General features: G+C 38.7%; 4 protein-coding genes across 4 annotated transcripts; all 4 read left to right on the top strand.

Annotated features, from left to right (window-relative positions):
- Positions 1-33684: 33684 nt before the first annotated feature.
- Positions 33685-45929, top strand: LOC124186582. The gene is made up of 16 exons (XM_046578414.1): positions 33685-34234; positions 34302-34672; positions 34764-34986; positions 35094-35313; positions 35384-35680; positions 35836-35930; positions 37838-38272; positions 38592-38965; positions 39055-39277; positions 39346-39565; positions 39654-39822; positions 42608-43118; positions 43199-43572; positions 43662-43884; positions 43953-44172; positions 44261-45929. Exons 1-16 carry the CDS (start codon positions 33757-33759, stop codon positions 44556-44558), a joined length of 4731 nt encoding a protein of 1576 aa, XP_046434370.1. The 5' UTR covers positions 33685-33756; the 3' UTR covers positions 44559-45929.
- On the top strand, positions 37620-40470 carry LOC124187009 (UDP-glycosyltransferase UGT5-like). The gene is made up of 5 exons (XM_046579245.1): positions 37620-38272; positions 38592-38965; positions 39055-39277; positions 39346-39565; positions 39654-40470. Exons 1-5 carry the CDS (start codon positions 37798-37800, stop codon positions 39949-39951), a joined length of 1590 nt encoding a protein of 529 aa, XP_046435201.1. The 5' UTR covers positions 37620-37797; the 3' UTR covers positions 39952-40470.
- Positions 45930-46320: 391 nt separating the features above from the next.
- On the top strand, positions 46321-49331 carry LOC124187007 (UDP-glucosyltransferase 2-like). The gene is made up of 5 exons (XM_046579243.1): positions 46321-46997; positions 47088-47458; positions 47522-47744; positions 48454-48673; positions 48773-49331. Exons 1-5 carry the CDS (start codon positions 46496-46498, stop codon positions 49068-49070), a joined length of 1614 nt encoding a protein of 537 aa, XP_046435199.1. The 5' UTR covers positions 46321-46495; the 3' UTR covers positions 49071-49331.
- A 1181-nt stretch (positions 49332-50512) lies between these two features.
- On the top strand, positions 50513-52797 carry LOC124187008 (UDP-glycosyltransferase UGT5-like). Its single transcript, XM_046579244.1, has 5 exons — positions 50513-51127; positions 51242-51612; positions 51695-51917; positions 52025-52244; positions 52335-52797. Exons 1-5 carry the CDS (start codon positions 50650-50652, stop codon positions 52633-52635), a joined length of 1593 nt encoding a protein of 530 aa, XP_046435200.1. The 5' UTR covers positions 50513-50649; the 3' UTR covers positions 52636-52797.
- The last annotated feature ends 19292 nt before the right edge of the window (positions 52798-72089 follow it).

Here is a 72089-nt window from a genome sequence, read left to right as displayed (position 1 = left end):
TTTTTCTCCCAACTGAATTGCGATAATTTAATTTCCCCGGCAAAAATAAATCTACACTAAGGTCTTACGTAACTATAAAAATAATAATAATTACAGTAATATTCTAATATCGTGAAAACCATAATGTGTACAAGTACGGACAACTATAATCACGCAGTGAATAGTAAATTGTATTACATTTTATTGTAATTTAAAAAATATTAAAACCGTTAGTATTACAACGACTAACAATCATTCGACCGGAATCTCAAAGTACAACTTATACAGCAATTGAAATCTTTCCTAGTTATGAAAAGCTAAAAAAGGAAAATTCTCTGCTAACCTTGTCATAATATACATGTAATACACTAAATTAAAACAGTGTGCAGATAATTGAAATACAATTATATACAAGTATGAATACGAATTTGAGCGTATTAGCGGCAACGTTTTTTTAAGGAGCGGTGGGGGTCAGAATTTCGATTCTCGGTACGAGGGGCGAAATTTTCTTCCGAGTCAAATAGGGGGCGCGATGAAATTCGACCTGGTGGAAAATAGGGAACGTCACGAGCCGTGTACATTCTTATACATATACACATATATTTGTTATATATATACATAGATGTACATAAGGGAAGCAGAGCGGCGTTGTAATTCGGTGACTTAACCCGAGGAGAGAGCAAAAGAGGGCAAGCGAAAGACGAAAAGAGAGAGTGAAAGAGAGAGGGAGAAAGGGGGGAAGAGATAACTGAATTGGCCCGCGATGGTTAATCCGGTTAGGGTAAGTTTTCGAACACGATTTCGCTCGCGCTTTTCGCTCGTTCTTCCCCTCTTCTCTGCACGGCGACTGCATGACGACAAGTTTGTTTGCCACCCCCTTGGGAACAGACCCAGAGACACCTGGGCCACCCTTGACTCGGTCACGTGGATCAGATCATCCCTTCTTACGGAGGGTGAAAACCAGCGGACTAATTAGAAACCTCTCTCTAGTTATACCGTTACGTTTTTGTACATGACTATTTTTCGCGTTGTCGTTTCATTTTTTTCCTCTTTCTTCTCGCTCCACATGGTACCGAAAATACAAAATTCAGGGACAACTCGAATCGCAAGTTTTTGTACTTGAAAAAGTACGAAATTAGGGTTAAAAAGGGATTTTTGTAGCTGTGCATGAGGATTTTTGGCATCATCGTTTAATTGTTTTTTTCTTTTTTTTTTATTCTGCAGAGAGTACCGAAAAGACAAAATTTAAGGGTAACTCGAATCGCACGTTTTTATATTTGAAAACTAGGAACCAGGGGTGAAACGATTTCTCGTATCGGCTACCGGCGTGAGGTGGAATATGTATTTATAGACGTGTAGAGGGTTGAAATTTTCGTTCCGCACGTCTATTTCCGGTCTCCCTTACATATCCCACTTACACGATAACACCGATTCCGTATAAGCGCGAGCCGCATTCGTATTGCCGCATAGATATAATAGAACGTCAACCTTCGCAAAAGGGGTAGAGGTATAAAACTAAAATTCTCTTCTATACGGATTATAATTCCGGGCACACGTGCGGCCCAAATCGCAATTCGCGAACACCGAATTTCGCGACGATGGGTCGCGTCGTTGAGAAATTGAGAAAAAATCAAGGTGTTGTTTTTTGTTGTTTCTTCTTCTTCTTCTTTTTTCTTTGTAATAATATTTTACAGGATCGCTGCTGCGCGGATCGAATTCCATTAATTTTTTTTTTTCGAATCTGATTATATATAAAATGTCTGAATATTTTGATTTATTTCTTCATTTTTGTGTTTCTTTTTTCTCTTCCAAATGAAAATCCTGCGAATGCCTCGAACGAATTTCTTTCTCTCAGTACGGTGGATAACGTCACAATTTCGAAGGGATTCATGCTTAACATTTAAGCTTTTCCGGCTCTACTTTTTTACCTTGGTGAGCTCGATTTCACGCTGTTTGAATACGTGTAATGTATGTATGACGTATATTTACCACTTCATAAAAAATTTTCAAACAACCCTCCGCTCGCTTCCGGTATCTCTATTTTTCGCTCCATATTTCTCACTCCCATTATCCACCTGGATATATATATACACGTTGGTGATATACTCTCTTATTTTGCACCACCTCTTCCTAAATCACTAAGTCTCAAAGTTTTTATTTTATTTTTTATTTTGTTTTTTATTTTACGAAACGTGGTGCTAATAGTATACATTTTTATCCCACACGGTGTTGGAAACTTTCATCATTTTTAACTCTACGATAAATTTTTCAAAAGGAAATATTGAATCGATAACAAAGACGAGAGTCTCAAAAAGGAGCTTGCCCTCTTTTTCGTTTTTATCCTAAAAACAGTTTCAAAATTTGGCGAGTATTTTTTTCTCATTTTCGATGTAAAAATGCGAGCCTGAAGGGCTGGATTTTTTTTCGCTCCAATTTATCACCTCGTTCATTTTCGAAGTGAATTTATGCAGGTATTGTGGTGAATGCACGTTTAATAAGAAGCGGAGATTCGAGGTGAAAAATAGAGGCCAAGACATCAGAAGAAGAAAAAGAAGAAGAAGAAGAAGAAGAAGAAGAAGAAGAAGAAGAATACGAAAAAAAAAACTAGAGAACCGGGGGCAAAATTCGATGGACGGTATAAGATAAGACGATAAAACGATGGGGCGCGGCGATCGGGTGACTTACGATTATGATTTATGCCCCCTCCAATATAACCGGGGCTTATGTATATCATACATACGTAGGTATATGCATAGCCGTAAATAATATACATAATACAGGCACGAAACAAAAGGAAGTGAAAATTAATATATCCTCTTACCTTGGTGCGTCGCATCGAAGAAGAATGTAAAAGAGACACGAGAAGCAGGGATGAATTATGATGGTAAAGGGAGGCTGAGGGCGTGATCCGTCCCTTCTGTCTTCCGCATGCATCAGATTTTCCTGAAAGATGAAGAAGACGAAGAATAATAACGTGGCGAATAAGTCCATTTAGCATTGTCATACATCTGCCTGCGTATTAGAAGGTAATTTTTGATTTTCAACCGGCTCAACTCACCGAATCGGTTCCAAATTACTCAACAATAACTCCCTAATTTTTCAATAAGAATTAGTTTAAAATTTAGGATTCCTGTATTAACAGATTCTGCGTAAAAAAAGTTGTTGATATTCGAAAAATCGTAACAAATAAAGTATAATTTTCGAAACGATTGATTTTCTTCGACACCTCAAGCTCAAAATATGAATCACAGATGAGTAATCGTGAGTAAAAAATATGTTGAAGAGACTGCAAATGTATTTTGCGAACGAGAAGAGGGTTGGAAAAATCGGTAATCAAAACATCGGATAGGTTTCAGGATGCGTCGATTCGACTGGCGATAAAACGCCCGATAAAAATAAGTGGTAGGTATGTGAAAACTCCGAGCTTGAGGAGGGTAGGTGAGAAGTTTCACCACCCCTTTGTGCTCTCTGCAGCAGCGATGCGGCGAAACTCCGAAGTGAGAAGAGCTGCGAGGCTAATCGAGCGGATGATTTTTAAAAACGATTCCTGCCAAAGATCTGTGAAAACAGGAACGGCGTGACGATCCCGGAGAAGAAAAGAAGAAGAAGAGAGAAAAAAAAAAAGTAGAAGATAAAATAATAATGAGGAGAAGAAGTAGAGGAGGAGGATCGGGGGGGAAAAATACGGCCAACTAGCTGAAGGGAAAAAGGAAAAAGAAGACGGGGACGGAAAAAAAAAGTGGCAAAAGGGAAAAAGATAAATTCTGGGGGAGAACGGAAGCGAGGGACGATCTGCCCGGATGCCGGGGCACTGAGATCGAAGACTTCATCACCGCAGCTGATTGCCCGATTTGTCACCCCGCTAACTGAGTTCGGGATCCCAAACTGCGTCGGCCCCCTTCGCCAATTTTGCCCCGTCTAATGGCTGAGCCGATCTGACGAGGTCGCTTAACGCCGCTTTTCCAAATTCTCGATATAAATTATGCGCCTCGGGGTATAAGCTGAAACCCCCGAGTTTCCAACGCTCGGTAACTTCCCGCAGCTTGTTAACTTGTCGTTCTATTTTTGAAAGTCCTCCGGAATCGATACTTTTTATAAATTTTTACTACGAGATAGTCGTAGATTTTATGGAAACTATGGAGATTTGTATGAAAATACATAAATTGAAAATAATGATATTACGTACGAGAAAGTTATTTCGTGTCGATGCTTCGTTTCAAATCGCTTCGAAATTGTTTAAATAAAATAAATTAAAAAAAAAATGATTCATTTATTCAGTATACCATTTTCTATACATTCACTCAAACGCTTTTTCTTATTCGAATATTTATTTCAATAAAATTGAGTATCGATTTTTGATTAACCAGCCTCTATGGGACGTATTTTCTCAATTCAACATTATTATTTGGGTTCGAGTTAGAAAAACCGAAGTTTAATTCCGTACGAATAGTAAATAAATAAATAAATAAAAAAAACCTGCAACAACTGCTTTCTTGTTTCTATTTTTGTTTTTTTTATTTTTTACAATAAACAGATAAAAAATAAATATTCTGATAATGACTCTAGATTCGTATGAATAAATTCGCTATCAAAATATCGATGCAGTACTTCTTTTCATACAACACTAACATTACACTCGTATCGTAGATCTCAAAACTGACCCTTATTCGCATATTTCACCGTCTAGTGACTCGCCATAAGAACTGACGACAGAAGAGATGGACTCGTTGAGTGGGGGAAAAAAATCTGCAAAGGCAGTGACGGTAGAAAAATAAAAAAAAACTGAAGAGGCAAAAATTCCGAGATAAATTCCCGGTGACGGAGTTGAGGATGTCGAAGGTGGGAGGGGGAAGAAAGCGTGCAGGTGAAGCGTTTGACAAGCCGATCCGAATACACACTAAACAGGGCCTGACGTCGGTGAAGCCGCACAGACGACTAGGCAGATTCTCTCATCGACGTATCTCACCTCGTCCCTGGGGGTGCCTATTCGGCTTGGATCTATACAGGGTGTTCGGTCTCCATTAATCTGCTCTGACATTCTCGAAAGCGGATCGAGGACACGGAAATAGTTTCACAAGGGAGATTCAAGGATCGTTTTGAATCGAAAAAGAAACGTTTTCCTTCCATTTCAATTTAGAATCAAACCGCATGACGATATCTAACATCTTAATTTTTCACTCTCGAACCTTGGGTCTCAATAATCCGTTTTGTTTATCATAATTCGAAATTTAATCGGTCATGCTGGATACACCGTTGAAAATTTCTATATTTAGATGTCAGATTCGTGATCACCGATCCCTAAAACCCCAAGACAAACTATTTTCGGTGAAATTTGACTAGCCTCTGGGTAAGTGCCTGCTGTGTAACTTCTCACTCGAGCCCCCATTCACTCCTCATACTATATCCGAAGTGGTGATGATGCGAAACAGTCTTCTGTGCCATTATTCCTACCGTAAAATTTCGCACAAGAAAAACTGTGTTTAAATAAGAAAACAAAAACAACAACACATCAAATAATGAGCGAACGAAGAAACAAATCCTTAATTGAACAAAAGTAAACGATTCATTCCCCTACCTAATAAAAGAATTTCAGATAAAATTCATCCGACCATCGGGGTTCCTCTCAATTTTCCTCGAGTATCCGAGTTATCCCTAATAATACGTGACTGAGCTGACCTGCTACTATGTGAGTCGATATCAAGAGGGGTGAGAAGAAAAAAAAAAAAAAAAGTGTGTGTACAAGAACATAAAGAAGTAGAAGAAGAAGAGGAAGAAGAGCGAGAATCACCATCGGCTTCGTTTTATTCCGAAATTCATTTCGCACACAAGATAATCGCAACTCTCTTCCTTCTATATATATATATATATATATATATATATATATATATATATATATATATATAAATAATATTACTAACGTTTATCCTTTCACTGCTTTCGCGAAGCGCTGCCCTCTTCAAAGGGTCGAAATTTTTTCCCTCCCCCTCTCTCGCGCCCAATTCACCCCTCGACCTTACGCACACCAACGGTTATATTACTTATCGCAATTATTTATCCCGCGAGTCGCTGGCGGGGCCTGTTTATTTGGTCCGGGAATCCTTTCCCGCGGCGCGTGTAAGTCCCGTTTATTGGACCACCTCCCTTAGACTCGGCGCCGAGTTCAGGTCGAAACCGCAATGTACGCACCCTCAGGACACCGGACTCACCCCTTCGCCGCACGGTTCACCGACTCCGAGTTAACCCCAGCTTTTATATACACATCCGCACGCGTTCATATCTTTCTTTATTTACGAACGCGCGTGTGTGATGTGTATGTATGTGTGCATCACGTGTTGTCCTGCACCCCTAATTTTACAAGCTTCGACGAACACCTTCGATACTCTTTTATGTATATTTTATCGTATACGTATAAGCGAGGAAAAATCATGCCGCGTAACGTTATATCGTATTAGAACGACTGACCAAGGGTGAGATTATTGGTTATTTGTTAAAAAGGGAGAAAATAAAATTAAAAAATTCCTTCCAATTACCGATACATCGACGTGAGATTATTATATACAATATAGTTTTTTTTTTTTTTTTACAGATCAATCTTCGTCGAGAAAAACTTGTTTAAAATCTTCGAAGAAAAAAATGAAACAAAGCTTTGTTACTCTAGAACGGATACGTATTTTCCAAATTTCGTACCAAAAAAAAGTCCGTCTACTCAAAGGAAATTGAAAGAAGAAAACAATAACAATAATAATTACACTTGTGGAAGAGCATCGATTATTTCACGCCAACTTGTTCGTGGACATTCTATTTCCCATGCACCATCTCTGACCGTTTTTTTTTTTTTTTTTTCTCATCCTTATCTAGAATATAATTGTCTATGGTGTCGTAAATATGGTATAAAATATATGCAAAATCGTTATATATATATCTATACTCACACAATGTTTACCTGGTATAAGGATCTTGTCGAAATGATTTGACATTTCGACATTCGGTAAAGCAATTGACGCGTAACGCGGCCGGAGACGGTTTCCGGGTTTGGGTTCTGGGCTTTGGGCTTTAGAAATGGCGAAGAGCAGCTCGGTGGCATCCCGGCCAAAGCCGATACTGCGTATGATGTACGTATGTACATACATGCGTATTATATGTATGTATATATTATATACTATATATAGATGCGAGGAGAAGAGAGGAGAGGCCAGCTGATATACACAAACGAACGGAAACGGCTCACCGTATTTGCAGATCCAAACCAGCACGCTGCTAGGGATGAAGATACTCGTCCCCCCCTATCCCCTCCTCTCTGTCTCTCTCATTTTTATTTATTTTATGTTTCACTTGACTCCAACTTCTTGTATTTTAATTCTAGTATTTTTATATTGCCAAAGGCATGGCATAAGGAATAAATCAACAAATCAATCTCTCTCTCTCTCTCTCTCTCTCTCTCCCTCTCTCTCTTTAGTTACTCAATTCTTCATATGACGCATATCCCCACTGTTCTATAATTTCCATTTCCTACTTGTATAATTTCTACTGCATTTCACTTTATATCGACTTTGATCATTAGTAAACTCGTATTTGCTAACGGCTTGCCAAGGCATTAATAATAAAGATCAATTGATCGATCTCTCTCTCTCTCTCTCTCTCTTAAATGTAAAACAGTGTACTCAATAAATGTACAACAAAGTCTACATAATGTATAATAACGACTTTCATGCTGCTAGCTATTCTCCTGTAGGATTACCTGTTTTCTATAATAGTCTATACCTACGCTGAAACAAGCGGCTTAAGACTGGCCAGTCCTCGAACTTCGCATTCTCACACTGCAGGTTCCAAGTTAGTAGAGAAAAAAAATAAGAATAATATTCAATTCAAATTTCTGTCTACAAATCCAGATTTGGAATTAACGATTTTAAAGCCCTCGGATACCAATATTCTATTTCAAACATGTGCCAGCGGCAATTGTTCCTAATTTTCAAACGATCGTCAATTCGTAACACACACACGCACGCACCATTTGGTGCCCTCCTTTGAATTCGTTGCAACTAACGTACGTTGAAGAGACAATCCTCAATTTGGCACGGAATGCCCTATACATGTGTGTATATCTACATGTACTAAATAACAAATCCAGGATCGAGCTGGTTTACGTAGCTCGGAAAAGACCCGCGCAGCCTTCACCGGATAAACCGAAAAAAGTCTTTCAACCCTGCGACCCCTTCGTATGATTCGATTTTCTATTTATGGCTCCTCTGCGTGTGTATTTTATAGCTGTACGTACCAGTCATATATATACACATAATGCCAAAATCGACGTATGCATATAGAAGCATAGTATATATATTATATATAACGTGTACGGATACGTAAAGAGCATTTTGTATTTCATCCCCTCTTTCAAAGTTGTTCTCAACGGAAATAATTTCCAACAATTTTCGTACCGTCGATTCGTTTGATGTGTGTTATTTTACATTTACTTATGCGGTATGAAATTCTGTTTAATTTTTTTACATCTTCTTTCCGCCATTAATTTTTGTACAAATTTACACGTATAAATACAGTTGAAAACAAACCCGCGACTAATTTTTCAACAATGCAAAGTGTAAATTAAAACGCTGAAATATTTTATTACCATTATCATGTCAATATGCATAATAATAATAGATTGCAAAGAATTGGAGAGTTTGTCGAAACAATTGTAGTAAAAGGTGAAAAACTTTGTTGGAAAATAATTTATGCGAGAGGAAGAATAATAAAAAAAAAAACAGAAAACTTCACTACCAACTTTCTTCTTTCGTTGTACATTTGTTCGCTTTATAATTTGAGTGATAATCTTTCCCAGGATTACTTTTCTTGAATTATACCGTTTCTTACATTCAAGAGTGAAGAAAATTATTCACAACTTTGTCGATATCCTTATCACACTTTTACGATTGCGATTTATTATTTACGATTGAATCGATAATGTACAAGCGACGTGTAAACTTACAAGTCGCGTTTTACCCCGTCGTTTTATGGGTTACAAAGTTTTCAAATTATCCTCACGCACTGCCACTAGCTTCTGTAAAACTCTATTTTTCGGTGTAGTGCAAAAAAAAAAAAAAAGAATCAACGCAAGAAACGGCAAAAAACGGATGTTCTCAAACAAAGAGATGAAGAAAAAAGGTTAAAAAGAAATATGTAATCCTAACGAGGAAAAATATACACCCCAATAAACGTGACGAGAAGTAAGATGAAAAAAAAAATAAATAAAAAAATTTGATCCACGAATCGATTTCATATCACAGAGGGTTGTGTGCAAGCTATTTGTGATGCGTTTTTTCTTCTCCTATCCATCCGCGTCGTCGTACGAAAAATCGAACGACTACGTTGCATCTGGACCACCGTGAAGTTAATCGACCGACGTTGCAGCGGGCGGTGTTTTTCATTCATCTCTCGCAACGAAAGCGTACTCCAATAAAAGTATCGAGAAGAGAAGTAAGGAAAATAAGAAAGAAAAAAAAAAAAAAAACGAGAGAGGAAAACACGAGCGATTGAAAAAAACCTTGAATAACGTTGAATTTATTTACATTTCACCGATAGGTGAGCCTGTCTATTTTTTAATTCCTTCCTTCTTGTTATCACTCTTTTTACTTGATTCGAAATTCTACCCTATGTGTGTGTGCGTGTGTGTGTTTTTAATTCCGATGCTTCGGACCGACGCGCGAAGATCCGAGATCTTGAATCCACGTTATTTTCGGACGTCTTGCCTCGACGGATGGTGGGAAAGCAATGAAAAGCTCGCGGTGCATAAAAGAAGGCGAATAGTCGGAAGCTGGCTGAACTCCTCTCTCCGGCTGCCAGACGTGTAAAGTACACGACTCGGGCTGTATTTTTCTCCTTTAAAAACAGAGGTAAATGTACAGAAAGAGAGAGAGAGAGAGAGAGAGAGAGAGAGAGAGAGAGAGAGAGAGAGACTGTAAACTGGTGTTTCTAATCATCGCGTAAACCGGGAGCAACAACTCTATCCCGAGAAACAAGAGCTACGAGGCAACTCGTCTCAACCCGATAGTAAAAACTGTGCCAATGTCAAAAACGACGAGCCGAGGAGTCAATTTCGCGTAGAAAATTTACCCGCACGTAAATATCTCAGAGAAATAGATCATTTCCTGATTACCGATCGTACAGAATTTTTTCGTTTTGATACCAGCCGAAGAGTTTAAACATTTTTCATTTTTTTCTTTTGCATTACCAGGAATTGGAAAAAATCAACATGAGAGAAAAGTTTCTGTCTCTCTTGCGAAATTCAGAAACAAATGCAAAAAACTGTATCTTCTTGACTAAATTTTGCAAACAGATTTTTAAGAATGTCGTTTTGAAATCCTTGCGAACTTGAATATCGTGAATCCGTATAGTTCAAAATGATTCTGAATTAGTGTTGAAGTTTCCTTCAGCCGAATTGAAATATCTCAAACATTTAAAATCGCTTCACAACGTTTGAAATTTAATCTAAACTTTGCGTGAAATTATCTCGGTTTAAATTTCATAAAAAAACCAAAAAAAAAAAAAAAAAATACCATCTAGAATTAAAACTAAAACACTGTAAGGTAAATCACACCATGACAAGATAGCTTGACGGTGCCACGATCTCTGACACGACAAAAAATGTGACACAAGTAGGTACAAAAAAAAAAAAATTAGAAAAAAAGAACATGGTCATGTTTTACGCGTACGGCTACTAATCATATCCTGGTAAAAGAAAAGAAAAGAAAAATAAAAACCGATACGCGTGTTAGATTTGAGTGTTAAAACACAGCGTCATTCATGTCTATTTAGTTAGAGTACATTTAATTGCACTAAATGGTTATGAATGGGGCCCGGAAACAGGTTCGTGCAGTATATAAACATAACGAGTTGGAGTTAATTAGCGAGAGGTGCGTACACGATGCAAAGCAAAAATATTTTCCTTCCCCTCCAGCCCTGGAGGTGTTTTTTTTTTTTTTTTCTTTTATGTTTCATTATTCCCCACCCCCCCCCCCCCCCTCCCCCCTCTCTTTCTGTCTCTTTCTCTCTGACATACGTATAAACATAATTCTCTCCTGTATTTTTATTTCCTTTTTAAATTGTTTCACCTCTTTTTTTTCTCTTAGTCTCTCTCTTGCTTGCGGTGGGGTTCTTACTAATTATCAACCGTTCCCGCGACAAGTAATTTATATATTTTTAGCGCGACACCAGCTCGCTTTGTACGAAAAGCTTAATGAGGGTACACGTCAACGATTACGGGAAAGAAGAAAAAGAACTGCGCCAAGTCAAAGCTTCTGCTCGTTTCATTTTTTTTTTTTTATCTTAGCATATTTATTCGTTGCACGGGGTTGTTCAAATCGCAAGTATTTCATGTAATTATCGACGTCAAGAGATTGGAAAATAATTTTAGTATTTACATACCAAGTACAATTTTTTCTTTCTTATCGTTATTGATTTCTCCGCTTTCTAGCTATTACTTCGACGGCCAAAAACTCGTTTGGATCCACGACGCGTTCATAAAACAATTTTTTTTCTCTCTCCTCTTATACTCAAAATTCTATTGAAAAATGACATGCAATTTTACTGTCTACCGTGTCTCTCGATTCGTTCTACGATTCGCAAATTCTTCGGCTTACCCATTTATTGCATCCTTTTCTGTTCGATTTTCTATTTGTTTTTCACACGGGGAGGGGAGAGGGGTTTCAACTTTCAAGCTCCTATTCGCAACACGTTTGTATTGTAGATATAAGAGAAGAGAAGAGAAGAGACGCCGAACCTTTGGAGAGATCAAGTCTCAGGAGACCATCAGGGAGTTGCAGGGAGTAGTAGCCAGGTGAATATATATATATATTCACAGGTTAGGTGTGTGTATGTACATATATATATATATATATAAAGGTACATGTATGGGCGACGCATTGCCGTTTGGGAAAAGGTTAGCTGCCCCAGACTAACGCGGCGTAAATAGAATTTTCCACGAAAGATAGTGGATTTTTTTTTCCATCCGACGTCCACCTCCAGAACGGTGGGAGAGATGAGCGGAAGATCCCAATAAAAGCGATGAGTGAATCCCGTAACAAAAAAAAAAAAAAAGGAAACCCTATTCACGTTAAGAACTTGAGGAAATGCGGAAGGTAGAACGAAGAGGATACTTTTTACCCTCGATATTTCGTCAATTTTTTTTTTTTCAAAATTCAAAGACCATATTTCAATCTCATAAAATCACCAGATTTCTGAACAATTTTATAGTAGTAGAAGCAGAATATCAATAAGAACAGGCTAACATCTCATACACGTACTCGTGAAATTTTCGTCAGGATAATTGTATGAAAATTATTCGCATATAAATAAAAGTAAATTTTAATATTCACCAGATGGTTGAAGCTTGGTTGTACGAGGACTGACAATTTTCATTCTCGTTTCAGTCTCGTGTCTAAATATTATTTCTAATGATACGAAACGCCGATTTCAAATATACAATTCAATTTTATGGGGCTTTCGATAATCTTGAGACCAGCTTGTATCAAATCGCAAGTTACCTAATGTGACATAGTTTTTGCGCTTGCCTTGATATCAGAACCCAGAGTGCGTTTCCCAGCGTACGATGTTGCGATGTATACTTTTTTACCGACTGAAATCCGAGCCAAAACCATGCTATACTCGTCCAAAAGTCAAGAGGTGGATTTTCGGTCGCGGTATCGAAGCTTAGCACGCACACAGAGAGGCTTGAGAAGAAGTCCGCAGACGGCTGGTGGGTGGATAAAAAAGCACTTGAGTTTGACGCGGGATTTAAGGATCGTTACATCCAACTTGTTACGCAATCTCGTTCGACACCTTTTTTCGTCACCTCACTTCAGAAGCTTCATCAAGTATTGTTGTTGTTCTAGTCATCCTTGATTCAGGACGAATCTTTCTCGGAAATCCATTAGATTTTTGAAAATCGTTTCAAATTGAAATTGTTTAAAAGCGAATTGAGACATGCGGTTGATTATGAAACATCTTGAAACCGTGCAAATATTTTTAACGATCCATTGAACATCAAGGTGAAAGGTAAGATACCTCAAACCGATTGAAAATTGATTAAAATGGTTTGAAAATGAAATTAAAATTCGTCAAAATCACTCCAAACTTAATAAATTCCGTATTTAAAATCGTTGAAACTTGGTTCTATTATTACCAACTAATCGAATGAACTTGGAATCTGATGAAATCTTTTGGAATCCTTGATAAGTTGTTGGAAATGTTTGAAACACGTTTAAAATGATTTAAACTGTTTGAAAGTCCATCGAATCATAGAGTGGCATGAAAATGTGTTCCGAACCCAGAATGACCGGTAACAAAATCGGAATCCTTCTCAGAAATCGGGTAGGTTCATTTGAAACGTAGATCTGTAAATAAACCGAAATGTAAATGGAATACGTAATGATCTGAGGTAAAATGTACGAGTCAGATCGTTTGAAGTAGCATCAAATCACGTTCCTCGCTAAGAATCACAGAGGATAAAATCGAAATCCTTGCCATAAGTCGGCCAGGACCATTCGTGATCCGAATGGGAGTAACTCGATGTCGCCACGTCGTATTACACAAATAGACGGCCTTGGCATCAGGGAGTGAAGGACATTTGGGATTTGGAGTTGGTCTCGCGCAGTCCGGAAGCGTGTATCTGGTGTACTCCGTGGCCGTAACAACAGGATTCGAATTACCGATATACAAGGTAGTTACAGGAACCCGAGCATCGAGGACTGGGCTCCGCGTTGTCGCGGGGTTGGTAATTATTCGAGCTGTGCAGTGGGTAGCGCACTGTATGGATTAGGTATTGATGATGCATGGCAGGTCGATGGCAGTCGCTATGCAGTGCCGGAACACGGGCTCTTCACTGTTGGGTTACCGTGAAATAGAAATCGTCTCGAATAGTCCTTCCATCTCCGAATGTTCACCGGTCTGTTATTAATTTCAATGAAAAAATTCTAAACTGTTTCTGAAACTACAGATATAATAAAGCTCTGAAGCTCAAATTGCTCCAACTGTTTTCATTTTCTTAAAAAAAAAAAATTCCTAAAACAGATATGATATTAGACCATGTCCATAAAGTAGAGGGAAAGCACAGATCAGATTGAACCCTGATTGCTTATGAGCGCCATTCTGGTGACTTGTTGAAGCAATGTTTCTTGCTTTTTGGTGGACACATGTTTAATTGAAAACCCATATGAGGTACTTCTCCTTACCTTTTACCTTCCATAATCTAACCGTACCTACAACACTTGGACGAAACTTTCCTGGGGTCAAAAGGTGTGAGCTTACGCTTGTTTGCCAGGGCTTTTATCTGTCTACTCGCTGCAGACCAACTCTCAAACTTTCGGTATAATCTACGTCGTGGACGGTTGAATGCTTGCACTATACTTCATAATGCGCTCAGCGAAGGCAAGAGATGAAGAAAACTGTTTGCACAGCCGTGCGACAATTTTGCTTCAAGTTTTCTGAACGTTTCGAAGTTGAATGTGGCGTGACGTTTTTAGGTGGTTTTTGAAACGCTGACAGGATGCAGATTTTTTATTCAGTTTGACAAGGCAAGCGAGGTTGAGATTACCCAACGAAATCCAAAAATTTACAACTTCATGAACCACTCAGGCTTTCACATGACTTCAAATGACATCTCGTAAGTGACTACAAAATAACGCCGGATAAATTTACATTGAGTATACAACAATTGCAAACGACTTGAGAAGGTCATGATTCGACTGCTATTGAGTTGAGATTACTTTGAAGAATTGAATAATAAAAAACAAGAACACATTAGAAAATTAGAAGCCACTTAAAACGTCTTCGTTCATTTCAAAGCCTTGAAGTGACTTTGGATGACTTAAGACCATTTCAAATGATAGGTTAAAACCATTTGAGGTGACTCAAGAGACTTCACACTTATACACTAAGTGAATTCAACAAACTTTTATCCTAACCTGATTCCGCGTAACCTTACATCAATTCATCAGTAGGTAAAGAAAGTTGAACATAACTTTTCGGTTACTTTCCACTCGCCCCGAGCTCCAAGGGTCTGTCAAAACAGTCGCTTTACAAGGTAGCCTGCATAAGTTTTGCGTTTGATGAGATAAGCCTTGAGTTTTGATTCGTCTCTGGCCGTGGTTCCACCCATAAAGTGATGTATAATCCAAAATTGAGAGGTAGAGTCACTTGTATAATGCACAGTGATTGTCAAGGGTTAATATATTCGGTAGTCTCGGAATGAAAGGTAGCGGATCGGTTACATGGTCACAGGAAAAGCGGCTGGAGCTCGATTAGCCTGGCTCGACTTGACTTTGCCTCGCGGCTAATTACTTGTTCCATAACTTTGCATTCGTTACCAGCTGCCAACTGGGGCCTTACCTTCCAGCTCCCTCGGCTCAGTTTCGCGTTGCCTCCTCGTTCCTCTTTAGCTGCATTTCCGCCCGGTGGATTTCACCAACTTAAGTATTCATTTCCTCGCCTAAGCTAGTAACGCCACGGCGAAACTTTACTGAAAGGAGAATCAAGTGATCCTCGCAATCACTGAAGGCCCCAACCCTCCAGGCTTCTTTCCTTTCTACTTCCTCGCTTTAGCGAGACCCGGAAGGATAACCAAGATGCGGAGATATAATCCACCACAGAAATTGCTTTCCTGCTTTTCTTCCAATTTTGATATTATCACGCAGTGTTCTTCAACGGACGAATGTCCGGTGATATTGATTATTATCTGCAATCGAAGAGGTTCACAACCAGAGTTGAAGTTTTTTGAATCCAGTTTCTTCATTTCAATTTCCTCCAGGTCTGGTAGATTAATTCGTAAGGCTTGAAATTAGTTTTACACTTGATTCGTGATGAAGAATAAAAACAATGACCAATTCCAATTTCGTCTGACACACCATTCAACTTATATCCAGCAAACATTTTACAACTGACGATCATCTCCAAGTCCATTATGCGGTTTCAAAATACAGAAGACTTGCTCCATCGAGTCCAAGGCTGAACTCACATCTAACCATTGTGAAGAAACCAATCTTCAAGCCGGTATAAACCATATTCCCAACGTGAAATCAACTTGTTGACGATTGGTGCCTCAATGCAAACGTAAAAAACGTTTCCAACGTCCATTCGATGGTGAACTCATTCCGATTTTCGACATTTGAAATGCGCACCTGGGTTCAACGTGTGTAAACTGTGATGTTTGAATGTGTGGACGGAGTGTACTTACGCAGAGAGCGTTGGGTTTGGGGAAGAGCGGATGGGCAAAAGAGGGAGAGGGAGAGGTAGAGAGAGTGCTATTAATTCGGGCGGTGGTCGAAACTTTGTTTACGGGTAACCTGGCGCCGAAATTGGTGCCCAAATTGGCACCAAAATTGGCACCGTATACCGAAACCTGCAGCAGGCGAAACCCGGCGAATCGATGCCCCGCATGACCACCGAACGTCAACGGTACCGCGACGCGTGACAAACGTCCTGTCGTCCAGCCTCGGCTCTAAACAAAGAGATATGGCCATGCAGTGCGGAGCACTTGCTGTGCCAGCGAACGTTCGTTCGACCACCTATGCACCCTGCATTTCCACCATTTATTGTGTATATATATATATGAGATTCCTAGTCTGCTCGTAAAATGTTTGAATTACCGCTGGTGTCCATGTTGTATGCACCATTCCATCCTGACTCGACCGACGTTGTGTTCGGATCATCACGCTCATGGTCTCATTCACGGTATTTCATGCCGCTGTGAAAAGTGCCGGTGCCAAGATTGATCAATATTGGTAGTTGTGGGCTGCTATGGAACAATTCACGTAGAAGGGCCATTCATCCGCGGATCAAGTTACAAACGGTTTCGAACTGTTTCAAAGCGATTTCAAACGGTTTCAAATCACTTCAGAACGATTTCAAGCGGGTGAAAGTCCGTTGAAAACAATTATAAATGGTTCTAAATTTATTTCAACGAGTTTTAAACGATTTCAAAGTAGTTTCGAGCGATGCCAAATGATTTGAAACTGATTTTACGCAATTTCTTAGTGTTCGCACCTAATCAAAAGTGATTTGCGATTTCACGAGTTCGATAGCTCCTCGATTTTACTGGTCATGCAAAAAATTCAACATCGGATTGAGTAAGATCGACGTGATGTTTTACAGAAGCTGACAACAGCGCGTTCTTCTTGAATTTCAGATTCGCTGGTCAATCTTGACCGTTTGGGACATATCTGAACTAGTGCAGACTGTTTCATTGTTCACGGTTAGAAAACGGCGAGACAATTGCCCGTTTCTCTACGAAACCTTGATGATTGTCCCGAGCTTCGTTCTCTTTCGAAACTCCAGATCCAACTCAGCTCCTTTAACGTTCCGCTCGTCCTTTTGTCATCCTTTTTTCCTCCATTGGCTTCGCTCAATCCTGTCGCAAGCGAGCAGCATGTAGTAGGATAGCCGGTATTCCTGCCGGATGAAGCAATACACTGCATCGTTGGATCGCCTGGCTGGGGCTGCTTGTTCGGAGGTAACTCAAAGAGCAGTTTCGAATTCGGATCACGATGTGTCCGATTACAGGTATCATCATCCTTGGTGTTATTAGCGCCAACGCGGCAGCGAAATTCAAACCTGCACCCTCGAGGCAAAGCAAATAGCTTGTACTATCGCTATCTGTAGTGCTGTACCTGCCACTGTACGTTACATGTAGGTATGTATGTATGTATAGTTCTCTGCAGGACTCGCTAATAGCTCCGTGTTCCAAAGGACGATGCGGGTGTCGAATACGAAAAACGTGGAGCTTGCGAACGTTGTAGGAAATCAGGCTCGTGCGGAAAGTAATAATCGTGGAGTTCTCGTTGGAAGAAAAACGAGAAAAGAAACAATTTCAGACAGGCGCGTTATTCAATTTATTTTTGCTTGAAAATGTCGTTTATAATCGATTTCATTCCACGGTCACGTTAAGAATGAATCTAAGGAACAAAGAATAATTCAAATTTTCGTTTTCGTCTCGATTTTCTGTCAATTTTGAGCAAAATTTTTCGAACCTTTCAAAAGTCAAAAAAAAAAAAAAATCCCTCCAATCGATCAAAGCCGCTGAAAAATTTTGAAAATCACTTGGCAAGATAAAAAAAATTTTCCTTATCACTTTTAACTTGCTAAACAGGATTCAAGAATTTTTGCAATGGATAAAAAAAAAAAAATACTAAAGTTTTATGAAGATTGTTCAGAATTGTTTCAACAATCATTCGTATTTATTCAAAATGATTCAAATATAATAAATGTTGATTAAAATTGTTTCAAACCACCCTGCGGATCTTTAAAAAGCGAAATCAGAATTAGACTAAAAAACAATTTCTGAATTAAAACGCCTTTGACACGTTTTCCCAAGGTTTGATTCTGATGAAATTAAATGAAATTGGTTGTAAATTATTTTCGTATGTGCGATGACTTCTCAGAAGACAAACCTTATCTTGTAACAAACTTTGCGTTCTGTTTACGCTCGAGAGAGAGAGAGAGAGAGAGAGAGAGAGAGAGAGAGAGAGAGAGAGAGAGAAGCCAGAGATAGTGCGCCTCGAGTCCCGCGGCGGTGTTTCCTTTGCGATATCTAATTAATAATTCATTTCCCCAGCAGACTCGCGACTATTTTCGACGCTAATAGAGGAAACGAGGTATAAAAAGCGGCATTAAATTTTCAACTGTGAAATTAGGCTTTCCTTTTACCTTCCTTCCTTCCTTTTCTTCCTTTCTTCCTCCCAATAACCCTGTTGTCTTTCGATATTCGTTGTAAATGTGATACAAAAATCAGCCGTGGTCTAAAATCGAATCAACGAGAAGTTTGAAAACAATTATATCAAATGGCTGTGACCTGAAATTTTAAGAGTAATCAATAATTGTTAAAATTAGTTAAAAAAATTGCTTCCGGCAATTCGGTACAAAACGATCTTTCGTCAGAAATCTATATTCCCTGTATCATTCTCGACATTTGTTCTTCATTCATTCTTTTGATTTTATCGACAAAATTTGTAAAGAAAAAAAAAAAATTCGTTGAAAAAAAATTATCAATAAACATTAATTTCAATTTAAAAATTACGTCGCTTCTATTATTCGACAACGCAAAGTGAAGTATCAAGGTTTTTTCCATCGTTCCTCGATTTTCTTACACAACGGTTCGCCGATTCTTCATTATTGCGAAATCGTTCGATAATCGAGCAACTTGCCGACAGTTTTTCTTATCTTCCACGAACGATCTGTAGTGTGTGACTCGGAACGGACGTTGCTGTATCCCCAAGGGATGCGAGGGCAGGCTTGTAGGAAACCGGGCAAAGTCGCGAAAGAGAGAAGAGTTTTCCTTGCCATCCCCTCCACCACCCCCGAAGCGAGAGGGAACTTTTCTCATTACAACGATCGACGTCGACCCAATTAAACCGAACTTTCCAAGCGAAATAGAAAGTCCCAACCAAACCACCGAGATTGCCGCACCTGAACACGCTAAAATATGACGCCATCCTCCCCCCCCCCCCCCCATTCTATCTCTTCACCCCGTTTGTATCTGCTTCGTATATCCAGGAGTTATCCTTGGAAACAGATAGGAATGTAATATGCATACATATACGCACGTAAATAACGTGTATCTACATGTAAAGTTCAAGCCAATTGGACCAAGTTTGTTCATTCACCCTTCTTCTCATTCTTCGCTGACCTTCATTACAGCTTCGGTGTTTTTTGCCCGTTTTTTTTTTCGCTTGCTCTCTGTTTCCGTCTAACATTCTTACTTGGCTTTGTACCTTTTTCATCGGTTTTTCTTCTTCATCTTTTTTTTTTTGGATTCCCCTCACCGTGTAATGAATTTCATTGCTTGTACGGTTTCGTTTTCCTTTTTCATTTACGTTGAGTTTTTCGTTTTTTGTCTGCGGTTAGGCTTACCCGAATCTAATTAAAATTCTGCCTTTCACAATATTATATATATATATATATATTACACGTATAAGAATGCGATAAATACAATACCGTAAATATGAAGTTTGATTCAATTACGTGCCTAATTTAATTATTCGTCGTAAGTATAATAACGAAGAATAACATTAAACGGATGAAAATAATATTAATCATTTCTCGGAAGGGTTGGGTCAAGAGAGAGTGAGAGAGAGAGATAGATAAAATTTCTTCCACACACATACCTTTAAAATTTCCATTCTATTACAGATTAATTTTCAACGAAATCGTAAAACCGATTAAAATTTCAACATATTTGGACGTTGGTCAAATAGCTCGTGAAATAGCGCGAGTAATGCGATATCAATAGAAATTCGCCGACTGCCGAATGGTAGCAAAAATAATGTTTATTCCAGCAAGTTCGATGATGCGACGTTATATAATAATTCGCGATGTCAGCCGGGTGAGTTTAACTCGCACACTAGCAAAGTGGGAAAAACACAAACGCGACCCGGTTTTTTGCACCGTTTTCCCCGAGGGAAACCCGGCAGCCCGCCGCGGTTTCCGGTCGAGTTCGCTCCGCCCTTCTCATATCTTGGTAAACCCTCGACTACACAGAAATGCTGCCCCGGCGGTCATGGAGCGCAAGAAATAGTGCCAATGCCGCCTCTTCGGTATCTGGATAACCGCAAACGCGACGCGTCCTCCCTTCATATTGTTACTTCGAGTGAGCCCCACTCCCTCCTCATCCACCTCTTCATCTTTCCACATTTTTTTCATTTTTTTTTTTTTTATTTTCCCCCCACCTTTTCTTCCGAGAGATTTTAAGCCGAATTTTTCGTCAGGACGAAGGCTGCGTCGTTTTTCGTCCTTTTCAATTTGTTGTTTCAACCGGGGATTGTATTTTTATTTTATTTTATTTTTTTTCTTTTTCTTCTGATAACGTATGAAAATTGAATTGTAAATTTTTATTTGAGAAGAATACAAGCTGATATTTATGTTTGAATAAATTTCGTATTTATGAGGGGGTAAAAGAAACGGAAGTAAAATTCAAACATTTTTCAAAAAAAATAAAAAAATAACAAAATCCCTACAACAACAACGTATCGAGTATATTTAATAGAAAAAAAAATTGCGATCTTCTTTGGTATTCGTTAAAACTGTTCAACGTTTTTCCTCGCTATCCACAGAGTTTCTTTATCGTTCGATGCAAGTTTTTGAAAACAATCGAAAAACGTAAAAGAGTAGAAATCAATCAATTACAATAAAAAAAAAAAATAAAAAAAAATATATTAGATAATCACAGTTCTAAATTGAGTGAATGAAAAACACATCGTTCTTCTCCACTGTATATAAATACTTTTCGTATCATTGCCTACTACGTTTACAACAGGTGGTAAAAAAAAAAAAAAAAAAAAAAAACAACTAAATCTACACCACGTTTGTAAAATTCCATGTGTTAAATACACATGATGCGAATTTTAAAAATATTCCTCGTGCAATAACGAACGGAGTTAAGACGTGTAATTTATTACGATGGATCAGTTATTTTCCAGATATTCATAAATATATTACCGTAACACAAAGGTTATAATGATGTACGATTGTGAATTTCATTACAAGTTTGAAACACCTCGAGTTTTTATTATCGACCCAAGGTTACATATAATACGTCTAATTCTCCAACATATATCAATTCTGTGTTACACCATCAGCGGGACGAAATTATATTCGCATTAGTTTTGTATCGCATAACAAGTATAACGTTGTAGACAGAATAATTACAAAGGTGCGTGTGAGGCAGCTGGGAATAGAATAGACGGTGTTTATACAGAGCAAGCAAAAGATATCGCGAGTGTATTATATTTAGCTTAGAGCCGGCCGTGAAGCGAGTGTCGGAATCGCGAGAGGATGCCTGATATTAAAAGTCCATTAATCCGCGTAGATCGAGTTCGCAGATTACACTTGTGTTACATGTGCCTGAAATTAATTTATACGCGAGAAGTTGTGAATACAGATGAAGTGAAAAAGGTGAGGCAAGAGAGAGAGAGAGAGAGATAGAGAAGAGATGAATTGATAAAAGCTCTCGGGTAAAAATAAACTATACCCATACATACGTGCCGGTTAAAAATAATTTTCAATTTATTACCATTTGATACCTTTTTTTCCACTAAAAGGTTTGAAAAAAAGAGATATGAAAGGAAACGAACTGCAAAAAAAAAGAAAAAAAGAAAAAAAAATTAAACGTATCAAATTGTAGAGAAACATTTGTCATGCGATTTAATTGATTCATGACGTTTCAAATACAATTTGTACGTATGCACGTATATATCTGTACGAAAATTCTAAAATTGATTACCATTCTCTTACCTTCTCCCTTTACTTTACTGATTTCTCTCTTTCAACCGTTTTTGCACTTTACACTCGGTTCAACGGGAAATTATTTCTGTTGTTGCTGTTATTATTATTATCATTATTATTATTATTATATACGTATACTGTGACGTATAATTGAACTCTGCAGAGTGAAAATTAATTGGCCACGATGTTAATTTCTTGAGAGAGAGAAGTTGATTTGATTTTTTTTTTCAATTTTTTATAATTTATTTTTATTTCGCGACGATGATTTCTTCTTCCCTCGTCCTTTCTATCCGAGAATTCAATTTCTTCGAATGTTGATCATCTCACGGCATCGAATTATCCACGAGTCTCGAATGATCAAAATTTCCATTGGCATACCTGGTTGATTATGAAACTTTGTAAAAAAAATAAAATAAAAGCACAACAAAAAGAAAATGCCAGTTAATAGAAAAATGTGAAAATCGATGTTATAACGCTACGAACTGCATATGTAAATTCAAAACGACACTCGTCCTTCCGCCGGCTGCATCCCCCTCCACCCCCGTCTGATATATTAGAACCCCTTTCATCGCCATAGCGCACCGGACTCCGGCAGTGATTGCCTTTTTAATTAACGCTCCGCGAGACGCGTATATAACTGCTGTTCTACTCTTTTTTACTCCTTTTCTCTTTCTCTTGCCTTTTTCCACCCCTCGTGGCCGACTCGGTTCTTCGTTCTCTTTTCTTTTTTTTTTTATTTTGCTGCGCGCCCTTGATCAACTTCCCGATGTTATACGTGTACGAATTTACTTGTTTTTTTTTCTTTTTCTTTCTCTTATTATTTGATTGCAAGCTACGGCTTATGTATGTATATCTCTTTTACCAGTTATACGTTTCTTTTTTTAACCTCTCGTTGGATGGTTACGATTACGCAGAAAACGTCACATCGCTTTGACAAACTATTATTTATTAGTTATGAAAACTAATACACGAAGATGAGTGATTCGGTGATCCGGTATTCTTTATTTCCTTTTAGTTTTCATCAGCTTTGGTGATGCAAGAAAATCACTTTTTTCTCATTTCAACGAATCTCTAGGGTCTGAAAAACTGGTTTTTACAAAAACGTCGAACTGCCCGAAATAAACTGGTTGAAAAAATTAGGAACTTACAGGATTTTACAATCAAATGATGGGCATGAAAAACTGCCATGTCCTATTCAATTTAGACTTCCAGTTTACTTTTCATTTACTTTATTTTGAATATTCGATGAGCGTGTATAATAAAAAACCACCGTCTGTACAATTTCACGTAAATACTGTGTTAAATTATTTGAATCGCGAGTTTCGTTAAAAAAAATCGCCAACTTTCCGACTTGCAGGTAAAATAAAAATTTCCCAAGGAATGCGGATGCGACTCGTGAGGTTTTCTTTTCTCCATCGCTTCGTATAACCGCATAGCCAGATGTGCGTGCCTGTCGCGAATATCACATGTACGAAAAAAAAGACGAATAAGATAAAAACAAAAAAAAAAGTGAAAAGCAAACCAAAAAATAAAAATAAAAACAAAGATCAACACGCGCAGGGTGAAAAATAGGAAGTAAAAAAAAAAAAAAAAAAAAGAGAGAGAGAGAGAGAGAGAAACGGAGAGACGGAGACAGTCCCGGAAAGAAAAAATTTGTTTTCGCGGAGATTCGCGAGAAGCGTGAGAGGCGTTATAGGTGGCTGGAATACGAAATGGCGTCGAAGGGCTCGGAAGGAACGGCGAGCTTGGCGGTGGTATTGAAACGTCTCGGGGTATAAGATGGGCGCAAAGGACGAAGAGGGATGACGAGGGATGCGAGCGGGATATATCCGAGGGGTCCTTCGCCACACGCGGAAGCAATAGCGGAAGAAGAGTGGAGAGGAGAGGAGAGGAGAGGAGAGGAGAGGAGAGGAGAGGAGAGGAGAGGAGAGGAGAGGAGAGGAGATGACGGTGTTTAGGGTTTCGAGTCACGGCCGCGAGTCACAGCCAGTTACAGCCAATAAAAAGAGATTAGGACGACGCTCCATTCTCCGGTAGCCTTTTTTTCTTTTTGCTTTTATTTTGCTTTGCTTTTTTACCTTCCTCGCCTCTCACCTTCCACCTTTCTTATCCTTGTTTCTTTTTATTTTCTTCGTCTCTTCTCTCTTTACCGTTCCCAATGGGGAAAAACGCGCGTTCAGGACGGTCTTCCGCTCTCTTTATCTTACTCGAGCTGTTTTTTTTTTTTTTTGTTTTTTTTTGCATTTATTTTTTTGTTTTTTTCACGTGTACCTGCAGGGGTTGAGAGAGAAGATGAAAAACGAAGAGGAGGGTGATCCGGAGTAAAGTGCGAACAGCCTCCTACCGTTTCGGCTAATTCGAAATTTTGAGAGCGATGGAAAAACAAAAAATTTCAAAGAAAAAAAAAAAACACAAGAAAGAAAGAAAACCAAAATATGTCGAGCTGTCGCATCGAAAGGTTTTTTTCCCTAATTTTTGTTGAATTAAGAGGGAAAAAAATTCTCCTTGAATTTTTCTTCTCAACAAGGACGAAATCGAGGAAAGGATCAGAAACAAGGATCGCTGACGACGCAGACGAGAGGATATGCCGGGTGCTCGGTTGGATTTTCGGGTCGCAATTTAGATTAGCAAACAGCAAGAGTTTGCAGCAAGGAGTGGTATTCGATGTCTTAGGAAGCCCATTCCGCCTGGCCTTCCCAATTCTCTCTTCCTCCCGATCAGCGAAGTCGCTCTTCTTATCTGACCGGCGGTGGCTCGGTGCAATTATCCGTACACGTGGTGATATCGGTAAACGAAGCTCGAACCGACTAAAGAACGCGAAACGGTTTCGAAGATAAAGAAACAGCTGAATTCGGAGAGGAACACGAGAAACGGCAGAAATAAAAAGTAGACGAAGAAGAAGGAGAAGAAACTCGCGGTTCTCGAATGCTCGTCGAGCTCTGCACCTCTTTGATTCATTCGGCGTCAGCAGCTGCTTTCAGAGCTGAGAAATCCGAGTGCAACTTCGGCTAGATCATGATCTCCAATTCGGCGAAGATTCGAGGATTATAGCTACCTCATTTTCTCTCTCTCTCTCTTTCTCTCTCTCCCCCTATGCAACATTTTTCCTTTTTCTTTCTCCTTTGAATTCAACGGAGGTAAGCGATTTGTCAATGTAATGAAATATATAACGTATACGTGGGGAATTCCATGCGAAATCGACCAACGTCTGACCGTGATGATTTCTGATCTTGTTTAAAAAAATTTCTGCAATTGTCCCAACTCTGAAAAAGTACCCTGAATTTTTTCAGATTTTTTATTCAACTGCTGAATTCTATACAAATATTTAAAGTGATTTTAGAAAGGACCTTTCTTAAAATTCTCAGGAACTTTATTTTCTATTCCAAACGTTTCAAGACCAGGCCTATGATGTGTCGTTTGTTTTTTCCATTTTTTTTTTCCAGCACTTTCAATTTTTACGGTCAACTAAAACATCGGTTGCAAGGCCTGAAGATTCCGGAAAAATTGTCAACACTTCTGTTTTTCACTTGGAACATTTCTAGACCGGTTCCAATATAGAGCGATTTTCGTCTATTCTTATGTAAATTGAATTTTCTTGTATCAACTTCTTAATGAAACCGATTTTCAAATGTTCTAAGTGAAAAATAGAAGTTTTGAGAATTTTTTCGTGAAATTTTCAGACTGTTTAAATAATGTTTTCGTTGATCGAAACGTTTAACAGTGATAAAAAGAAAAACCGAAAAAAGTCGACCCATCACGACGACAGTCTTGAAATGTTTTTAAGAATTTTTAAGAATTGTTAAAGAATTTTAACAAAGGTCCTTTTCAAAATTCCTTGAAATATTTATGAATAATAAACCACTGACATGAAAAATTCAGGGTAACGTGTCAGAGTTGGAAGAATCGCAGAAAAAATTTGCACAAAATCAAGATTGGTGAGGTCCAGACGTTGCATGGAATTCCCTATACGTATGTTGGTACAATAATTTTGTTCTGAATCAAAAAAGAAACAAAAAAATTACCTGTTATGTATAAATTCTCCCTTTTAGTTTCCGTTTATAATTTTCTGCGTCGTTTATTCTTTTACTCGCTTTTTATAAGTACCTAACGAATAAGGGTGAATTGCACAATTCATGTATTCTAGGCACTTATAACCAATTTTCATAAATTTTATTTCCATTTCCTGTTTTCTTACCTTTTTTTTTTTTTTGTTTAGTCTTTTTTTTTAAATTTACTCTATTGGTTTCAACCTCGATCCGGTTCCCCGATTTCAGGATAAAAGTCAGTCCCTTGTTGGGTCTGCGATGGGATAGTTAGGATAAGTGATAGTCGGGTTCATTCCCGAGGGATTTCCAGCGCTGTATTTTTTTTCCCTTGATTTTTCATCGTATTGTTGATAAATTTTTTTTACTGTCAACGGTGGACGTAAAATATGCAAATTGATCAAACTCCGTACGTTGATTTAAAGAAAAAAAGGCAAATTGAACGAATATCGCTCATTTCTATATATCCCCATCTTCGTTGAGAAATAAACCGTACGCGGAGAGAAAGAATTTGTGTTCGCTTTTTTTCATTCGTGTAAGAGAATTCGATTAACGAAGTAAAACTGGATATTAATTTTTTTTTTTTGAAACCCTACAAAATATTTCTTTCTCTTGTCATATTTTGTAAATTTATCAAATATATACATTACACATATGTGTGTAATTTGCTTTTTTTTCATGCTTTTCTTGGCATCCCTTGAAATTTCTGAGTAAACGAAAGAAAAAATAAACAAAGAAATGAAAAAATCACGCAACCTTGTCGCAGCTTGAAGAATGGGAAAAATTTCGCAATTTCGAGACGTTGCGAAGGAAATCGAAGAATCCTAGGTGAAATTCCGAATCATTTTTAGATTCGGCAAAGTGTTTAAAACGGGGAAGTAAAGAGGGATGGTAATTGACCGGCGGTAATTGCGGCCGGCGCGGCGGCGATCGGGGAGGAGGATGCTCTCGACTCTGTGTTACGGGCGATTTGAGGTCGAGGATGGCCAGGATGGCCAGGATGGCCAGGATGGCAAGGATGGGGCAAGAACGCCACTCGTGTTTTCCCTTGGCAATCTCTCGCCCAGACGGCCGGCGGACAGGCATGGCGGAATGAAACGGCCCGCCTCGAATCCCGTCGAACCCTGGAGGAGACCTGAAAATGTGGGAGTGTTTACCGCCTCACTTTGGGAAAGCGCTGGCAAACATTTGAAGGTCGGGAAGAGTGACCGCAGCTAACCCGAGCACAAACAAATCCTAGTACCAAACTACCGGCCACTCGCTCGGCCAATTCGACGCCCTGTTTCAATCCTGTTTTGCAATTCGAGATTACGCTCAAATAATCGGTATAAGCCGATAATGATATTTGTTCGAATTAAACTGAAATCCGAATATGAGTCTATCAGAATTTCGAACCCTATCGACGTGCGATAATTGATAATAAAGGGGGATGAATTTTTTAATTTTTATACCTAAAAAAACGTTTCAAGTATAAATATAAACAAAGTAATAAATTTTTATTCTATATTTTCTTGTGTGTGTGTGTGTGTTTTTTTGTTTTTTAATTGCTTATAGAAAAAATTGGTAAATTTATATTTATTTCGTTACGCGAATTTGGGGATTATTTTTGTTCGGTACGAGGAGTTTTTTTGTTTCTCGGTCTGATAATTGAAGAGAAAAATTTTATTCGCTACGGCGTTTTTGCTTCTTGCAATTTCTATTTCCTTCGTGTTCGCATAATTCTTACTGTTTTTTGTTTTTTGTTTTCTTTTTTCTTTTTTGTTTTATCTCCGGCTAGTCTAGGAAACTAAATTGGAGAGAATTTAGGAAGAACACTGGTGGCGGGTCTCGGTGTTAAAACATTCGAATTACCCTCGACGCTCTCGCCGAGCAATGAAATTAATTCTCGGTGTTTTGAAGCAGGAGTAACGAAATTATTCCGAACGAGAAGCGAACCCGGGACGTGTGTACGGCGAAAAAGATAAAGGGGATGAAAATATAGGGAAGAGGTAGAAGAGAGAGAAGAAAATATCGAGGCAAGAAATTTAGAAATTCACACCTAAATATGTTTCAAAAATAGGTATATTATATGTAATCATTCAAGCTAAAATTTTTCCCATCATATTATCAGAATTATTGTTTATAATCTTAAATCAGAAATGGATTTTCCGACGGTATCTTTGGCTAGGTAATTATTTATTTGAAAATGCCTGTGCATAGTTACAAGAAACTTTTAATCCATGATTTGATGGTTAATTTGTAAATTTCCGTTTTCTTGACAATCAATCGTGTAGTTGATAAAAATTCTTTACGAATGATAATGATTTTACAATTTATCGACAACATTTCTTTCGTAGAAAAAAAAGAGCCAAGACTTCTGACTTGAATAACGACGTACACTTAGAGCTCACCGCAGGTTGAAACACAAAACCTGAACAATCTTTCTTCGGCTTCGTCTCCTTGTGACTTGTTACCCTTTTAACTACACGACAAGGGGAATGAGCGAGTGAGTAAGGGTCGTGCATAACATATAAGAAGTTTTTTCGGCCCGCCAAGGGTCAAGGTCAGGGTGAAAAAAAAAGTAGAACATGGAAAAAAGGAGATCAACAAGAAGAGAAAAAAGAAAAGAAAACGCCTAGAAGAATGGAAAGGGGAAAATTCTCGTCTGTTGTACTCATGCAAAGTAACGTGTGACACAAACTGGTCGACTGGAATTTCGGAAGCTTTTTTTTGCTTACACCATATTTCAGAGTTATAAAAACAATATCCGTTTGGACGTATGGTCAAAAAAATTTGAATGAATTTTTTCTCGAAAATACATTTTTCAAACTATCAAGACAGATTACTTGAACACCGTTGCATGGATCGATTTGAAATTTTGACAGTAGCTTCGAAATTACATTCTCTATGGAAGTGTGTAACCTTTTTTTTTTTTATTCAACGTAAACTTTTTTATATAAACAATGTACTTGCTTATTTTTTAGTTAAAAACCGATTCATTATTTTAAAAGTGTACTATATCAACAAAATTTGATTAGGCAAAAAAAAAAAAAAAAAAATCCTACGCACTTCCATAGCCTACAATACATAGATTATAAAATTTTCAGTTTTTTATGCCAGGTCTTATACTTCGCGAGAAATTCGTCCTCCCGTGAAGGAGTTTAAAAAAAAAATCGATTTCAAAGATTGGCTCTGTCGCGGCAATTTTGCACCGAAATGATAATAAAAAATTTTTCCTCCATACTTCATAACATATTTTAAATGAACCTTCCGAAGAAGAGGTTTTTTTCTTTTTTTTTTGGCAATTGGAGTGGCGTCATCATCCCTTAATCGCATAAATTTCCATCGCGATGCATCGTTTATGGTAGTAAAAACCTAAAACCGATTGAGAGTAAAAAATTATCGAGTTTGAAAAATAAATCGATTACTCTTTAGTCGTTCTTAGAGAACAGCCAACAAGGCTGTTCTGTTATTCGGATCGGGAAGCTAGGCTGTATGGAGGTTCCGAGTTAGGCGCACCTAATCTTTTTCGGTTAAGTAATGGATGCCGTTCTGATAAAGTTCACCCTTCACCCTTTTCATCCGTGAGCCTTCACGTCGCACCCAGCGTCGTACCCCCGGCCTACTCTGTGTTCAGCCCCCGCTTGCTTGCCGCCAGACTAAATTATACATACTTAAATGATGGATGGTGGTTGGGTACCCACTTAGCCTCTCTCTCTCTCTCTCTCCTTCGCTCTCTCTCCCTCACCATTCGCTCACTTCAACTCGCAAATATCTACCATGTCCCGAGCATAAAAATTCAAGCACAATATTTTGCACCCTTATATACATACACATGTATATTAACGTTCTTGTTTCAAAGTATACTCTCGCATAATTTCCTTACTTTTCGATTCATTCGACAAATTGAGTTATTATACCTCGATAAGTACATTAATGTGAGAATTACAAAGAATTGTTTATTCTTTTTTAAATTTTTTACGGAAAGAAAAAAAAAAAAAAAGAACAATGCCTGACGATTCATTCCGAAAGTTTTCCGTATGCCATTTCTTTCAACCTCCTTCTCCTGCGAGTTCGAAATTAATTTTACAGCATATTCGGTAAATAATAAATCATTTTTAAATTAAGTGTACTTGGTAGATTGGTCGAAGCGGTGAAAAACTTGACTCGATATATACATGCAAGAGTTGGAAATGAATGACGTGAGGCATGATAGCCTTTTTCCTTTTTTCGCTCTCTCCCTCTCTCTCGCTTCCTCTCTTTCTACAACAGTTCCGTATTTCAGGGGAGAGAAATCTTTACGCCGCAGAGATTAACGTCTCGCGTAAATAAGGGGGATGAAATAGGAAAAAAGAAGCATAAGAGCGAAAGAGCGTGAGGAGGTAAAAACAAAACAAAAAAGAAAAAAGGTGGGGAGTGAATAAAGAATCGGTATACCGGTGCCCACAAATCTCCAACTCCCCTTCTTCCGCTCGTCCGCCCTTCTGGTAATTACCGATTAGGACCAGAGATAAGAGGCTTTGACGCCCTTGTATATATGAAAAAAGGCAAGAAGAAAAGACGAAGAAGAATAAAAAGAGAGAGAGAGAGAGAAAAAAAACAACACCGACGTCGAGTCGAACAAAATGCAAAAAGAAATGTTTTTGAAGCGAGAAGTAGCTGACAAAAAAGAAGTATAAGATATAGAATATAAAAAAAAATAAATAAAACAACCGTACACGTGCCCAAACAAAACCATTCTTCTCTTACACACACATATATATATATATATATTATTAGAAGAAAAAATTTGACGGAAAATTTTTGTCTCTCTTTCCCCTAGTCAGCTTTCAAACGGCTTGTGGGGGGTTGAAAAAAAAAAAGTTCGTACGGCTTGAAAGCCAAAATGTGAAATATGTAAAAACGTTCTGAAGGATGTAAAAAAAAAAAAGTACAAGAAGAAGAAGAAGAAGACGATGCAGAAAAATAAAAGAACGAAAGAAATCAACGACAAAAAATGAGAGCTAGCAAAAGAAAAAGGTAAAAAAAAAGGAATACCAATGCCATTTCTGGCACGCGCCTCGCTGCTTCTCATCCCTATATATTGCTCCGTCTTTCTCTCCACCCTTTTCCGCTCCTCTCTCTACGCGTCGTCGCGGGGTGTTGGGGGTTTATAATATTCGAGATGGAATCGAAGAAAATCGAGCTGAGCTGAGCCAAAACTTGTGCAATCAGCACGAGCGCCCGACCGGTGAGAAAATCACAAGGGGACTGCAGGGACAAAGAGAAATAGTCGGAAGTCGGTGGAAAGGGATGTTTCACTTGATTCCGACAACCGTACATATCCACGAGACTAAATTGTAAGTGATCACGACTATCGCGCGATTTTCCTACTTTTAGGCCACTCGCTGCTGCACCCTGAATCAGGAAAAGTAACCAAACACGTTCGAAAAAATTATAAATAAACTATGCGAAACGGACGAACGCTTTCCAAGTTTCATTCGCTTGGAATTAATCCGCTACCACAGGTAATTTCGAGTCTATGTGAAGTCATGCGATGATCACCACGGCTCAATTTTCCGTACACCTGACATAATTTGGATTCATTTGAAGTCGTGTAAACGTCAGAATACCACGTCAAATACTACCGTGTGTACATCAGCCCGTAGTGCAGGTCCGCCTCAAGCCCTCAACTTTTGCACGAATTGTATACCTACCAACGATGGATTCCCTCGGGCAATGTGCGTTACTTCCGCTTCTGAATAGGAAAAACCTCAGTGAAGGGTGGTTGTATAAGTTGTTGGAGATGCAGTACTTATACGAGTGTAAGGTAGATTGTTTACGGATCCCTCTGGCAGTTCTCGTAAACGAAAATCAGTATATATACGGGGTAATTTACGAGGGTACAAAGAGGCTGGAGGCGGGGGTGCGATACGTTACTTCGCGAGTAGGAAACCCAGGGTTACTAACTCCAGGCTGCCGAACCATCGGCCGACTTGACCGTGAACATAAATCAACTCTGCATAGGCTCTGATTTTTCGCCGTTTCGTTTTCAAGAAAAAAAGTCCCTTCGCTTTTTCATCCGATGTACATTACAACGCTAAAAACAAAATTACAAACTCCAAGTACGTGAATCACTGGTATGCCTACGGATCATCAAAATTTTTTAACTTTCGGTCAATTTCGTGCCACAGAAATCGCGAGCTTTCGATACAGTGTTTTTTTGTCAATTTTTATCTGTCATTTAAAAATAAATCATTCAGGTTAATTCGAATTTGTCCCGATTTCACTGACCTCAACGGTATCGAAGAAATGAAAATCGTGGGTGCAAACGGTCCTCAAGTATACTTTGTTAATTTTAACCGACCTTTCGATCGAAGCATTCAAAAATGTTTGTACAAGGAGACCTATGAACTACTATTAAAAGGCAAAATATTTCGTCCAGTTCAAATTTTATTATCAAACTTGTTGGAGTGAGTGAACGTGAGTTAAATTCCAGGTCTTGATCGTTTGGAAAATGAATGTGTACTTTAACGTTTGATTTACTTAGTTCTAACAATTTTCATCAAAGGCAAACACCCTTGCAATGAAACATATCAAACCGAATTTGATTAAAATTATTAGAATCGAGTAAATTGAACGTTAAAGTACACATTTAATTGCCCAAACGATCATGACCTCCAATCCAACATTTGTTTTAGTAATTCACTCGAACAAGTGTAACAATAAAATTTTCATTTGATGAAACTTCATACCTTTTAATAATGATTCATAAGTCTCCTTGTACAAACATTTTAAATTATATTATAGGCTATGAAAATGGTCGAGCATGCTTTGACCGAAACGTCAGCTAAAACTAATAAAGTATACTTGAGGACGATTTATACCCACGAGTCTTATTTCTCCAATAATTGTCTAAAGTCGAGAAAAAATGTCACATTAATTGAGCGGTATCGATATTTTAACGAACGAAAACTGTTTCAAAACAAACTTTCAATGACGGTCCGTCGATAACTAATTCGGCAACATAATGAATAATGATCATATCCATTATTTGACAAGTCAATTATGTTAGTGCAGCATTTGGTTAATATTGCTTTGAAAGTCAAGTGGCAGCTTGGCGCAATAATTATACAAATCCAGACCAAGTGAAGTCACTGTAATTCAGAACTAACAAGTGCGCAAAAGTCTCGATCAGATAAAATCGTACTAATGGTCACTTCACTTTATATCCTAATTTGTGTCTGCATCATTTTTCAACGGGCTTAAAGACGTCTTTGTTATCGGCTCACTAACAATCGAGGTTATCTCGCATACTCGGAATGCACGGTTCAGTAATTCCTAAATGTAGAACTAACGTATACGAATCCAAGTCGACTGGATAAGCTACTTCACTTGCGTCTCCCACTTTACGGTCGAGATTTGACGGTCTATCCATCATCCGGATAATAATTTGCTCAGTTACGTCGGCAACTCAGCGAAGTGAGTCTCCGAGTTTGGTATCAGAAGTGTGATGACGTCGCAGTGTAACGTGTTTGTTGTTTTCGCGATTTTGGTAAGCTGTTACCATTGCGGTGATGGCGCGAGAATATTGGGCCTATTTCCAACCGCCTCGATAAGCCATCAAATCGTGTTCCGTAAGCTGACGTTAGAATTGAACAAACGAGGCCACGAACTCGTCGTCTTGACAACGGACCCGGTCAGAGATCCAACTTTGAAGAATTACACCGAGATAGACATCAGCTTTCTTTACGAGAAAGTGACCTTGATAGGTAACATAGTTGATTACCGGGGGAAATTCGACTGGTTCGATATGGTTTTAGCAAATGAGCCAAAGATGCGCCCTCAGATCGCTCAAGTTTTCGGGCATCCGGAGTTGAAGAAATTGTACGAACCGAACAGTGGTGAAAAGTTCGACTTGATATTGATGGAGATATTCATTACACCCATCTACTTGGCTCTTGGTGAGCGATTCAAGGCTCCTGTGATCGGTAAGTAACTTGGTCCGAATGACCTTTCGAAAATTGAACTTTCTGTAAGCGTATATGCTTATGGCAGGCATTGCGAGCACGACTTTGCAGATACATTTGGAATATGGAATCGGCAATCCTATACTGTCATCACACCCATCGAACTGGGGAATAACAGAGACGGCTGGAGCATCGTGGATGTTGTGGGAACGGTTGAAGAACTTCGTGAAATGCTGGAAACATATTCACTACATGAGGACTGTAGTTTTGTCAAATCAACAGGAAATTGCAGAGAAGTTTCTTGGGACTGGTGTATCCAATCTAGCCGATTTGGAGAAGAACATTAGTTTGATTTTTGTCAATCAGCAGGGACCGATATCTTTTGCTAAGCCGAGCGTACCGAATGTTATCGAAATCGGCGGCATGCACGTGCCAGACACGATAAAACCTCTGCCTACAGTATGGAATAGTTGTTGCTTTTTTTTTCACAAAAATGTGAATGAACCAACGATTCTCATTAACAATACGGTGTTTTCATTTCCTATTATAGGATCTTCAGAAGACTCTGGACGAAGCTTCCCAAGGTTTCATTTACATGAGTCTCGGATCAAACGTCAAAAGCAACATGTTGTCGGAGAAAACACGAGACGCTTTCATAACCGCGTTTTCAAAGCTTCCTTACAAGGTGATATGGAAGTTTGAGGATGACCAGCTCAAAGGCAAACCGGACAACGTGATTATCCTGAAGTGGGCGCCGCAACAGGCAATTCTGGGTACTGAAATTCACTGCGGATTGGACGAATAAACGCCTTCTGTAACAGGCGCAATGTAAGATTGATAGATCTCGCCGTGATTTTAATTCTCAATCACGTCTGCCTAGCTCATCACAATATCAAGCTCTTCATATACCAGGGCGGACTCCAGAGTACAGAAGAGGCAATTTCACACGGTGTTCCTTTGGTCGGGATACCAATCATGGGTGATCAAGATACGAATGTGAAAAAAATGGTATCTCTTGGCGTTGCCAAGAGCATAGAGATCACTGACACGAATGCAGACGATATTCTGCTCGCAATACGTTCCGTTGCACTTGACGACAGGTGAGATGATCTTGGCTTTGAGTGCACAACCTCTTCTAAACACACATTACCGTTCACATTTATATTTCAGTTACAAACAGAGGATGTTGAGTTTACGCTTCCTGATCAAAGACAGACCTTACGATACACTCGAGAATGCGATTTGGTGGACGGAACACGTGATACGCCATAGAGGTGCTCCATACCTCCTTTCCACAACCGCAAACGATCCGTGGTACCAACGTCAGGACGTGGATATAATAGCGTTTCTTTCCGCTACATTCGTTACAATTTTAATATTGGTATTACTAATAACCTACAAATGTATTATTTACAATATCAAAGCCTTCAGGTACCGGCCAGTTAACAAGAAAGAGAAAAGAAATTAGCCTCATCTTGCAATCCACTTTTATAATCAATATTGAGGTTCCAATTTCACGATTCCACGTCATTAATTTCATCAAATAAATCTTTAGTAGTAATAAATCGATTATATCTGTCCAGTATACTCTTATCTTGAGTTGCGTAAGTCGACTTTGATAGCAAAATATTTGCTCGATTGTATCAAGTTGAAGGAAGTAACCAGTTTTATGATCCCACGAATTTCGGAATCAGCCCCTATCCATTGTACGCTAATCGTAAATAACGTATCCGTACCGATACCATTTTTTCCTACTGATGAAAAGCTCATTGTCTCTCATTTACGTATGAATATATGTACGTTGGCATTGGGTGATCGTCCATAACGCAAGACTTGAGACCCATACGAATTAGACTCTTGAAACAAGCTCTATCGAGTGTGTGACTTTACCTGTATCAAGATGTCACCGTCTCTTATTGTCGCTGCATCGGCGTTTCTCGAGACTGCGTTGCACTCTATCGTCAACGTACGCATCATTAAAAATTTGGTTGAAAAATAGCTGAGTCTGACCAGCGGGAAAGGTTTGACTTGGTATTGAAAGAGATTTGTCACTTACCCAAATCTTGTTGGCTCTGGTCATCAGTCTGTTAGTCGTTCCGACATCAAAGACCATTATAATTCACCGAGTTCTTCAGTCCTGTACAAATTAGACACTGTTTAATGCTACAAGTTTGGAGTATCGAGAAAGAAGCTAAAAATATCATAGATAATGGATACTGGGGCGTTGTATTAACTTTATCGAAGGCCTTGAACACAGTGGCAGATCTTTTTTTCGCTCAGATTGTGTAACGACAGACTTTAATGCGCTGTAATATATACCGAAATTTTTAAATATTCTTTATCATTATTGTCACTGACTTTTTCACAAATAGGCGTCGTCAGAACAATCAAAACATCGGGATTTATTCGCCAGCGGAATGTTACCAGTCCCGAGGTATTTCGGCGTTGCGCAACGAGTCAACAATAATTAGACCCGTTCATGACAACGTCTGTTCGTTTAGCAATTTTTACTCTGGATCCTTTAATCACCAAAGTCTTCAACAAATGATGGAAAAGTCAACAGTTACCAGGTGACACGAATGGAATTGTGATGTTTTTGATTGGACTGGACACGGTAAAGCAGAGTGTAATTACTGAAACTGTGACTTGCATTCTTTCAATTTTGCCAAATGATCAGTTGGCGGTAGGTTGAAAGACTGACTAAAACCGAACCATGGATCAGCCCTGAATGAAATTCGTGCCAAGCCGATCGCACAGGACGTCAATTTATTAATTTTTTTAAGTTTGTACGGAAATTCGAAAAGACAGGAGGAGTATATAATGGCGTACAAAGTCACTATTGGAAGTCAGAACTTCCTCGTAGGGAACAGGGCGAAAGAGAAGTTTTTATAAGGCATTTATCTTTAGATTTTCTCTGCTTATTTCTTTTCCTTTCACTATTTATCTACCTCTCGAGTCCTGCAGTGTCGCCCGGTTTAATCCCCCTACTATTGACGAAATTCAACCCCATATAACGTGCATCTTCACGTCCCTCAACGATATCGTCGTTTTCATCTCATGACGATTTATTGACATTGAGTAAAACAAGCCAATGGTCCGAAAAAATGAATCGATTAACACCATTTTAATCTGCTTCGAAAAGTGCATCGAAGTAACCACTTAACACTGGAAATTGCAATCCAAAACTCCGATCTTCACTCACCAAATCATTGGATCCTGTCAATGTTTGTATAAATAATCCCTGTTTGCTAAAGAGTAAACGCGAAGTTGTAATGCGTGAGCGTATTTTTTTTTTTTATCTACAGTGTGTGTACAGATCGACCCTACGCATAACGTCTCCGTACTTATCTCATACACTGAATATATGTCATCTCACTCTAAATCTTCTATTTGGATGTTCAGATAGGAGGGCTGTACCTATTTGCAATATCTCGCTGATAGAAAATCCCTCGGCTATTATAAAACAAGGCTAACTGATGTTACCAGCAATTTGGGTTGTGGGAGTGATAGTAGTAGCTGCTGGTTTCGGGAGATCGAGATCTTGAGAGGAACGCGATTCAGTCTGTGAATTCATTAGTGCGAAGATGTCGTGCCGTGTTATTTTCATCGTCTTTATGCTATTAGCGAGTGATTGGCACTTCGGCGACGCAGCGAGAATATTGGCTGTGTTTCCTACAGCCTCTATAAGTCATCAGATCGTATTTCGGAAGCTGACACTGGAACTGAACAAACGAGGTCATGAACTTGTCGTGGTTACACCGGATCCGGTCAACGATCCAACTCTGAAAAACTACACGGAAATTGATGTCAGTTTCCAGTACAATGACAAAGATAGTTTGCCAAATATAATAGGCATGCGAGGAAAAGTCGACTGGTTTGGGTGGTTGAAGGTTCAAGTACCGATGATAACCAGGCAAGTAACTAAGATATTCGAGCAGCCAGATCTCAAGAAACTGTACCATCCTAACAGCGGCGAGAAGTTCGATTTAATATTGATGCAAATGTTTTTCACCCCCGCCTTCATGTCATTCGCCGCACGATTCAAGGCCCCAATGATTGGTGAGTGAGTCAGGTTTATGGTAATTACTTTGTATCCGTTATAAAATCCTAACGAAAGAGACGAAAACTTTCTGTTCACACATACCAAGCACAAAAAAACAAATTTGAACTTGCTGGTGATGAGAGGAATTAACGACAACAGAGTCGGGGCGGCTAGGAGGTCTAGTGGAGTAAGGCTCCGGTCGAGCATCTCTAGATACCAGGTTCGATTCCTGGCTCCGTCGTTAATTTTTCGAATTCACCTGATTTTCAAATTTATATCTCCGACATCAAATCCTAACCTTGATTAAAATCGAAATCTCTGTAATTTTGATCAAAGGTATCCACAGTGCGAGTCTGCAAACATCCATGCAGTACGCGATCGGCAATCCAATATTGCATTCCGATCCGTCAAACTGGCAGCTGGATATGAAGTTCCCCGAGTCATCATGGATACCGTGGAGAAGATTGGACAACTTCATCCAAAGTTGGAGATTCATCCACTATCACAGGACCGTGTATTTGCCAAAACAGCAGAAAATCGCTGAGAAATATCTAGGAATTGATATTCCGGACCTCCACGACTTGGAGAAGAATATCAGCTTGATATTCGTCAATCAGCAGGGGCCGATTTCTTTTGCCAAGCCGAACGTACCGAAGGTTATTGACATTGGTGGCTTTCACGTCACAAATAAGATAAAGCCATTGCCAAAGGTATAATCTTAGAATTCCATTCATCTAAATTATTTTGAGTGGATATACTCTTGCATAGTTTCATGAAACTGTTCTCATTATTTTGACAGGATCTTAAAAAGGTCTTGGACGAAGCTACGCAGGGTTTCGTGTACATGAGTCTTGGATCAAACGTCCATAGCAAAATGCTACCCGAAAAAGCACGGAAAGATATCGTTGCCGCGTTCTCGAAGCTTCCCTACAAAGTGATTTGGAAGTTTGAAGACGATACGCTTAAAAATCTACCGGAAAACGTGATTATCCTGAAGTGGACACCACAGCAGGCTGTTCTCGGTATGAAAAATATACGGAACCCTGTTGAATGAGATTACTAAATTAATATTCTCAATTATTTCCAATAGCTCACCCAAACATCAAAGTATTTATATACCAGGGTGGACTTCAGAGTACAGAAGAAGCCGTTTCTAACGGTGTTCCTTTGATCGGATTGCCGGTTATGAGTGACCAGGACATGAATGTCAGGAAAATGGAGTCTGTTGGTGTTGCCAAGAAGCTGGAAATTACTAACATAAACGAGAAAGATTTCTTTGAGGCGGTACGCACTGTCGCAGGTGACGACGGGTAAGATTCTTGAGGCTTCACGAGTTCCCTATCAATGTTCTCATTTTCCTCCATGATTTATATGTACGAACCCTTTGTTATTTTAAAGATACAAGCAGAGGATGCTGAATTTGCGTTCCCTGCTTAAGGACAAACCTTATAATATGCTTGAGAACGCAGTTTGGTGGACGGAACACGTGATAAGACACAGAGGTGCTCCATACCTACACTCCACAACCGCTGACCAGCCGTGGTATCAGCGTCAGGACATGGACATAGTAGCATTTCTTTCCGCCATGTTTGTCATTTCATCAATCCTATCGCTATTTATTTTATATAAGTATGTAATTTATAGTCTTAGAATAGGCAGTGACCCGACAGTCGAGAAAAGTAAGAAGCGGAATTAGATTAATCGCTACAGTTTACATAATGCATTTTCATTTGCTGACGCAAGTCGGTAGTTTGATAAATATTCCGCTGTAACGCGAATATGAAACAGTAAGTTCACTTTCCATTCAAAGCTATTAACGAATTCTGCTGAAGTTGACTGAGACTGATCTTGATGCTCGTTGTGCAAACGTCATCACACCTCATCCACGAAGTAAGAAGGATAACTTAAGTTCAATTTTTGGCAATTTTTGTAGCCAGGATTACTGAATCTCATCAAAATGAATATATTTGGGGCATTCCATGATGTTTCGATCAAGATTCTATGTCGATATCTCAAATTGGATTTCAAGTTTCTTATGTGAAAGTACGTGACTAAAAATTAAAATGCCAATTTTCTTCAGAATGTTTTAGTCCCAGCGTTTCTGAGGCATGAAAACGCGAAAAACGTGAAAAAAACACTTCCTAAAATCTGTAAAAATTTAGAAAATTTGTATAAAATATTTTTGAAAAATGGTGACACCTATTGAAAGATGGAGATTTCATAAATTTTGAAGGATAAATAATAAATATGATGAAACAAAAACAAAAACTTCATATTATTTGATTGCATTTTTGACATATGGATGAAAATGAACGCTCATTATAATATGGGCCGAAAAATTTCATAGCTCATCCCAACATCAAGCTATTCGTGTACCAGGGTGGACTCCAGAGTACGGAAGAAGCCGTATCGCGCGGTGTGCCTCTGGTCGCGTTGCCGGTAATGAGTGACCAAGACGTGAATGTGAATAAAATAGTGTCACCACGGATGATCTACTGGATGCGCTAAGTACCGTTGCACGTGGTACGAGGTAAGATTCTTAATTTTCAATTCGTTGATATAGCAGACTGGCCAGCGGAAAAAGTTTGACTTGGTATTGAAAGAGGTTTGTCACTTACCCAAATGTTGTTGGCTCTGGTCATCAGTGTGTTAGGTGTTCCCACATCGAAAACCTTTATAATTCATCCGAGTTCTTGAGTTCTGTAAAAATTAGACACTGTTTAATGCTACAAGTTTGCTAGTATCGAGAAAGAAGCGAAAAATATCATAGATCATGGATACTGGGGCGTTGTATTAACTTTATCGAAAGCTTTGAACACAGTGGCAGATCTTTTTTTCACTCAGATTGTGTAACGACAGACTTCAATGCGCTGTAATATGTACCGAAATTTTTAAATATTCTTCATTATTATTGTCAGCGACTTTTTCACAAATAGGCGTCGTCAGAACAATCAAAGCATCGGGATTTATTCGCGAGCGGAATGTTACCAGTCCCGAGGTATTTCGCCGTTGCGCAACGAGTCAACATTAATTAGACCCGTTCATGACAACGTTTGTTCGTTTTGCAATTTTTGCTCTGGATCTTCTGCTCCGGATTCTTTAATCACCGAAGTCTTCAACAGATGATGGGAAAATCAATAGTTACCAGGTTACACGAATGGAATTGTGATGTTTTTAATTGGACTGGACACGGTGGAGCAAAGTGTAATTAATGAAACTGTGACTTGCATTTTCGCAATTATGCCAAAGGATCAGTTAGCGAGAGGTTGAAAGACTGAGTCAAACCAAACCATGGATCAGCTCTGAATGAAATTCGTGTTAAGCCGATCGTGCAGCACGTCGGTTTCTTTTTATGTTTGTACGAAAATTCGAAAAGGCAGGAGAAGTATATAATGGTGTACAAAGTCACCATTGGAAGTCGGGCCTCCCTCGATTCAATATTCCAGTCATTAATCATCCCTTTCAACGGTATACCAGCCCACACACACACAAATTCAGCCTTACCATCATCGCAAGATCAGCCGGGATAGGAGCGAGAATTTTTACCGTGGTAAAACAGGCTGAGAAAATGGTGTATAGAAAAGCCAAGAGACAAACAGAGAGAGAGAGAGAGAGAGAGAGAGAGAGAGAGAGAATATATGACGATGAAGAAAGACTGAGACAAGGGGTGAAAAAATTGGATCGCAGGGGACAGGGCGAAAAAGATATTTTTATGAGCGTTTATCTTCGGATTTTCTCTGCTTATTCCTTTCCCTTTCTCTCTCTATATGGGTCTCGAATCCTTCAATGTAGCCCAGTTAAATCCCTGATTATTGACGAATTTAAACCCCATATAACGTGCATCTTCACGTTCCTCAATGACACCGTCCTTTTCCTCTCACGGCAACTTATTGTCGTTGAGTAATACAAGCTAATGGTCCGGAAAACGAACGGATTAACACCATTTTATTCTACTTCGAAAAGTGCATCGAAGCAACCACGTCACACTGGAACATTCAATTCAAAAATCTGACGTTCACACACCAAATAATTGAATACTGTCAATGTTTGTACAAATATTCCCAGTTCGGGAAAGGGGAAACGCGAAGTTGTCATGAGTGAGCGTTTCTTTATCGACAGAGTGACCCTACGCATAACGCCTCCGTACTTACACGTCATACACTGAATATATGTCGTCTCACATTGAATCCTCTATTTCACCGATCAGATACAATGGTTGAACCTATTTGCAATATTTCGCTGATAGACAATCTCTTGGTTATCAAAACCAAGGCTATCTCTTGTTATTAGCAATTTAATGTTAAGAAGTGATAATAATAATTGCAGGCATCGGCAGATCGAGATCTTGGTAGGAACGCGATTCAGTCTGTGAAGTCGTCAGTGCGAAGATGTCGTGGCGTGTTATTTTCATCGTGTTTACGCTATTAGCGAGTGATTGGCACTTCGGCGATGCGGCAAGAATATTGGCTGTACTTCCTACAGCCTCTGTAAGTCATCAGGTCGTATTTCAGAAGTTGATGTTGGAACTGAACAAACGAGGTCATGAACTTGTCGTCGTTACACCGAATCCGGTCAACGATCCAACTCTGAAAAACTACACGGAAATTGATATCAGTTTTCAGTACAGTGACAAAGATACTTTGCCAAATATCATAAACCTGCGGGGAAACGTCGACTGGTTTGGGCTCCTAAAGGTATTTGAACCGATGCTGAGCAAGCATGCAGTTCAGATATTCGAGCACCCAGAGCTCAAGAAACTGTACGATCCTAACAGCGGTGAGGAGTTTGATTTAATATTGATGCAAATGTTTATCACTCCCGCTTTTATGTCATTCGCCGCACGATTCAAGGCCCCGATGATTGGTGAGTGAGTCAGATTTATGAAAATTATTTTGTAGCCGTTACAAAATCGTAACTCGAAATTTCTGTAATTCTGAACGAAGGTATCGTCAGTGCAAGTTTGCAAACAAGCGTGCAGTACGCGATCGGCAATCCAATATTGCATTCCGATCCGTCGAACTGGCAGCTGGACATGAAGTCTCCCGGGTCATCATGGATACCGTGGAGAAGATTGGACAACTTCATCCAAAGTTGGAGATTCATCCACTACCACAGGACCGTGATTTTGCCAAAATACCAGAAAATCGCTGAGAAATATCTAGGAATTGATATTCCGGACCTCCACGACTTGGAGAAGAATGTCAGCTTGATATTCGTTAATCAGCAAGGGCCGATTTCCTTTGCCAAGCCGAACGTGCCCAAGGTTATTGAAATCGGTGGCTTTCACGTCGCAGATAAGATAAAGCCATTGCCAAAGGTATAATCTTAGAATTCCATTTGTCAAAATTATTTTGAGCAGGTAGACTCTTGAATAGTTCTATGAAACTGTTCTCATTATTTTGACAGGATCTTAAGAAGGTCTTGGATGAAGCCACACAAGGTTTCGTGTACATGAGTCTTGGATCCAACATCCAGAGCAACATGTTGCCCGAAAAAGCACGGAAAGATATCGTTGCCGCGTTCTCGAAGCTTCCCTACAAAGTGATTTGGAAGTTTGAAGACGATACGCTTAAAAATCTACCGGAAAACGTGATTATCCTGAAGTGGACACCACAGCAGGCTGTTCTCGGTAAGAAAAATATACTGAACCCCGTTGGATAAGACTACTAAATTAATATTCACAATAATTTCCAATAGCTCACCCAAACATCAAGGTATTTATATACCAGGGTGGACTTCAGAGTACAGAAGAAGCCGTTTCTAACGGTGTTCCTTTGATCGGATTGCCGGTTATGAGTGACCAGGACATGAATGTCAGGAAAATGGAGTCTGTTGGTGTTGCTAAGAAGCTGGAAATTACTAACATAAACGAGAAAGATTTCTTTGAGGCGGTACGCACTGTCGCAGGTGACGACGGGTAAGATTCTTGAGGCTTCATGAGTTCCCTATCAATGTTCTCATTTTCCTCCATGATTTATATGTACGAACCCTTTGTTATTTTAAAGATACAAGCAGAGGATGCTGAACTTGCGTTCCCTGCTCAAAGACAAACCTCACGATATGCTTGAGAACGCAGTTTGGTGGACGGAACACGTGATAAGACACAGAGGTGCTCCACACCTGCACTCCACAACCGCTGACGAACCGTGGTACCAACGTCAGGATATGGACATTATAGCGTTTCTTTCCGCCATGTTTGTCATTTTATCAATTCTGTCGGTATTCATTTTTTACAAGTGTGTAATTTTAAGTATTAGATTAGCGAGTCACCCGACAGTCGAGAAGAGTAAGAAGCGTAATTAGATTAATCGCTACAGTTTACATAATGCATTTTCATTTGCTGACGCAAGTCGGTAGTTTGATAAGTATTCGGATTTGACGCGAATATGTAACAGTGAGTCCACTTTTCAGTCAAAGCTATTAACGAAATTCTGCTTACACTAATCGAGGCTGATCTCGATGCTCGTTGTGCAACCGTCATCACACCTCATCCACGAAGAAAGACGGATAACCTGCGTTCAATTGTTGGCGATTTTTGAAGCCTGGATTACTAAATCTCATTAAAATTATGTATATGTGGCATTCCATGATGTTTCGATCAAGGTTCTACGTCGATATCTGAAATTGGATTTGAAATATTTCAGATGAAAGTACGTGTTGAAAAATGAGAATGCCAAGTTTCTTCAGAATTTTTTAGTCCCAGCTCATTTGAAGTCTGATTTAAAAACTTGAAAAACACCCCACTTTGTAAAAAAATTCATGAAAATCTTATCAAGTATAAAAAAAAAATTTGACACCTGTTAGAAGATAAACATTTCATAACTTAAAAAGATAAGTAAGAAAAATGCTAAAAAAAACAATTATTTCTTATTATTGGATGGCATTTTTGACACAAGTATGAACAGAAAATCACATCATAATATCGATGAATAGGAATTTTTCGGCCCACATGTAAAAAAAAGTTTTAACACCTATCAGAAGATGGAAGATTTTGAAGAAACAAAACACCATGCTTCAACGTCCCAAATGAGCTTCTATGTTTCTTCTCACGTCAAAAATCCAATCTAATAATATTGATAATTTTTTTTTCATCATTTTTCTTGCTTATCTTCTAAAGTTATGAAATCTCCCACTTCAAATACGTGTCAAATTTGAAAAAAAAAATAATCAGCATTTCCCGGGTTTTCGTAGATTTTAGAAAGTGGGTTGTTTTCCAAGTTTTTAAATCATACTTCAGATATGCTGGGTCAGAAAATTCTGAAAAAAATTGCGGTTGCGTTTTTTGTCATGTATTTTCATACAGCAAATTTTAAAGCCAATCTCAGACATCGATGTGAAATCTTGATGGTGATGTCATCTAATGTCCCATACATATATAAATGACAGAGCGTGTATAAATAAGCGGTACGTCGAAAATGAATCTACTCATGGAAAGATATTGTCGTATTCACACGAATGTATACACACGTCATGTTGGTCATTAACAGCGACGTACTAGCGAGCCTCAGTCTAACAACAGACTTCTTTGAGTCAACTCAATATTACCTAATCTAAGCGCTTGTTGTTATATTCCCGTTCATGTAACATGTATGTGTGAAAGTAGTGAAATATTACGAATAGAACTGAAATGTAAATGATTATGAATTGATAATGAACTCGTAAGCTTGAAAATTACGAAGCTTGATAACTTTTTGTCACAGATTTGTACTGATTTGTCAAAAAATTATTTCCAGATTTTCATGATTAACTAATCATAAACCAAAACAATATTTGCAAAATTTGGTTGCTGTGAAAAATAGGGCATGCCTGAAAAATGGAATACTAATTAAGTGATCCAATTTATTTAATCAATCCTGGAGTTAAGCTACTCAAGGTCATATTATACATAACCAATGCTTGATCTTTTGTTATCGATGCTTGACTGATTAGCGTCTTCACTACACTTATCTTTTTCAGTTCAGTTATCTAAGCAAATGTATTTACGTATGATTGTTGGAAGCCGTAATCAACATCGGCAGCTGGGGTAAATATTTTAATAGGCAACGATTACTGTATTTACTTTCAGCCGGTTTCTGGATTTGTCTTCTGTCCGTATAAAAACTCCAGAATGTGAAGAGTTCAGTTATCTAAGCAAGTGTATTTACGCATAATTGTCAGTTGAGAGCAGTAATCAACTTTAGCCTGGCAGCCTGGGTACAAAAGTTTAACTGCTAAGACGAACGAAGTACAGAGTGTGAAGTATGGAATTGTGGAAGATTAGTAGCAACATGCCACGGTGGACTTTTTTCACGGCGTTGATGTTACTTGGGTGTCGATTAGATTGCGGTGATGGAGCGAGAATATTGAGCATATTCCCAGCACCATCGATAAGCCACCAATCGGTATTTCGGAAGCTGACCTTGGAACTGAATAAACGAGGCCACGAACTCGTTGTTGTGACGACAGACCCGATTAAAGACTCGACTTTGAAAAATTACAAAGAAATCGATATCAGCTTCCTCTACAAGGAGAAAAACTACATCGGTAGTGTTGTGGATTTTCGAGGAAAAATAGACTGGTATTCAAGGTTGTCGATGCTTGAAACGATTATGAGCTCGCAGGTTACCCAGATATTCAGTTTTCCGGAGTTCAAGAAATTGTACGAACCAGGCAGCGGTGAAAAGTTTGACTTGGTATTGATGGAGATATTCTTTTCGCCTGCTTTTATGGCCTTAGCCGAACGATTCAAGGCTCCGTTAATTGGTGAGCGATATATATTCATCTAGAATATTCTCTGTCAACCTATGCGTTAATTTTTTTTTTTGACATATAAACTTTTTTCATCTATTCGAGGTATCGCCAGTGCGAATCTGCAGCTAGGTGTGCAATATGGAATAGGCGAACCTATATTACCGTCTCACCCATCGATTTTGGAAATGACCGTGAAAGGGGGTGATTCATGGATGCCGTGGCAGCGGCTTCAAAATTTCATTTACAGTTGGAGGATAATTCATTATTACAGAACTGTCACTTTACCGAAACACAAGGAACTTGCCGAAAAGTATCTCGGCATTGAGATTAAAGATCTTCACGAAATGGAGAAAAACATTAGTTTAATTTTCGTTAATCAGCAGAAACCGATTTCCTTCGTTAGGCCGAATGTTCCAAAGGTCGTTGAAATCGGTGGCTTTCACGTGTCTGACAAACGCAAGCCTCTGCCTAAGGTAACGTTCATTTTATGGTATCATAATCTGGTAACAAATAAGATTTTTCAATCCCTTTGGCAGGATCTTCAGAAAACTTTGGATGAAGCTACGCAGGGTTTTATCTACATGAGTCTTGGATCGAACGTCAAGAGCAACACGTTGTCGAAGAAAACACGGGACGCTTTCATAACCGCGTTTTCAAAGCTCCCATACAAAGTGATTTGGAAGTTTGAGAACGATGAGCTCGAAGGCAAACCGGACAACGTGATCATCCTCAAGTGGGCACCGCAACAGGCTATTTTAGGTACTGACAACACAAGTCTGCAAAACAATATTTTTTTTCAGCTGCACAGGATGTTTTTGAGAAATGTTATGTTTTCGATTGGGCTGAATTCAAAAATGACTTCCATTTCCCTCCAATACGTACAGTGTTCTTGCAAAATACAAGGTATTTGCATAACAAAAAGCATAACATTAATGACGAAAATCACCACATTATTACAACGAACTGAACAATGTTTCTTGTAAAATCAAACAAAAAATTTCTTCATAAAGTGTGTTTAACATTCCGTATTTATTCTTTTCGCCTATGAAATACGCGTTATATCGATGCTTGACCGAACACGCTTCAGCTTTCCATTTTCTATTTCTCTGTTTGTATATATTCTCGAATCTCATTCTTAAATCTTATCCATATCAAATGGAAGTAAGAAATCACTTTTGCTTAGGGTTTTTAAAATCAAGAACAGGATATCTGATTTCGAATTAAACCGGAGTTTCACTCTGAATGAAACTACAAACACGAATTGAACAAACAACGTGACGTGATGGAATTTTTAGATTATTTTTTCCGGCTCCAGTGAGCAAAAATCTATTTAAAAAACAGTATAAAAAAAACCTGTGCAGTTTTTCGGTTGCAGACCTGTGTAATTCTCACGGCAAAAACGATTGTACGCAAGCAATGATAGATGTGATGTACGTCGTCATTTGAAGCCTCAATTTCGTTGGCACAGCTCATCCCAACATCAAGCTCTTCGTGTACCAGGGTGGACTCCAGAGTACGGAAGAAGCCGTATCGCACGGTGTGCCTCTGGTTGGGTTGCCGGTAATGGGGGACCAAGATGTGAACGTGAATAAAATGGTGTCTCTTGGCGTAGCCAAGAAGTTGGAGATCACCGACGTCACCAAAGATGATCTACTGGATGCGATAAATACCGTTGCACGTAATGCGAGGTAAGATTCTCAATTTTCAATTCGTTGGTATGACATTTCTCTCTGAATTCTGGTATCAACTGACAAGTAATACCTCATGCTTATCTATCCATGCTTCAGCTACAAACAGAAGATGATGAATTTGCGCTCGTTGCTGAAGGACAAACCGCAAGATTCACTTAAAAGTGCGGTCTGGTGGACGGAACACGTTATACGACACGGAGGTGCTCCATACCTGCATTCGACTACCGCTGAGGAGCCGTGGTACCAACGTCAGGACATGGACATAATCGCCTTTCTTTCCGCTGCGTTCGTTATCACTTTGATCCTGACTAATCTCATATTATACAAGTGCGTAATCTACACTATCAGAGCGTTCGCTGTTCATTCGGTTGATAAAAAGAAGAAACGAAGTTAACCTCCCAGACGTTGCGTTGATTTCAATTAGCTATGTTCTATCGCAATGATATTTTTTTGATATTATCAACTCTTGAAATATCAGTCAAAGTTGGAATGGCACGAATGAAATTCTAACATGTCTCTAGAATTTTTCGCCAGGCCGCGATACGAATAATTAAACCTACCCATCATACCGAACACTTTCACGTTATCGACTCATATTTTCATTTTACTTTACTGTACTGAAGTCTTTTGAGAAATAAACTTGCAATACCCATTTCTTGGTCGAATTTGATTTTGGTATCCTCATCCAGTCCTTCAAAAGTTGACTCTAATTATGACGAGGCACTTGATTCAGTAAATCAGCTCGAAATGAACATAAGATAAATCATTGTGAAAAATGGTTGTGATCGGAACGATTTTTTAATCAATCAGTAATTCAACACCTAACCATTCAATTTACTAGATTCAACCAGTGAATAATCTTTTTATTCTCCCAGCGTTGCCAGTAACTGCTAGTGGCTAAGAACCGTGCGTTAACTTATCAAACATGATACGGCATTATCTTTATCCATTAGTTTTCTTAGACTCATCATACTTTAATGCGATCACAACTTCTCTTCATGCTTTCGGTATGCCAAATGAAATTCTTATCTGTGACCGCTGAAACGAGAAATGCCATCCTGTCTTTTCTCTTTTCAGATATGTTTCACAGACTACTCAAGAGTATCGTGCTTTACAATATCACTATTCGGACGGTAAGTATATCGATTATGCTAGACCTTGTTTACATATTTGTAAGCTATACTTGACTGCAAGTCACCGTCATTAACCAAATCGTAGACCAAGAGGCCAACTGCCGAAACAAACACAGCTCAGTTTGTCGAATTGCTTGTATACACAGCCATCCGGAGTTTAACAAAAAAAAAAAAAAAAACCACGAACCGAACAGTGGACAAAAGTTAAGTTTAATTTCTCGATAATAGAGATGCTTATGACATCCGCCTTCATGCCTATAAGAGTACAGTTATTCGTATCAAAATTTAATTCAATCAACGCTTTTCATGCATAACGTGACATTTTCTTCCCTCCTAGAGGATTTTAAAAAGACTTTGGATGAAGTTATGCAAGATTTTATATTCATGAGTCTGGGATCGAACGTCAAAAGTAAAGGTTCAGGTGTGTTTCTAGTCAATTTTTAACCTTCCTTGAGCAGCACTTAAGCCGTACTGTGCTCAACATCGATGGTCACTACCTCAGGTTGTGTTCCGTGAATCACCGACGCACTAATAGTATAATAATAATCTCAGACAAACGGGTATCACGTTTTTCTTACGCTAATCTACAATCTTATCCCTGATTCGTCGGTGAAAAACGCTGTCTCACGTCGTTACCGCTTCCACCCGTCCGACAGTTCCAAGATTTAAACGACACATCGACACGTTTTGTTGTGATAATGAACAGCTTATAGTGGGTCGCGTGACGTAATAGTAGAGCGTATTGGGCATTTCTAGTCAGTCTGCTGGTGCGCATGGTCTGACGAGTTGATAGAAGAAAAACAAGTCAGTGCAGTGCGTGACTCCAATTGCACGAGGAAAATGTCACGGTGTCTTAATATCGCCGCATTGGCGTTAATTGTTATTTGGTTGAACTGCGGCGATGGCGCGAGAATCTTGGGCATATTTCCCACCGCTTCAATAAGTCATCAAGTCGTATTCCGGACGCTGACTTTGGAGCTGAATAAACGAGGTCACGAACTCGTTATTGTTACGACAGACCCGGTCAAGGATACGAGCATAAAAAACTACCAGGAAATTGACATCAGCTTTTTATACGATGATATTGCAAAGGAGGTCATAAATATCATAAATTTTCGCGGTAACATGAATTGGTATGTGCAGTTCACAATGTTTGAATCAATGGTGTGGGAACAAATGGGTCGGATATTCAGTCATCCGGAGTTTAAGAAAGTGTACGAACCCAACAGTGGAGAAAAGTTCGACCTTATACTGATGGAAATTTTCTTTACACCTGGTTTCATGGCTCTGGCTGAACGATTTAACGCTCCAATAATTGGTGAGTAATCCAGTTTCTCATCTCAAAACTTTTCAAGCTATTCGGTAGCTCGACTGCGTTTCGATATACCTATCTAAGAACTATCAATAACTCTGCAATATTATCGTTGGTCAGGTATTGCAAGTGCGAGTTTGCAGCTGAGTTTGCAATACGGAATCGGCAATCCCATTCTGCCTTCTCATCCATCGAGTTGGGAACAGGACGTCAAATTTCGTAATTCATGGACACCATGGCAACGGCTGGAAGATTTCTTCCAGTGCTGGAGAATGATTTACTACTATAGGACTGTCTCCCTACCGAAACAAAAAGAGATCGCGGAACAATATCTGGGAATTGAGGTTTCGGATCTTCATGATTTGGAGAAAAACATCAGCTTGATATTCGTCAATCAGCAAGGTCCGATTTCCTTCGCCAGGCCAAATGTTCCGAACATTATTGAAATCGGTGGATTTCACGTGTCTGATAAAATCAAACCTCTGCCCAAGGTATCGTGCAATATTTTTCATAATAATGTGCTTCAACCAACGATTCTCGCTAACGATACGGTGTTTTCATTTCCTATTACAGGATCTTCAGAAGACTCTGGACGAAGCTACCCAGGGTTTCATTTACATGAGTCTCGGATCGAACGTCAAGAGCAACATGTTGTCGGAGAAATCACGAGACGCTTTCATAACCGCATTTTCAAAGCTTCCTTACAAGGTGATATGGAAGTTTGAGGATGACCAGCTCAAAGGCAAACCGGACAACGTGATTATCCTGAAGTGGGCGCCGCAACAGGCAATTCTGGGTACTGAAATTCACTGCGGATTGGACGAATGAACGCCTTCTGTAACAGGCGCAATGTAAGATTGATAGATCTCGCCATGATTTTAATTCTCAATCACGTCTGTCTAGCTCATCCGAACATCAAACTCTTCATCTACCAAGGTGGACTCCAGAGTACCGAGGAAGCCGTATCGCACGGTGTGCCTCTGGTTGGGATACCGGTAATGGGTGACCAAGACATGAACGTGAAAAAAATGGTGTCTCTAGGCGTTGCCGTGAAACTAGACATCCTCAATATAAATGTGGATGACTTGCTCGAAGCAATACGCACCGTTACACTTGACAATAAGTAAGACTCTTGAGGTCAAATCATGTGTCAGCTTTTGAATAATATTCTTGGGACATTGAAGACGAGTTTATCCCCATGTTTCTATTGCAGCTACAAACAGAGGATGCTGAATTTGGGCTCGCTGTTAAAAGACAAGCCACAAAATACCCTCCAGAACGCGATTTGGTGGACAGAGCATGTGATACGTCACAAAGGCGCTCCGTACCTGCATTCGACAACCGCTGACAGCCCGTGGTACCAACGTCAAGACATGGACATAATAGCGTTTCTGACCGCAGGATTTGTCTCTATTTCGATCTTGGCAATTTTGATATTGTACAAGTGCGCGATTCGCGGTATCAAAATGTTTAATCACAGACCAGTTGATAAGCAAAAGAGAAAGAGAAGTTAACGTTTTCATGTACTAAATAATCAAGCTAGACCGAAGTGAAATTCCTACAAATTTATATCAGCCCAAATCAATCAACTGATAACCCAATAGTGTCACTACTCCAACGATAATAACCGAGTGTATTTGAGCAGTAAAAATAACGACGAATAATGGGAATCTGTACAAAGTGACATTTCTTAATCTGTAACATACCAAAGCTGTGGACATCGACCTCGCTTCCCTTAATTGCACACGCAACCTTGATCGAAGAATCTAGTCACACAAGTTCCAAACGGATGTTTCAATCGAGTTCATCGAGACTTCAACTACGTTGCGGTGTTTTGATAAAAACTCCCGCATGATAAGAGCTTCGTCGGAAAAGGTAGAGCAGTAGCTAATTCATATGTTCAAGACATCTGAATTCTGTGAAACGAGGATGCCTTCCGACCGCGTCCGGATGTCCGATGTTTATTTCCCGCCTGTGCCAATACCGAGACCCTGTTACCACAGCTCGTTCGCATTGAGCTCTTCCGGTTTCCCGGAGGGATTCTCCACCGTCGGATTAAGCCCCCTTTGTCCCTTGCCAAATGAACGTATCGGGTATGTTTCCTGCCCAAGGGTCACAGAGAAAGGAGAGAAATCGCTAGCTAGAGTCGAACTGACGCGACGCGACGAGTCGCCCTCAGCCCTTTGATCTTCGTCAACAAAATTCCAGTCACGGCGCCGTTCGCGTCCCTTTCTCTAATTGTATGCCTATACGTAGATACGTATGGAGCATTCCACGTCAAATTATCAGCCCGTGTACCTCACCTCACCCCCTTTGATTCTGATAATTTTTTAATATCATATTCTTACCAATTTCTTCAGATTTTCGTCAGCCACTGGTAAAATTTATACAAAATCGAAAAATCAATTACGAAAAATGCCATTTTTTCAAATACCTTTAAAAACTGATACTCATTCTATGATTCAAAATGTAATTTCTGAGCAACACACGATAATGGAATCTGAATATTTAACATTTTTTTCACAACTTTACAGTTTTTCCATATCGTAATTGTTTTTGCCTTTTTATTTTTTATATACCTTGATCTAAATAGATAGCTGAACCACATTATTTTCATGATTCCGTGCTCTATCTAGATTGGTAAAAAGAAACAAGAAACTCCAATTCCAACACAGAAAAATTAGAAACTCACGAAAAAAATAATAAAATCAAGATGACATTTTCAAGCATAATAAATTGGATCTCCATAGAAGAATATGTATCGAATGTATCGACTTCAAAGTCTGAAAAATGCAGTATCAGGCTACAAAACTCATGTTATCGACCGTGTTTTATTATACTTTAATGTGGCAGAACGCGAGGTTCGTAAAAAAATTAATAATGAACGAACGCAAAAACTATCAGCTCCGCGTATTCGCCACTTTATTATGCCAACTAAAATATAAATTCAAATCGAATCGAGAAGCTTGCGGATTTATACCCGACCAGCTACACTCAATAAACGGATATGCAATGAGTCGCGATTTTTTTTTCGACGTTCTATATTTCTTTTTTTTTTATCATCCTCTCTCTTCCCCTTGGCGATCGTAAAATATATTATCTTCTTCTTTTTTTCCTCCTTCAGTCGTTTTTAACGGTTTTACCAAATTATACTTCTGTGCACACTTGACGGGGTTGAAAAAAGAAGATTCTTTTCATATTTAGATCCTCAATCTCCTTCTGCGAATCGTAAAAACTCGAACCCCTCGCTCGACCAACGTGTTAAGTGTGGAAAACGATATAATTAACTTCAGACACATTGGGTTTCAATAAGTTGAATTGAATTGAATTTGAGCATCGAGTTGAAAGGTTGATACGTACAGTATATATATATATATATATGTGTGTGTGTAATTGCAAAACGCGATGCGTTTGCACCTGGTGCATGAAACAATGGTTTCATTAGCTAGTTGCAGTCTGGACGCTTAATTTCATACGGGCGACAGTATCTCCTAATGTACGAAACAGTAACTGAAATTTCAATATCAATTCCGCTCGTGTATACCTGAATTTTATTTTTCTCCTTTTTCTGAAACGCAAACAAAAAAAAAAAAAAAAACGTGGATAAAAACGGTATCAAATTATTCAACACGAATTGGCTACTACACATCATTTAAAAAAGTCTTTAATCAACTTCTCGAACTGTGATTGCAAATGAAAAGAGTTATGAAAAGAATCGGGGTGAGGTTGAGGTTCCGGAAGCGCCTAATTTTGAATTATTTGTTGGCGAAATTTGAAGTGAAGAAATCAAATTTTTACGAAACAACAAAGTTTCGAATGGTCGGAAAACCGACGGCTCAAAGTTCTGAAATGCAAGAATTCGACGATTCAAAATGCGATAGAGCAGAATTCCGAAAAATAAAGTTCCGATGGAGTAAAATTCCGAAATTTAAAATATACTCACAGAGTGTAGTTAGTTTAAAAAATAAGACAACCGAAAACAACGTCAGATCAAAGTGGTGAAATTTCACCAAGCCAGAAATTCATACAACTGAAAATCTTCGATCATTCAGAGTTTCGATGTTTCAGGTTTTTAAATTTTCTCATTTTCTCACTTTCGGAACTTCAATAAATAACTGAAAAATGTTGGGCAAATAGTTCGATGAGCTTCTAATGCGGAGCTAAGATCTGTTTTACACTTTGCGGGGGCGTCTGATCATCTCGTAAACCTGAACGGTGCCTGTGCAGGAGAAATTGGATTAGCATTATGTATTTCCATTTCCATAGCCACCCGAGGTACACCGACACGCGTGCTTACATCGTGATCGCGAAACTTGAAGCGATGACCCGGAAGTTGGGAATCCCCTGTTAAACTAATCATAAGTATGGATTACGAAATCCGTTATCTCTCCCAATCGCTCTTTTCTCTCGCAGATATTATTTCCAATAATAATATAATACTGCAGTTTTGATGTATAAAAAAAAACGAAGCGAAATAGATAACGTGAAAAAGCTGTAATTTTGCAAGGCTTTTATTATCGTGCAGCCTATTTTCTGTTTACCGAATATCTGCAATGTCGTTTTGTTTCTATTCTCTTGATCGATCGCCATGCAACGTCTGGTTTATACCGTAGATCTTAAAATATAATTAGTAAACATGTTTGAAAAATCAGTTAAACAAGAAACGCGGAAAGATGTTTTTTTTTTTTTTTGTCTTTGTTTTCAACATTTTTGTACACCTAACACAATTCATTATATCCTCCTAAAGCTTTCTTCGTCCGATCTCCGTTCAATTCATTTTTCCCAATTCCCTCCGAGCACCCCCTAATTTCCTCTCCCTTGCCGATTTTCTCCACCGTTGTTTATTCGCTTATTTACCTCTCTCTTATCTTTTACTTGTACTTTTTATTCAAGGTAAAATTGGTTCCGGGACGGTTAGCTGTATTTAGCTTCACATATAGCACATACACGCAAGGTTGGCGCGAAGGGACGGAAAAAGCGAGTGTAGAAATTGAAAAGGAGACCTTTCCGTGTGTCCGAGTTCACGTGCAGGTAAAAACTTGTATAAGCTCGTGCACACGTACACCTATTCTGTGCAAGTTGTAACGACCGGTGGTGGAAATAGGGTAAAAAAGGTAGAGATAGAGAGAGAGAGAGAGAGAGAGAGAGAGAGAGAGAGAGAGAGAGAGAGAGAGAGAGAGAGAGAGAGAGAGAGAGAGAGAGAGAGAGAGAGGCAGGCGTGCGAATACTCCGAAGCCTGCTGCTGGCTTCTCTGCCTCCGCACGTTTCACGGAATGCCTCTTTTGAGCCATATCTTAACCTTAATGTTTTTCTTTCGCGCATTAATTCAATTCACCTCTCTCCTTCCGTTCCCTCAGCAACAGGAACGACGACGAAAAACGGGCCAAGGGATGAGAATTTCCCGCCTCATCTCTAGGTCCCTCTCTTTCTCTCCTCCGCAAGTGCCAACTCAATGGTACCGAACGTGTCTTTTCTTTTCCTTCTCCAGCTTTGCTGCTTTCAATTTTTCCTCCCTTCCTTTCCCTTCCGCCACCCCCGCAAGACCGCCTCATTTTTCTTCTCTCTTTCTCTTGCTCATTGAATTACTGGTATGCCGCCCGCGTTGCCGCGGAAAGTGGAACGAATTAACATTTTTCCGTGATTATGTAAAATTTAAAAAGCAAAACTGTCGGCTCCGTATTCCTGACCTCCTCGGCCTTGTTTCGGGATATTGCGAAATAAAAACAACCCAAGGCGAAATTGGAAATGATTGGAAATTTTCTCGAACCCTTAACCATCCCTATATAAAAAAACAAAGACCAGAACACAAAAAACAAAAAACAAAAAAAAAAAAAAAAACCAACGAGCATAGGGAATTTTTATTTCACCCTAATTCGGTTTTGCTTCCCACGTGGAATTCGATATTGCGACACATTACAAATTGTTGTAGTGTAATCAAAATTTGAATTATTACGTACGGTGACGGTAATAATTATCGCAATCAGACAATCGTATAATACAACCGTCGTTGACGTTCCTACATCCGTTATTATCTCGTACGGCGGTCTTGTTTGTAATTACCTCATTACTGTAAACACGGAAAGGCAAGAGAGTACGAAAGCAGCCTGTTGTACACATATACATATAACATATAACATATGTTTTATATGTATAAATATGTGTGCCTGTGTAGATATTATACATATGTAAGCAAACACCTAGAAAGTTACGAGACGGTAATTAACGCTGGATGCCTGACGGTTCTCGAGTCAAGCTACGACCTGCGAATGGATGAAAACCATCTATAGTCCATTCCCGACAGACTGACGTAAAGAAGAAAGAAAATTAATAAAGAATTGTGCGTTGAAAATATTTCACCATTCACTAAATCACTATTAAGTTAGATTCCTTCGAGCAAAATGAATTTATTCCTAGAATGAAATTGTGATTTCAAATGTTTCATTTATTTTGTTCACCCATATGGTAGAAGAGGAATTAGAAAAATGTAAAAATTAGAAATTGACATCCCGTTATCGGTGATTTGGGGGGAAAAAATATGCGTTACAAATAAGACAATATAACGATTACGATAAATTCTAGTTTTCCAGCTGACGCGATTATCTCAGTGAGATTATTCGACGATTGACAATTAACTAGTATAACTGCGGATATTATTCTAATTAACGTAAGACGCGAACACGTTTACCTCGTGATGCTGCATAACTCTGCAAGATATTCGCGGTTGGCTTGGCTGTAATTTGTTTAGGGTACAAACAGGTGGCGTGTGTTTGTTAAAACGGTAGAAACAGCAGCACCGGAAGCAAAAGCAGCAAAAGCAGCCCAGCACCAACAATTAGACAATTGCTTCTGGATTTCGTAAATTAGGGAATTAAAACTCGGCGAAAGAATTGTTAAGTGGTAAAATTAAGACGAAGAAAAAAGTAATAAATAACAGTCAAATTACAGGAAGGATAAGAAGAAGAATTAAAAAGGGACAACGTCGGGGCTTTCGGGCTTTTTAATAAACGGAAAACCGAGGCTCTCTCATTTTCTTTCAACTCTTTTATCTCTGGTCTTTCGTGATTTATCTTTCCAACTTTCGTACGGGGAAAAACAAAGTGAGCCTCGTAAAAGGGAAAGTCGTAACAAACGCGTTAGTGCAATTCACTTACGTCGTTCCTCAAGCTTTTTAAATTATTCGCGTTTTTATCTTTTTGCTCTTCAGAACATCGGTTTTAATTCTCTGTTAAAAATTGGTCAAGTGTCTCTGAACGAATTTCAATTAATAAAAACAGTAAAGCCTAATTAAAGCATAAGAAATTAACAAGTTGAGAATTAAAAACGAAAAAAAAAAAAAAGAATTTTGTGTAGATAGCAATTTGAAAAAAGTAAGATTTCAACATAATGCAACAACAATAAATTGGTATCTAAAAAAAATTGTGATTCAAAAAATGTAAAATTGAAAAAAAATCGAAAGATTCATTTTGATTTTATATAACGTCGGATTGTTTTTTTTTTGTCTTTTTTTTTCGTCGCAGTTTCTGTTTCCGTTTCTGTATATCCGACCGCTGCATCTTGACTGGTTGCAGCCTGTTTCCGTTTTTCTCTTCCGGTTCCTTCTTTCAACCCCCTTCTCCTCCTCATAAAACAGAGGAGACCCATTCTTTCAACCCCACCGCCTTTTCCTTTCCCTTCAATGCCCTTTTGCTCTCTTTCTCTTTCTCGACTGAGTTACCGCCACCTATTGTGTAGTTTATTTTATTACCCGGCATTCGTCTTGGTGTAATATTCAGCCAAGAAGCCTCTCCACCAGCCCCCTCCATCCATTCTTACACACCACTTTGCCCCATCCGCCTTGCTTGCCTCACCTTACATCGCATCGCATCGCATCGTATTACATTACATTACATTACCTCACTCCTGAAACTAATATCGCACGGAAAATTCGTCATTCTGCACGCTTTACTGCTCGCCCACTTCCGACATGTTGTTTTTTTTTTTCTTTTTTAACCAACCTTTTTTTTCGATGAAGAAAAACCAGTCTCTTTGACCTCCTATAGTTTTGAAAACGTATCAGGGTGGCTATGAAGTTTTAAGAAATAAATTCCACGATCTGAAATCTACTTTTTTCCAAATACTTCCTTCGTTCAGCTAATTAATTCTATATTCGGTTGAAATTCAATTCGAATATAAGAAAAATATGATGTACAACAAAAGTCAGTTTAGGCCATTTCGTTTTCTCGACGAAAAAAAGTTAACTTGTTACCTCAAAAAATGATTTCTAAATTCCCATGATGGAAAATTCATATTATAAAATGTTAAATATTTTAATTTCTTTCTTCTTTCTTCCACCATTTCTAATTTCTTCAACGTCGAAGGGAACGGTGTATTTTCATAAATATATCATGCACGTGGTTTTTAGTGAAGAAAAAAGGGGGAGGGGGGTGGGAGGGGAGGGGAGAAAGATACCGTTTGAATTGTCGTCCCCCTCTAAAGCGCTTATTATTTACCTTCTTACGCGGATGATATGCATGAAAAAATTTTATGTGCCCTTTGCCTGATATTCTTTCACATATGTAGGTATAATATTATATATATATGTGTGTGTGTGTGTGTGTGAGGGTTATAAACCGGGTGCGTGGCGTTCAAACGGTAACAGAAAAATATCGTGTATCCGTCGGAGAGGAGCGGAGTGTTGTTGCACGGTTGTTTTATCAGGCAGACATCCTCCCCGCCCCCCCGATTATGTCGTCGTTGACAAGATCATCCTGCCTCATGGAAAACGACACCGTCGACACGAAGAGACGACGTCAGTCAAAAACTGAGCCGCATTTGTCGTTCGGTCCGCGGGAGCAAAAAAGACGCGCCGGGTCTGGAGGTAAAAATTGAGGGTAAACAAATTTGATGAAATGAAAAAAAAAAAACCGAGTATTGGAGAAGATTGGGGTAGAGAAAAAAAAAAAAAATTTTTTTTTCTTTCCTCAATCGATATTACACGACCTTGTATGTGGATGTATGAAAATTCAGGGAGATTGACAAAGTAATAACAGTTTTTTTTTTTTTGTTCTTTTTCCAACACTCTTTTATATCTACACGGGGATTGAAGTGTTGGATTATATTTTTTCTTCTTTTTTAGAATCTATGCAATTTACGTATATTGGAATATTTTTTATACCTTTGGAAATATTGTGGAAATATTAAAAGTACAAATGAAATTTTCGAAATTTACATTGCCCGATGAGTTTTCGAATTCGCTAGTTTCAACATTTCTTATAATAAGAAAGTCGCAGACTTTTATCATACGTATTATTTAACGAATATACAAAAAATTTTAATTTTCATCCACTTCCCGATGGTAGAATAAAAAAGGTTGCCAATCTTTCCGAGTTTTTCGTTTTTTTTTTTTTTTTCTTTCCAAAGGATAATTCGATTTTAATTCGCCCGTTCGACAGAACCTACAGACACCGGCAATGAAGAGAAAAAAAAAAAATGTCTGCCGTAGTAAAGAAATTCATTGAAAAAAATAAAAAATAAAATAATTGCAACCGCATTCGCACAGCGACTATAATTATAATTATTTTCCTTTTTCATCCGTCTGGTTTGTTTTCCCCCCCCTGCCATTTTTTTTTTTTTTTTTTCTCTTCATCTCTTCTTCCCCATTCACAATAATCATCGTCTGATTTCGCTCGCTCGTTTGCTACCGACGTACGTTTTACATTTTCATCCGGGTGTTACGCGGTTGCAGATTATACGCCCTATGCAGGTTTGAATAAGGGTGGAGTTAGAGAGAGAGAGAGAGAGAGAGAGAGTGCATCGTGCGGTGGAGTATTTTACAGTGGGTAGATTAATAGAATAGCTGCCGGTACGGTATTATAATACCGGAGAATATAGAGTTGATGAACAGCAGCATCTGGGGCAACCAGGGGTGGATAAAGAGAGAGATAAAGAGAGGGGTGGGGGGCGGGTGGGGGTGGGGGAAGGGTTGATGCAGCGGAGAATACACGGCTAATTAGAGTACCATTATCTAGTTTGCGTCACACACGACACACGCATCATGTGTGTACCTGAAATGCTTGTACGTGTGTCCACGTGTTGTAACGAGGCAACGCATTCAATTTGCAAAACTGAACGACATCGAAGTGTTAGTCGAAACAGACGTGATAAGAAAAAAAAAAGTATCGTCATTAGAAATGTAAGGGGAAACAAATAATACCTGATATATACGAATTTTGAGTCTGAATTCTAGATGTTAAATTTTCATTTCTTCCACGTGACTAATGAAAGAATATTTAATTTCATAGGACGAAGTTTGCATTTGTAGAAACAAAGAACGATGTTGCGAATTTCAAGAAAAATCATCTATTCACTCAAACATTTATTGTAAGTAACAATTAAAAAAACTTCTGCATCTAAATCACTTGCATTCAAAAATAATAATTAATAATAAACTAGAAGCGTAAAAGAATTGATAAACAAAGTTCAAAAATTAATTTCTATCGTACTTCTTCGATTTTCGGACGGACTTGATCGTATCAAATCCGAAACTTAATATCCCGTCATGCCGTCATTACATTAACCCTGATAACGTTAACAACGATAAAGTCCATCACATATTGGTGAAAGCGTTTACCGTTTTCTTCCAAACAGGCACCCATACTAGACATCAACCAAAAACTTCAAGACTTATTTACCAACGTACAAAAGACAAAAGCAAACTTTACAAGTAACAAATAAAGTTTTTGGTTATTATTTGATGCATAGAATCGAAATTTATTTGCTTGAATAGAAACTGAAAAAATTTACATGAGAAATTTTTTTTTGTCGACTTGTGTAACGTTACGGTTGCTGTCTAAGGCAAGAAATATTGCGTTAACATTATGAAAAAGAAAACTTGTACTCCATGTAAGAGTATCTAATTTTCCTTTTTTTTAAATTAATTCCACACGCAATAGCCGCATATTGGCTATTAACGACATTTGATAAAAATTATAAACAATAACTTGGACATAATTTTTTTCATTTCAACGTTCATCCAAATTAAAAAAAAATCCATTATATTCGATCGATTTCATTCGCAAGAAACTTCGAGCTAGAAATTATTAATATTTGGCTATTTGAATGAAAATTTTAACTTTGACTATCGTTTGGCTCTTTGACGCCAAAATTCCGAGTTGATAGCGAGAAAATTTTCGAGAGACGCTAGACCGGGATGAGGGGAAGTTTAACGAAAGGAGAAGGGCACTGTAGAAGTGCGCGAAAAGGGGATCCACGCTCGATTAATCCCGTCGCACGCGTTATACAGAGTTGGCAAATCTTCGCGCCGCTGTCTCTCGGCCAATTCAGGCGTATCAAATGGTCCGGAGGGAATGGAAATACCTGTGCATACGTGTGTGAATATGTACATGGATACATGGAGTGTGGAGATAAGAGAAGATACCGAGAGCGAGAAGTGAAACCGTACTAGGCGAAGAAGAGGAAGAAGAAGAAGTGTGAGAATGAGGAAAAGAGAAAGAAGAAGACGAAGAAGACGAAGAACAACGAGCAAAAGTGGAAGCCGCAATTTATCTGCTTAGTTTTCAGGGTTGCGAATCCGGAACCGGAAGTCGTCGAGACTTCCCTCTGAAGATCGGCTCGAAATTTCTAACCGGAGAATAGAAAGTAAGAACACATGTATCGGGCATTCCGTGACATCTCGATCGAGATTTTACACGTCGATGTCTCAAGTTGGCTTTATAAAGCGAAGAAAAAATTAGAATTTTTTCTGTGAAAGCACATGACGAGAAACGTGACTGGAATTTTTTTTTCACAATTTTTCGACACAAAGTATCGGAAGTATGATTTAAAAACTTGAAAAAAAAACCGCACTTCCTAAGATCTGAAAAGAATTTAAAAAATCTTATAAAGTATAATAAAATTTTTGACACGTATTAAAAGATGGAGATCTCATAACTCCAAAAGATAAATAAGAAAAATGTAGAAAAAAACATTATTATTCTTATTATTGGATTACATTTTTGACATAAGAATGAACGTAAAAAGTCTCATTGCAATATCTCTTTGAATAGATATTTTTCGGCCTTTATTATAATCATATGTTAAAAATGCAAGCCAGTATTATTAATTTTTATTTATTTTTTTTCCAGTCATTGAAAATCTGAAATATCTTTATTCCCTGCTAAAACACACACTCTTAATAATCGGCTTTTGAAAAGTCGCTGGGAGACGGAAATCGATCCTTTGTTCGATTCTCTGATCACACAGAAGCACTCTGATTCTGAATCTTTTGACGCGATAAGATAGAATTGTCGTTAGTTCTATGAGAATTTTTGATACATTGAAGCACAGTGTTTTGTTTGTTCAAAATTTTCCAAGTGCTAAATCGAAGTAGAAAAAAGAAATCGTCTCATCATGAGAGAGGTTGTTAAAATTGTGTAAATGGAACATAAAATTTTCGAGAATTTTGTTGAAATCTTTTTAAAAAAGGCCGATTTTGAGATGAGTCTCAATAATCATACGAAATTAACGGTTCGAGGAAAAAATCTGAGAAGATTCGAAAATCGTACAAAACATCGCGAAGTGAATTAAAAATAGTGTCAAGGTATTCCGAATATTCTAGAATCGAGAGAATAACATCTGAATTCTTTTTCCGAGCAAATTGATCGATAGTCGAAAAAAGTGTGACGGTCAAGTTTGTTAAAATAACAAACAAAAAAAAGAGAAAAACGTTACAACTTGTACAGAAATTTTCTAAAAAGATCGTTCGACAATGCCGTGACATTTTCCTGTACCCCGTATCCTGAATCCTGACTTTACAGCCTTTTCTCGTATTTATCCTCTTCCTCTTCTTCCTCCTCCCCACATAACTCCTTCATTTTTCATCCGGTTGCGATATTAACCCTCCGAGGGTACGGTTTAAGACGACAAGGGAAATTCTAATGAAATTAGGGCTCTGAGAAGGTCCAACGTGTCCCATTTTTCCCTCTCGCTTCGCCTCGTCCTTCTCCTCGCTATCCGGCTACCCACTCTCTTCTTAATCTCGATGGCCTAATGCTCCCAAGCTATATTCCACCCGCTGTTTCTCTCCCCTCCTCTCCTCTCTCCTCTTCACAGCGACCATAATACGCAGCTCTTGGTAATTGGAATATTAGCTTCGGTTCGTCGAATATCGCTTGATATAACATCATTATCCACGTTCTGTGTACAATATTTCACCTAATTTGATACCGTATCGAAGCGGAAGATGAAAGAAAAAGGAAATCGAAAAATACACTTTTTTAATCCTGATACCGAACCGAGTCCACAATTTACCGACTTCCCGACAGAATATCATTATTATCATCATTATCATTATATGTCACGTTCGGTGTACATACATGAAGAAAATAACAGGGACAGAAGCGACAAAAAAAAAAAAAAATTCGGACGTGACCAACGCATTTCGAAAATTCATTCCTGTATAAATTTTGTCTCCCCGATTGATTCAAAATTTCTTCTACACCCTTTGTTTTTTTCCTCCGTCTCCTTTATTTGCGAAAGGATGACAAATAAAAAAAAAAAAAAAAGTGCATAAAACGTTCAATCGGTTATAATTCCTCACTACTTTTTTGTTTTTTTTTGGTCCTCATCGCATTTCTCCTTCTCTCTCTTTCTCTACGTGATATTATTTCGAATTAAATAAGACCGAATTTCGGAAAAAAAGAGAAGAAAAAAAGTTGAAAAGGAAGCTGAGAGAGAATTGAGAAGGTATCACACGTGAGAAAGTTACGCCCGTTTAACGAGTTTTCTGTTTTTCTTTTTTTTTCTTATCATCTTCTTGATTCCTATTTCGTACAAATTTTTTCTTCAAATTTTTAATTTCATTTTCTTACTCGGCTTCTATTATTGTTTTAATTTTCTTTTCTTCTCTGCTTCTGTCTCGTCCCCCACTCCTCTCGGGGGAGGACGGGGCGGAGGGTTGGGGGAAAGGATGAATATAAATATTTACACGAGGCTCGCGGCTAAGTGACACTCTGGTTTACATGAAAAAACGGTTTACATCTCTCTTTTCGGTGAAACGCCGAAATAACATATATTAACCTCGGGGTCGGTCGCCGCGGGACGTGAAAAGGCCCACCCTCGTCGAAACGCAACAAAACGAAACGAAACGAAACGAAACGAAACGCAGCGCATTACGTTCTGTAAACCCTTCCGCGTCACGAAGGCGCAGCTGATTCTTCGAAATCAGATGCACGCGTAGAAGAACACGGGGGAAAAAATGACGCCGGGGGACTGGGAGAGACCCCCCCCCCCTCTCTCTCTCACTCTCTCTCTCTCTCTCTCCATGCACTCTCCTTGATCTCGCCTCTACGAGCGTTTACACAGCCTCCTTCTCAACCGCTGCATGGTGCAGCAGCAGCAGCAGCCAGCCCACTATATACAATATGATTCACGTGTTTGTTGATTTGCACCGCTTTTAAACCCGAACACCCATACAATCTGTGCATCGTTCACCGTACGCTGCATAAAATTAAGACCGGGAAGAGAACTTCACTCTTTACTGATACCGGAAAATTTTTATTAAATTGGGCATAGTTTACGATATACTTTTTATTTTTTCTCGCCAAGCAAAGTCTTGACATTGATTTATTCTTCTACCAACATTAAATTATCCTCATTTTTACGAGAAAATATAGCAAGAGCGAGCGTCATCGAAAACAATAACGGTAACGGATACAAAACTAATTTTCATTTTGTATTCGGAACTGCGGTTTTCGGTTAGGGTGAAAAGTAAAATTATGTAGAAAATCAAAATCAGTGCTGTAACTGTAATTATAAAATCTATAACGTGTGACTATTTTTTACTTTTTTTTTTCGTTCATTATAATCACTCGTAAATATTAAATCGATAGTGAGACCTTATTTAAAAGTGAAGAAACCCGGTGATCTCTGAACGAAATCAATGTTTCAACAATTAGAAACTGCACAATATACTGAAAACTTTTACTAATTCTACCGTAACTTTTGTCAACAATCTGAACAATATTCAAACCGTTATAATATTGTAGCGATAAATATTTCACTCGGTTCTTTCAATCGAATAATAAAGTAACTAGCGAAAATTGTTGTAAAAGTAGAAATAAATAAATGAAAAAAAAAGGAAAAATGAAATCGCAACGATCTTTATTTCATCGCCCGGAACAGTGAGGAAAATTAATAGTAAAGTCAGGGTTGAGAAACCGGTTTTTAGGGGTTGAAATTCTCACAAAAAAAAAAAACGTTCGTTCGCCGAAGGTCGACAAGTTTCAAGCTCTCAACTCGCGGCCTGACAGAGAGAAGATTTGGCTTCTCGAAAAAATATCAGGGGGTGAGAGGGGGACGTTTGCGTCTCTGTTTGCAACCCCGTGACCGTTGCCTCGCCGAAAGTAATCTGTCTCTTTTTTTTCGCAGATCCGGATTTCCCGCAGCCTCTGTTTAACCGAGTTTCTTCTTTTTCCTGCCTTTTTCGTTTTCTTTTTCTCTTTGCCTCCAGCTTCTCGTCCCTTAAAAGAAGGGCAAAGAAGAAGTCGCTCGGTTTGCCGATTAAACGCTTTCGAACCCCCCTCCCCCCCGACCTCCCCCCTTAGCACGATCCCTGGGGCCCCACGCTTCTTGTTTAAGTATCTTATACCCAATTTTCTTTCTCTCCCTTACCCATTTTATACCATCTTTCTGTCTCGCCCTATTAGCGTGAGAGAAAAGAAAAAAAAAAAAAAATCATTCCAGAGGGATGAAATATTGAAGAGATTCACGTCGTTCCCATAACGATGGAAGTAATAAGGGTGGAATATACCATCAAATTCTGATTAACCAATCCAAACAAGTATTATGATTGCGTTCTCAAAATTAATTTTCTAACCCTGATACTTTTTATAATAACAATCGTAATAATGATCAGTAGAATAATTCAATTCGTTCAATTTTGAAGCGTGTGAAAAGTTTTGTGTGATGCTTATAAAATGTTGACTAATCCGGGAAGAATGTCGACTTTAATATCAGCGTATTGTATCTGCATTATATGCGAAAAAAGAAATGGATTTTCGGATACTATTTCATTCTTTCAACGGGTAACCTTTCTAGCATTATATTCAACGAATCGTTGTCGATATTGCAAATGTAAGGCTAAGATTTGTGTTCAAAGGAAAAGAACACGTATTTTTAAATGAATAATTTTTCTCTAATCCCAGTTTACAAGAACGACACAATTTTCAAAAATAATTTCGAAGCCCGTGTCAAAAAAAAATAAAAATAAAAATAAAACAACCAAAGAATGGCACGACTAAAAAACTGAGTTTAAAAATTTTACAAAATTACATATAGCGGATATTTTAGTGATTTGAGTGTATTTTGAACTGAAAGCTCAAAGACACGGTGAACTTTTTAATAAAAATTCGTATTGAAAAAATTGACTCGTGAACACATGTAAGAGTAAAAAGTAAAGTAAACAAAAAAAATAAAAAAGAAAAGAGAGAGAAAGAGAGTAAGAAGATCCGAAATCGGGTAAATGGCGAGATGAAGTGAGTGCTTTGAAGGAAGGGGGGCGAAGTTACGAGTGCAGCGACGCCTTCTCCGCGTGTTACGTGGTGCATCTTCAGCGCCTCTTTGCACCCGACATACGTGTGCGAGATCTCGAGAAAACTTTAGTACTGAGACCTTTTATATGCGGCCAGTATAGGTGTCCATATATATATATATATATATGTGTGTTATATGAGATTGCGAAGAAGAGAGAACGCGGGGCTTACGAGTGGTGTGTGGCTTATATGCCCAGTTTTATACCATCTGCCGTTGCATAATGCACCCTCTCGCCTTTGCCGGGACGAGAAATAGGTGGGTAATGTCGGGGAAGAGAAAGTAGAAGAAGAAGAAGAAGAAGAAGAAGAAGAAGAAGAAGATGAAGAAGACGAAGGGTGGGGATGTACGTCGCGTCGGCTGGATGGGAGTTATGGCAGAATGCGGGGTAGGTAGGTAGTTCAAGTATCCCGCTTCTCTGTTGGCAATTTGTCTTAGTTCGCGATTTTTCACGTCCCCTGTAATGTCCTCGGCTCTAAAGGGGGGGAGCCGAAGATGAAGGAAACAAGGGACGGGGATGATGGGAGCAGAAAATCGAACAAGAAACAAAAAGTAATAAAACAAGCAACAAGAATTATTAGTAAGAAATCGGAAAACGGAAGAAGTTTTATGTGAAAAAAAAAACAAACGAAAAAAGTGAAACACGTACGTGTAAACGAAAAATAATTTACTCGCGAATATTTTTCAGCTAATTAAATCGAATGATTCTCATTACTTGTATCACAGTGTTAAATTACTTGAATGTTTTTAGAAAATTTGTGGAAATCTGATCCACGAGAAGAATGAATTGGCCGAAAAGCACTACAATTTAATATCATCTTAAACGATCGTATTGACGAGCAACTTTATTTTTCTCTTTTCAATTATCAATATCTTGACTTAACGTTTTATTCGATTTTTTTTTTTTTATTTAGGACACGTTTTACCATAATCCGAAGTCTTTTGCAACAGGAATTTACGATTAAATCTTTTTTTTTTTGTGATTTTGAAAACAAAAAACTCGGTATTGAACATAATTTCACAGTAGAATTCCCCCTTAAAGGAAACGATTGATCGGAGATTGATAATCAGAAATATAATATTTGCAAGTCATCCGAAGAATATAAAAAATCAAAGTAGGTACACGAGTACAATATTCCCAACGCAGCCTGTAACGGTAATTCAAAAAATCAAACAATTTCTCGCTCGCAAACAGCATTGACGCGAGAAATCAAATTCACAGAATCCGAGTTTCAAGATGAAAGAAATTTCCTGGCAATAAGAAAACGCAAAAGAGTAAAAAGTGAGAGCGAGAGAGGTTGAAAAGTACGGTAAGAGAAGGGATAACAGTGAAAAAAAAAAAACCACCCTTACCGCATGCACAGGTGACTTAAATTTGAATTTAACCGAGCAAAGACAGACCGAGGGGGAGGTTGGCTTATAATACGTGCACGTCCGTATCTCGTACTGAAATAAGAAAGAGGTTCCATTGCTCCACGGGCAATAAGCATTTTACTACGGGGGTTGTAAAGTCCGCGTTTTCGCTACACCTCGAGACACTCGACTATCGCTGAACTGCACGTGAAAAGGCAGACACATTATGCGGATACTCGGAACGCGATCTTGCAACCCTTGCCGGTCGACGCGACTGGGGGATGAGACTGGAAGGAAACGAGGGCGTTTTACAGAGGTTGAAAACAGTGCTAAACTCCGCGGAAATGATGATGCTACATTTGGAGAAAAGCAGAAGTGTGAAATAAATAATTTGGATCCTGTCGGTGCTTTTTCAAAAATCCCCCCCCCCCCCCCCCCATGCATCGAAAAACTAAACTCGATTCGACACCTTCGATTTTTTTCATCAACTCAAACATTGCTTAAACGGTCTGAAAATTCTCAAATAATTCTCAAAGCTTCTAATTGTCGCTTGTAACATTTATAGATCGGTTCACATTAATCGTGCCATAATGGAACAAGTCTAGAAATGTTCTAAGTGAAAAATACAAATTTCCAGAATTTTCCAGGAATTTTCAGACCGTTTAAATAATGTTTTAACTACACAAAAAAAAAAATTGAAGGTGTGAAAGTACAAAATGGAAAAAAACGGCTCATCATGGTCCCAGTTTTGAAATGGTTTAAATAAAAAATACAGTTTCTGAGAATTTTTTCGAGAATGTTAAAAAGGTCCTTTCCAAAATCCGCTTAAATACTCATAAACAATTGAACAGTTAAATTGTAAATCTGAAAAAAATGTGGGGTAGTGTTTTAGAGTTGGGACAATTCCGTGAAATATTTTAAACAAAATCGGAAATTGTGAGGATCGGATGTTGGTCGAGATAAAAAAAAAAAAAAAAAAAAAATCCAGGATCGTTATTCAATTCGCAACTGATGAGGATAATAATGATATATTTGTTTGAATTAAATAGGAAAATTCAAAAGAAGAAATAGGTAATAGAAGAAGTCACAGGTGCAACGATTATAACTGTGCGTTATTCTTGTCGATGAATTTGTCAATAATTTCCAACTGCAGAATCAATAAAATACGTATTCGTGAAGAAAAGATTGAAAAAAAAGAATCTATAATTCTATTCATAAAAATTTATTACTGTAGCAATTATCTGACGCATCTGCTCGCAAAGACGTGTAATTAAATAAAGATTTTTTTCCAACAAGTACACGTCTATACTTACATAACATACACGTATAAAATGCAACGCACACAGCGATATAAAACGAGCGGCGAACTTCGCGCGAAATATGTAATACGTGAGTGGGTATAATAAAAGATCAAATATGAAGGCAGAAGCGAGACAAAGTAAAAAAAAAACCAAGAATAATAGTTTAAAAAAAAAAAAAAAAAAAAGAAAAAAAAACGCACACACATGTACACACTAACTGAGAAAAATAACGCGGACAATAAAAAATAGCGTGAGAGGAAACGGGAACAGAAATTTTTGCCCTTAGTCCCGTTTATAGCCGTAGGTATAACCGCTCGCATGCAGCTCGCACGCTGCACAGCGGCGTTTATAGTTTATTACTACAGTTGGCAAGATTCTATGTGCGTCTGTGTGTCTGTGAAATATATATGGTGCAGGACACGGGGATACTGCGAAGTACGACAATAGTCGAGGGAATTGGATGAAGGAACAATACACGAGATGGAAAGAGAGGAGAGAGAAGGAGAAAAATAGAGCGGCTGTTCTCTTTTCGCTTCTCTCTTCCCCACTTCTCGTACTTTGGTTTCGGTTCATTTCCGAGGAGGACTCTCCGAAGACGACGATGAGGCTCGTCTATTTCCGTTCACCGTTCCCCTTGGGGGACAGACTGGGCCTCTTTCATCTGGTCCACGGAGTCCCCGCAGTGGTTACGAGCAAACGGCCGGCTTTCATCGCCCGATTCCCCGGCACAAACGATTGTTCATAGTCCATAAAATGATGGATTTACGAACCAGTCCGCCGCGTATGCAAGTAAACCCCCCTCAGAGAGATGACGACGTTTTTGTTGAGACGCACCGCCGGACTGCGCTGTTTATGAAAATTAACAAAACGCCCGATGGAACGGGTCGAAAGAAATGTGAGGAAGACGGAGAGCGAAATTAGACGGAAATTTGTACCCATCGAGTGTTTACGGTCATAGATTGTCGGGATATAAGTATCGAGTTAAACGCGATTTTACTGCGGTGATAGAAGTTATGAAATAGGTATGTTGAACAAGCCGAAAAAACAATTTTTATTGCTACGCTCTTTAAGTTTCACATTGTGAAATTAGCCTTTTTTTTGGAATGGTAACCAAACCACTTCGTCAAAAGTGAAATTAAACCCCCCCCCAAAAAAAAAACACACATTCGGAGTGTTTTAGAATTCTCCAAAACTTTCATACTTTTTTTTCGCTGCTTTCAAGTTTTCCGTACAACGTCAAGATTTCACTAATGAAAAAAAAAAAAAACTAACAGACTTCTCCAAATTCTGTAAATAATTTTTACCGTACACATTTTGTACTTGAAGATTCAAATAATTGAGAATTTTTTAATATTAACTTTTTTTTTTTTTGTCACCTTTACTTTTCTTTGCCCAGACCTCGCGAGGGGCAGTTTTTTTTTAACGACCTGGGCAGGTGCAGATAGGACGCCTGCAAGCTCCGAAAGTCAGGGTGGAGCTGAAAAGAGGGAGCGAATCCGTATAATGTGCAGGGATGCGGGATTGGAATCCGAGATTAGAGAGATCGGGAGGCGTAAGTACCACGGATATGATTTATGTGGGTTTCGGGGGCGGCGGCGGCGGCCGGTCGGCTGCAAGAGGGGTGGAGGGCGTCTTCGGAGCGTCGGTGTGGTACCGATTTGGAAAAAAAGGGAAAGAAAAAAAAAAGAAAAAAGTTCCCTCGGTGCAGAGTCTCTGTTTCGCGGGTAGGCCAAGATGGATCGCCCCGA

This window comes from Neodiprion fabricii, chromosome 7 (assembly GCF_021155785.1).
Source record: "Neodiprion fabricii isolate iyNeoFabr1 chromosome 7, iyNeoFabr1.1, whole genome shotgun sequence".
In the NCBI taxonomy this organism is placed as follows: Eukaryota; Metazoa; Arthropoda; class Insecta; order Hymenoptera; family Diprionidae; genus Neodiprion; species Neodiprion fabricii.
Note: the sequence above shows the minus strand (reverse complement) of the source record. Positions and strands in the feature narration are given on the sequence as shown.

Bases quoted from the DNA above. Each gene is read 5' to 3' on its own strand.
- LOC124186582 (XM_046578414.1), top strand. From the start codon at position 33,757: ATGACGTCGCAGTGTAACGTGTTTGTTGTTTTCGCGATTTTGGTAAGC. The intron at 39,566-39,653 runs GTAAGATTCTTG...GTTATTTTAAAG, and splicing joins ACTGTCGCAGGTGACGACGG to ATACAAGCAGAGGATGCTGA. The intron at 43,573-43,661 runs GTATAATCTTAG...TTATTTTGACAG, and splicing joins AGATAAAGCCATTGCCAAAG to GATCTTAAGAAGGTCTTGGA.
- LOC124187009 (XM_046579245.1), top strand. From the start codon at position 37,798: ATGTCGTGCCGTGTTATTTTCATCGTCTTTATGCTATTAGCGAGTGAT. The intron at 38,273-38,591 runs GTGAGTGAGTCA...TTTTGATCAAAG, and splicing joins ATTCAAGGCCCCAATGATTG to GTATCCACAGTGCGAGTCTG. The intron at 39,566-39,653 runs GTAAGATTCTTG...GTTATTTTAAAG, and splicing joins ACTGTCGCAGGTGACGACGG to ATACAAGCAGAGGATGCTGA.
- LOC124187007 (XM_046579243.1), top strand. From the start codon at position 46,496: ATGGAATTGTGGAAGATTAGTAGCAACATGCCACGGTGGACTTTTTTC. The intron at 46,998-47,087 runs GTGAGCGATATA...CATCTATTCGAG, and splicing joins ATTCAAGGCTCCGTTAATTG to GTATCGCCAGTGCGAATCTG. The intron at 48,674-48,772 runs GTAAGATTCTCA...TCCATGCTTCAG, and splicing joins ACCGTTGCACGTAATGCGAG to CTACAAACAGAAGATGATGA.
- LOC124187008 (XM_046579244.1), top strand. From the start codon at position 50,650: ATGTCACGGTGTCTTAATATCGCCGCATTGGCGTTAATTGTTATTTGG. The intron at 51,128-51,241 runs GTGAGTAATCCA...ATCGTTGGTCAG, and splicing joins ATTTAACGCTCCAATAATTG to GTATTGCAAGTGCGAGTTTG. The intron at 51,918-52,024 runs GTACTGAAATTC...ACGTCTGTCTAG, and splicing joins GCCGCAACAGGCAATTCTGG to CTCATCCGAACATCAAACTC.